Source organism: Melanotaenia boesemani, chromosome 11 (genome assembly GCF_017639745.1).
Source record: "Melanotaenia boesemani isolate fMelBoe1 chromosome 11, fMelBoe1.pri, whole genome shotgun sequence".
Taxonomy (NCBI): Eukaryota; Metazoa; Chordata; class Actinopteri; order Atheriniformes; family Melanotaeniidae; genus Melanotaenia; species Melanotaenia boesemani.
In genome coordinates, this window is record NC_055692.1 from 26498039 (window position 1) to 26564865 (window position 66827).

General features: G+C 39.3%; 4 protein-coding genes across 8 annotated transcripts; 1 reads left to right on the forward strand and 3 right to left on the reverse strand.

The window, feature by feature from the left end:
- The first annotated feature begins 3220 nt into the window (after positions 1–3220).
- ccdc92 (coiled-coil domain containing 92) lies at positions 3221–10677 on the forward strand. Of its 2 annotated transcripts, none has more exons than XM_042000693.1 (4): positions 3221–3385; positions 5873–6044; positions 6656–6697; positions 8783–10677. In XM_042000693.1, the coding sequence occupies exons 2-4, from the start codon at positions 5909–5911 to the stop codon at positions 9589–9591; spliced, it is 987 nt and encodes a 328-aa protein (XP_041856627.1). In that variant the 5' UTR covers positions 3221–3385; positions 5873–5908; the 3' UTR covers positions 9592–10677. The 2 variants fall into 2 exon arrangements, with proteins under 2 accessions (XP_041856627.1, XP_041856628.1); XM_042000694.1 differs by having other exon boundaries at positions 5881–6044.
- Positions 10678–11838: 1161 nt separating this feature from the next.
- chmp7 (charged multivesicular body protein 7) lies at positions 11839–15746 on the reverse strand. The gene is made up of 10 exons (XM_042000366.1): positions 15164–15746; positions 14916–15087; positions 14378–14563; positions 14141–14274; positions 13452–13500; positions 13234–13353; positions 13031–13129; positions 12884–12941; positions 12586–12801; positions 11839–12496 (listed from the first exon to the last, which is right to left on the reverse strand). The coding sequence occupies exons 1-10, from the start codon at positions 15424–15426 to the stop codon at positions 12444–12446; spliced, it is 1350 nt and encodes a 449-aa protein (XP_041856300.1). The 5' UTR covers positions 15427–15746; the 3' UTR covers positions 11839–12443.
- A 520-nt stretch (positions 15747–16266) lies between these two features.
- On the reverse strand, positions 16267–22567 carry lgi3 (leucine-rich repeat LGI family, member 3). Its single transcript, XM_042000717.1, has 9 exons — positions 21875–22567; positions 20992–21063; positions 19808–19879; positions 18780–18851; positions 18590–18661; positions 18299–18468; positions 18061–18225; positions 17886–17976; positions 16267–17680 (listed from the first exon to the last, which is right to left on the reverse strand). The coding sequence occupies exons 1-9, from the start codon at positions 22075–22077 to the stop codon at positions 16951–16953; spliced, it is 1647 nt and encodes a 548-aa protein (XP_041856651.1). The 5' UTR covers positions 22078–22567; the 3' UTR covers positions 16267–16950.
- A 10947-nt stretch (positions 22568–33514) lies between these two features.
- fgfr1a (fibroblast growth factor receptor 1a) lies at positions 33515–59540 on the reverse strand. Of its 4 annotated transcripts, none has more exons than XM_041999101.1 (18): positions 58876–59540; positions 55011–55191; positions 48269–48511; positions 47710–47799; positions 46048–46220; positions 44305–44428; positions 43050–43240; positions 42655–42805; positions 39644–39834; positions 39119–39264; positions 38717–38838; positions 37821–37931; positions 37000–37190; positions 36726–36848; positions 35974–36044; positions 35721–35858; positions 34953–35058; positions 33515–34866 (listed from the first exon to the last, which is right to left on the reverse strand). In XM_041999101.1, the coding sequence occupies exons 2-18, from the start codon at positions 55162–55164 to the stop codon at positions 34690–34692; spliced, it is 2502 nt and encodes an 833-aa protein (XP_041855035.1). In that variant the 5' UTR covers positions 55165–55191; positions 58876–59540; the 3' UTR covers positions 33515–34689. The 4 variants fall into 4 exon arrangements, with proteins under 4 accessions (XP_041855035.1, XP_041855034.1, XP_041855037.1 ...); XM_041999100.1 differs by having other exon boundaries at positions 39638–39834; XM_041999103.1 differs by lacking the exon at positions 42655–42805 and adding an exon at positions 41740–41884 and having other exon boundaries at positions 58876–59539.
- Between the last annotated feature and the right edge of the window lie 7287 nt (positions 59541–66827).

Below are 66827 nucleotides of genomic sequence, written 5' to 3' on the forward strand. Positions count from 1 at the left end.
GTGTTAAAAAAGGGAAATACGTGGTTTGTTAAACAGGGATCGTCAGTGAAAGGCAACACTCCCCTCTGCTGTCCACCTGCTGTACATCAGCCTTCATTCATTTAGATAAACCAGGTACTTTGACACTTATATACTGTTTTATAGTCATAGTCAGAGAAACATTGTTAGTCAGACCAAAACCAGATTTTTGGAGCACATGTTATTCATACATGTTAGTCCAATCAAAATCACATGAAAGCCAGACTTGGGTCAGGGGCTGAATCACTCCTACATTTACGTGCTAGAAGTTTCACTAGATGGTGTGGATGCAGCGAAGATTCTGTATCAGAATCACAAATACTTTATTAACCCAGTGCATTACAGTCCTCTTTATAACAGTTAAATACAGTGAAATGCAGTAAGAAAAGAAAAAGTAAATACAAGAAGTAGAATACGGTGCTGAATAAAATAAAAATATTAATACTACAATAAAGAGATGAACTATTAAATTAGATAAATATTTATTATATTTACAATAGATTATGACTAAAGAAGTACTCTACGTCTTTCCTGATGGAATCAGTATTTTTCTGAATGTGCTGAGGTTGTTTGGCATGTTGTGGAGAGGGTGTGAAGTGCTGTCCAGTAAAGTTCTCAACTTGGACAGCCTCCTCCTCTGTGACACCACTGTCAGAGTCCAGTTCCACACCGACAGCATGACTGATTTTCTAGGTTTCTTAAGTCTGTTTCAGTTACATGGGACCCATATGTGAAGTGCATGTGGGCTGACTGTATGAGCCTCATTAGGGATGTATGTGGGCTAAGTTGGCATAGGCATAAACACAGCAAATTTAAACATGGGCCCTCAACAAGTTGGGTCCCAGCTAAAACCCAGTCAGAACCAACTTAAAACCCATATGGGCCAACACAGGTGATGCCACCATGGAACTTGCGACCAAATCTACCTGGGACTCTTATCTGCAGCTCAAATTTAATCTTTATGGGCCCCACATGGGAAGTAGTAGTAGTCGTAATAACTATCATTTTAAAAAGGAATAGATTGGAAGGAATAGATCATTTGTTCAAATCCTCTTCAAATATATTTCATTAACATGTACTCTAATCTAATGTAATCTAAATTTATGTTTGACACCTATTCCAAATTGAAATGTCCACAAGTCATTGAACTCACATCCAAATGTTTGGTATCTTCAAAGACATGGAAAAAAATAACAGCCAAAGTTTGATGTTGGGTCTTGTCTGATTAAGATTTTATAATGGGTTTCTTAGGGATGTCATGTTCAGAGCTACAGCGTACTTGTCCACTCTTTCTATGCATTTTCCCTGTCAGGATTGGACCAGAAGAATTGTCAGTCACAGCTGATCAGTGGAAGGAGGCATTACGCAGCCACCATGCATGCAAAAACACAGAGCAACACAGATGTTTCCCAGCTGAGAAAACAAAGGCCAACTAAAAACAACAGTCAGATGCGAAAGCAATGTGGTGTAAAAATTCTAAATTTAGCATTCACTCATCCGCTATGAAGTTTTTAAGGTAAGAGTTGTTTTGGATGGTGAAAAATCCTGTTCTGTGGCGTAATTCCTTTGACCAGTAAGTTCAGCTCCATTGTTGAAAATCCGTCCTGATTGCCAAACTGAGAAAATCCTTGCACATTTTCTTTGAATTCTGAAGCAGAATGTCTTACACCATATCTGCATATTATGCCAAACTTCACAAATTGTGTTTATAACAAGGGCTTTTAACTGAAAATGTTCCTCAAGAATGATAAGGCACAGTACAGTCACTGAAGAATGTATTCTGCCATGTAAAATATCACGTCTCAGAAGCTGATGGAGTTCAAAACAGAGCTGAAAGTGATTAATGGACTTATATTTGTTCTATGATCAGAAATATATTATTCTGTATATATCTTATTTAATTTTAATTTATTGTGAAGTACTTTGTGATTTTTATCTGTGAAAATTGCCATATAAATACATTTGACTTACTTAAATACACCTAAAAAAATACTATTTTTTATTCCATGAATAAATAATTATTTATAAACTTACTCACAAAAAGTAAGGACATGTGTGTTTGATCAAGTGTTTCTGCCCTTTAATACCAGTTGGTGTTGGAAAGCTTGATTAGTCACATTTTATAGGTATAATTTATAATGATCCTGCATTTGTGGAATGAGCAACCCAGCTAAAGGTGTGGGTAGAGACCCCAAAAATGTACCAAAATCCTCAGCTTTCTTTCTCTCTTGTTGGTATTCATTCTTCTTTAGATATTCAAGTGCCACCTCGTGTCTCATAGTCACTGATGTATGATGACTGACACCTAACTGACAGACATAAATGTTGGAATGAGATTCCGAAGCCAGTTGTAATCCCATATTCACAGAATCAGGGACCTTACTCCATCCTCCAGAATAACGTTTTCCCCCACAGAGACAGAATCATCAAAGAGTACCTCCAGAATTTGGAGGTGAAGAGGATGAAATGGCCTGTTGGGAGTCTAGACCTCGCCCAAATGAAAACTTGGATGCGCTGTTCATGAAAAATGACCAATACCGCCACGTTGGCTGACATTAAAATACCTTGGCTAAGGAATGAGATGCCATCCACAACAAAATATTACCAAACTGGTGATCAGCATTAGGTGCTAAGCTGTTGTGGCTGAATATGGATCTTTTACACACTACTAAGGTCTCTGGTAGGGTAAAAAGAGCAAAGTGAAAAAATGGCTGATGTGTTTTGCTGCAATCATCCAATCCAAGCAACTCAAAACAAGAGTGACCAGAAACAGGAGAATAATGCCGTGGATTTTATCACATGTTGGGGTTAGATAATTATTATTAAACTTAAACACATTATATGTCCATTGCAATACCAAACTTAAAGGCTTTTGGAGTGATTTAGTATGGAAACATTTCCCACTCCTTAAAACACTAAATTCTAATTCTGCCATTAGCAAGAAATCACACACCTACAATACCATTCAGGTTTCCAATTGCTTCTTCAAAATGTACATTTTTTCAGCAATTTCAGGCAAGATTTTTAGCACACGACATTAACATATCTTTTTCACAAATAAATGGATTCTCTAGCTCTTATATATAGAGTCAATTTAAGGAAAAATAAGGGAAAATGGTGACAGAATTTGGTTTGTGGTTTAGATAGAATTTCCCCTGGTTTCCCATGATGCATTGCTTTATTTTGTCTTGTAGCTCAGGGAGACAGGCAACTGCCACAGCCACCCTCCGCTCTCACCAGACCGAGTCGAGCCCCTGACAGCATCACCGACATGCCCCGCAAAGTGGGATCCGCCTGGCAGTCCGAGTAACGACCATTTAAAATATTTTAGACGCTCCTCGACGGCCGTGTATTTTTTAGCTTTAAGGTAAGCTCTGATGTAGATAACGTTAAGGTTCTGTTGCGGCGTCTTTAGCTATTAAGCTAGGCTACATCAATCAATCGTCGTAGTGTACGCAATTCACCTGTATGGACAGAAATTTTGATTTATTGGCATTTGAAATATAATTTTTAGACTGTATATGTTTTTTGTCCGTCTGTTTGTTTGTTTGTTTTTTGTAGCTTGTTTAATGTTTTTGTAATTGTCTATTTAAATTCGACAGTTTCGGCAGTCAAGCAAGTTTACTTCAATGACTCGTGCAGTTAATTTACAAATGGTTGTTTAACCGTTATAAAAATACATGAATAATAAAAGTTGGGCGGCTGTTGATATGTGCGCAGTGCTGCGAGATATCTGTTGCGGCAGGGCTAAGCCCTGTTTGGTATGCCCTATTACCAGAAATCCTTCACACATCAGATGATCTACTTCAGATTATGCATTGGTACATTTTCTTTTGTGTACAGCGCGCAATAATTAGGGCTTTTGCAAGGAAGCTTTTGTAGAACAGGCTCATGAGCTTGTTTTCAGTCCCTGAAAGTGGACAGCTCCTCAGTGGACAGTAACGGTACATAACATTGGTTACAAGGACAGCTTTTGTGATGACCCCACAAAATGCAGTAAAGTGGCATCCTTCCTTACAGGAATCATAAAGCGGAAAAGGTTTGAAGTCGTTCACATGCACCGCTCCCTAAGCCCGGGGTACATGACTAGTAATGCATTGTTTCATAACGATGAAGAGGATAAAGACTTTGATGATCTTGCTTGTTGAGGCTTTACAACAACATTTGAGTGAAGTAATGATCATCTGGCAGCTGCTGTCGGGACCAGCAGCGGTAACATTTTAGGGTGCTGTCCGCAATGCAGGTGCTGAAATTAAAAGTGTCGCGGAAAGTATTAAACGCCCCTGCCAGCTAACGCGTGTCCTCCTACAGCTTCAGACATTATACGAAATTTAACCATTATCTTTCACTGTGCTACACATCTTGCCTTAAATGATATATATTTTCAGAAAAGAAGCAACAATTCACATGGATGTAGCGTGGACATATGCGTGCAAAGATGGTGCTTCATTACAGGAAGTGCCTGCTATGGTTTAGGATTCAAACTACTTGCTAATGTTTCAGGTTGCTGCATTTCATTGATTATTTATCTTCTCTGTATGGAGAAATACTGTTTGGTGCATTAGGAGTGAAAATATGAAAGGACAACCAAACAAGACATTTGATAAAGTTTATGTTTTATATTTGCTTTCCTATTTTTTTTTATTATTATTATAATGCTTTTTTTAATAAATCATTTTCACTTCTGCGCTGTATAGCATGAGCCATGTTGATAGTGAAGCTAGCTTAGGTCATGTCTTTGCGAGTGGAAAGCTTTCTGAGCTATTCTAGGAAAGAGCTGGGATGAGAGATATGCTTGCAGCTCGGGGTTTACCGGAAGGACTCCACATTACTCATCAATAATAGATTATCTCCTCACCCTCTACACAATACTGGCTGTATTTGTCATTAGCACTGAGTATTTTGATGATGGCATGCTTTTCTGTCCTGAGACAACTGCTAAAACTAGGGAATGTGTCCTGTCAGGTGTCATGAGATATATTATTCATGTTATTGAGCTGGTGATGTAAGAGTGAGAAGCTCTGGGATGTTTTATTAAAGCATGATTGTGTATGCATGGAGACACTTTCTCTCTACTGAAGATGGGGTGTTTCACAAGGATCAATGTGCTTTCAACCCTTTGCCATACACTGCTGTCTGACAGAAGGTGGAGTTAGAGTGAGTGATTGTTTCTCCTCGTGGCTTTGCTAAGACAAGGACGTCCAGTAAAGACAGTGAGGAGGAAGGTGTGGCAGGGCAAGAAAAAAAAGGCTTTTTCATGACCTGCCACACCCAGATATGTCTAATGAGTACACAGACTAAGCTTTGTGGTGTTCTTTTCCTTCTTTTTTCAAACTAATGGTTACATGGACGCTGAATAATATTATTGTGTAGTAGAAAGGAGTCATTTAGGAACTTGAAAATACTTACAGTCTATGCTGCAGAAGCTTCCAACTGCCTGTCCTCATAAAATTAAAATATGCGTTGTAGATAGGATTAGTGTATATTACATTAGTGTTCAGATGGTTGTTGCTTGAATGCTCACACAGCTCTCTCTGGCTTCTAAATGAATTTTATAAAATCTACATGATCTTTTTTTTTTGGGGGGGGGGGGGACCAAACAAATATGTTTGTTGTTGATAAAGCAAAGTTGTTATCATCCAAAAGTGTTTAGTTTAATCACAATATAATGTAGATTACCTTACACAGTTTGCAATCAGTGCAAAAGTTGAGCTTTTCCCAAAACCTAATGTTTGTAAGGATGAGGGTGAGAATTCATGATCTGTCTGCCAGAAGGGTTGACTTGTTTATGGTCTTCCTCTTCTCTCTCTTTTTTCCTCTGCCTCTTCTCATTTTCTTTCCTCGCTGTGTGGAGGTTGCAAGGCCAGTGTGGGTCCAAACATAAATCACCATGGCATCAGCTAATGTTACACTGGAAAATCAGCTCCAAAGTGCACAGAAAAACCTGCTCTTCCTCCAGCAGGACCATGCTAACACACTAAAGGGGCTACATGCAGAGATCCGCAGATTACAGCAGCAATGCACAGGTGAGCTCTTCCGCAAGTACCTACATCTCATCATTATTACTTAAAGGATTTCCAACATGCAAAACACTTGAAACTAATAAGGCAATGTTATGGTAGGAGTATTCCTGAATTCAGAACAGGGACAAATGTATTACTGAAGTAGATATTTAATGGCAAAAGTCAGCAAGATGTGGCTCTACTACTGAACTTTCCAGGAAATCTAAAGTGACTAAAAAAGGAAATATATTCTTAACAGGCAAAAAGTCTACTGGCACTGTAATACATTCCTGCAATTATGTGACAACCAGTAATATATTCTGCCTCCTTGGCATAAATAATAAAATAAATCAAATCAAATTAAATCAAATTTTATTTATACAGCATTTTTCATGCCAAAAAGCAATACAAAGTGCTTTACATAATAAAGACAATTAATGAATATTAAAATAAAACAAGACTTCACGCAACAAAGTAATGATGAATAAATGAATGCTCTGCCTTAAGAAAAGCATGTGCTAATCCCAAATGTGCTTTGCTGCTAGTTAGTCTTTGTGTGGAGCATGCTGTGTGATTGCTGCCTTGTTCCACCCTCACGTAACATGTGTATAAACCTCCTCTATTTTTTTCCACAGACTTGACATACGAGCTCACAGTGAGAAGCTCTGATCCCTCAGGTAAACAGGACCGTACACCTGCACATCAGTGTTTCTACTGCCATGAAATGATTTTTATCATTAGCAGCGAACAGTATTAAGTTGATGAGCGCCAGTGGGTTCCTCTGCTATGGTTTTATTTAAAAGTTGTACTTTTGGTATGAAAGTGCTAGTCTTAAGGAGAAGTTATATTATTGTAATGCAAAAGATTGGCTAATTTTACGAGAAAATACAAGTATATCTTTCTTATTAAAGCAACTATTTCAGATAGTAAAATTACACAGCTCCAAACAAAACCCTAAAACTGTGTCAGTGGAAAGGTCTAAGAGCAGAAGGCTATCTCTGATCCCCGGTAGCAGTGTCCTGTGCAGAAAGCATGGTACTAAGGACTCCCTACTGCTGTCAGCTTCCCTTCCCCCCACAAAACATTGTCAATGAGATGGAATCACATCATTGACCCAATTCAGACCCAGCTATACAGCACAGTCAGGAGGGTTCTTGAATACATTTTACTTTTATTTACCAGCTACTGATAACCACATGTATGTGTTTATCTGAACAGCATGTTGCATGTCACCAGGATTCTAGACAGTGTTGTAGGTTTTTTGACAAAAGCTGTCCTGGATCACTATTGTTAAGGCCTCCAGTCAGCAGTACTATCATGATAGTGTGGGACATCTCAGAGATTGGAGTGCAGGAAATGAGATTATCTGTCACAGCACTAATGCACCACTCCAACCTGCTCAGCACAGCTGCTCCAACTAAGCTGAAAATGTACTGCAATCAATGACTGCCTTCATTGATTGCTGTACACATGTTTTTTTTAAAGATCCACATATTTTACTGGAGACCAAGTTTCTAAAAATATGCATACAATCACACATGAGTTCCCATTTATATAAACAACAAACCAAAGTAATCCGTTGCATAAATTGCGCACATATAACGTGACTGTGTAGGAAAGGTGTGGCAGGTTGAGGTGGAGGCAGCAGTGATGGAGGTTGGGTGAGAGCAGGGCTCTTATTGTCTACCAGAGCTGTAACATGAAACAAGAGCTCTCTGCTTACTGCAAATGAGTCTCCATAGGATCGTGCTGTCTCCATCAGCTGACAGACTGCCTGCTCCTAATGTACTGATTGCCCAGCATGCACGGATCATTCAGCTAGTGCTTCTTCCAAGGCAACATTGAAGGACCATATATTAATGATTAGAAGCATTTGACAGGTTTCTCCAGTAGCAGAACAGTCCCCCAAAACACCAACATTCTCTTACAGATGTATTTTACATTTTACACAGTCTTCTTTGGTGGTTTTAATTTGGCATTTTTGAATGCAGTGATTAGAGATCATTCCTCAGATGTTGTTCAGTGGCTGGTACGTTAAAGTGTTAAACACAATTATATTTAAAGCTGTGTTATTATTAAGTTTTAGAGCTAAAACTCCTGCAAAACAAGTGCCCTGATAAAGCAGACTGTAATGGCAACATTAAAAATCCTAATGCCTAATGGCAACCTGTGGAGAGCTGTTTCTTTAACGGCTGGTCCACACACACCCTTAAATAACTGCAGATGACTGCAGAGCCCGCTCGTATCCTACGATAAGCGCCTTCCTTCAGATAGATATTTCATGTTGCCCTTCTGCTGGAGGAATGAATATAAACATTCATTTATTCCACCACACTGCTTAGCCGGGAACATTGTGCTTGTTTTTATCTGTAAACTCGCCATTGACTTGATGAGTTCACACTTTTTTTTATTTTATTTTTATTGATTTTATGTTTCACATATATTTTGACATATATTTATAAACTCTTTGTTTTTGTTTTGTTTGTCTGAGGTCATTAATGTTTGTAATGATTATTGATACAGAACTAGGGGAATTAAAATGTGCCACTAAAAAGTTATGTTTTTTTTTTTGTCTGTAACATTTTGCTGGTGAATCCTGAGGCAGCTAAATCTAGCTTTTGGGTAATGTTCCAGAATTAAAACACATAAATGAAAATAAAATAAAAAACAAAGGAAATAAGAAGAATAATCAAGAAATGTAAACATGTATGTGAAAGCTATGTTTTCTTGGTTTTTCTGTGTGTGTGTGTGTGTGTGTGCAGACAGCAGTGAGGCCCGATGCAGGGAACTGCAGAGGAGGTGTGAGGAGCTAGAGGCCCAGCTTAAGAAGAAAGAAGAGGAGAACACAGAGCTGCTCAGGGACCTGGAGCAAAAGAACGCCATGATTTCCGTCCTAGAAAACACAATCAAAGAGAGGGAGAAGAAGTATCTGGAAGAGCTTAAGATGAAGAGCCACAAGCTGGCTGTGTTGTCTGGGGAGCTGGAGCAGAGAGCAAGCACCATTGCTTACCTTACCTCTCAACTTCATGCCACTAAGAAAAAGCTTTTAGCTGGCAGTTCCTCTGAGGCAAGTCCTAATGTTAGTCCAGTTTCCTCATACAAGCCTACACCTCCACCTACCAAGGACAAGCAGCCTGAAACCCCACGTCGCCGCATGAAGAAGAGCCTCTCCCAGCCTCTTCACCCAGAGCTGACTGAGGTGTATCGCCTCGGCCCAGACGGCAGGCGTCTGGTTCTGCGAGAGACAGTTGACGCTATGCCCGACCCCACACCCTTCCTGCAGGCAGGTAGAGAGTCTCCTGAGCCTCAGGTGGTGCGTGAACGCCCCTCCATCATCCCTCCCATTGCCTCTGATCGCTCCCCCATCCCTCCACTAGGTGCTACAGCCAGTCCTCGTCACAGCCCTGCGCGGGACCGTCAGTACAAGGCGCATGTGGGTGTGGCTCACCGTATCCCGCTTGGTACCCCTCCCCTGGCCCCGCCGCAAGCAGAGCTGGAGACACTGGCAGTGGACCAGGTCAAAGAGGATAAGGTTGTGCGGAAACGCTCAGGAGCCGACAGGACAGTTTAACACTGCAAAGCTAACATGCAGATAAACGCACACACACATCTACTGTATACACACTACACTGCAAGAACAGGAAGAATCGTGACCCACTGTGTAGCCTGCTTTTTACGCAACACTGCAATATGAACAAATGCAAATACAAGATTCTCATTTTGTGGTTTTCAATAAGACTTTTTCTTTTTGTTAATCTACAGTAGACAAGTACTACTGTAAAGCATGCCAAATGTTTCCTTCATACATCCCAATGAGACTTTGAGTTATACACATCTTAACTTTTTGCTTAGACCTTTACTTCAGCCGTCTTATGAGGTGTGTACAACTAATTCTCAGCCAAATATCTGCATCAGTGCCTGCTTAACTGGTTCATTCATACACAAGCTGTGAACTGTAGTCATGGCTAATAGTTATCTTTACATACAGTATCTCAGTGCTCCATCTTCTCAACAATATGTTGGACATATCAACAAACTACATAACAAATATCTGCAGCTGCATAGGATAGAACTAAAGTAACTAAACTACTACTCCCTGAATATCTTTCATCTGCTTGTGATATCTGTATAATCATATTACTGTAGGTAGGGGCTGCATAATGTGCAATTGTAACTTGCAGGTTGTCAATTAGAAAGCTGTAATTTGAACTTTTCCTTTGCAGAAAAGAAAGCAGCAGCGATGGACTTGTTTTAATGCAGGACGAACTGACAGTGAACTGGGAGTGCATTAGTGTGTATGAGCGAGGAAAAGAGAGTGTGTATGCCTGACAAACAGTGAAGGCCACTGGGAGAATGAACTTTTAGGTTTATTGATATCCACTGATGCTATTTGTGATACAAGGGCATTTCTAACACACTGCTGAACTAGGATTTTGTGATATTTACTGTACTTTATAAAGGCTGTGAATTTGTAATGAGTTCTTTTTTAATTTATTGTGTAAAATAGAACACTGGAAAATACAACACCTCAAATATTGGCTGTAGTTACTGCACCACCAATGTGATGGTAATTAAATCTCTTAATAGCCTGCTTTTCACAATGAGATCACTTGTCATTTAAGTATACAAGTTAATATAATAAAGCAACATTTTTTTATTGGTGTGCTTACTTGGTTTCTTATCATGTGAATGAAAGACAAGCAGAAGACATAAGATAATCGGGTCGGTAAGAGAACAACCTGTGCACCGTTCCTCCTTAACACACTCCCCCTCTCTGTGTTTCTCCTAGGGGTCGACATCTTGTAAATTTTTAATACTATAGATGTGTCGTTCTTAGTTTTCATTATTATCAAATTAAAATCCTTCCTGCCATGCATGACACCCAACAACATTCACAAGGAACCAGCAAGCTTACACATTTGCGTAGACATACTGTACCTCACTACAGCATGAATACACACTACCTTTAAATAATATCAAGAGAAAAATAGAATTAACATGTGGCAGCCATAGTACAAGGTAATTTCAGTTGGCTGGAATGACGAGCTTCTCGGTTGTTTGATCAGTATATGTATGGTTGGCTATCTTTATTTGCTTGTACAGCATTCTTCTGTTAATGGTCATTGTCAAGGAGACAGAGCTGTCCATAAGCACAAAACCAGCTTGTTTGGGTTCTTCAAGTCACTGACATTAACACTCCTGCTATGCAGCCTGCACTCTCCACCACAGACTTGTAGCAAATATGTAAAGTTTTGCAGAGAATATTGAAAGTCCCCTGATATTACAGTTTCCGTTCTAGACCAAACTGTTGTTCAGGTGAAATCTCGGGTATGTGTAGTGATCCAGAAACTCCAATTCTTCTAACAGATTAGTCAGTGTCTAAAAGAAGATTTATTGCACCTGGCAAAACAATGTCCATTTACACACAATTCAACCAACCAGCCACAAGGTGTCCCCCTTGGATTATGTGTCTTTTGTGAATTAGGAATTAGAATACAGAAGAAGGCCAAGTACTAGTTTCCCTGTAAATGCAATTCTACATTATCTAAGAAGAGTATTTTCAGTTTAAAACATGAGTAAATCAAAGTAAATCAGAACCACCTGTTTGTAAGTGTGCGGTGTCCAAAAACAGACTGACTGGCTCATACTATTCTCATACTGAGAAAAAGCAGCAATTACTTCTGCATCATGTTGGTTGTTGGTAAAGGTGTTACAGCAGCTGTCTGCAGTCTCTTGTGGAGACTTAATGAAACCCAGGAAGTTGAAAAAGACATAGTCTTCTCCACTTTATCTCATGCAAAATCCCACCACCAAAAAGTGATTAAAATAAATTTTATTTGGACAAACATATTTGGTTACACTGATTTAAGGTAGGTTCCTTAGTCTTCACACATATTTTGAAGTGAAGTTAGGTTATAATAGATCATTTGGCATGAAATTCTTTTTACTATAGGCTTATATTTACATTTGAAAAGGCCACTTAAATACACTTTACAGGACTGTCATTGACAGACAACCACACATATCAATTAACATGAAATCCCACTGGTACAGTTGCTCTCTGGTCAAATTTAAAGCATTCCTGGTGGTGACTTGCTTTCAAACGGTTCAAAATATCCATTTTAACTTAAGAGGCTTCAGATTTTGAGATCTAAAGGTATTCAAGTTAAAAAGTGGGTTCATTTGTGAGATAAAAAAAAGTCCTTTTAGGCATGCCTCCACTGTAAATGAATTATTTTCATTTTCATTAAAAGGAAGGAAAGTGCTTCTTTTTCACCCTGAAGTTGATTTCACAACTTCTCCAATTATTATATGGAGATTATTTCTTTTTTACTTTTGTGAAATCATGTTCACTTGCAGAGATACAGCTTGTCTTGATATGTTGATGACGATCTCCAGACAGGTCATATCTTGCCTGTGCCATCACTGTGCATACTGTATTCTCTTGTTTGGCGTTGTTGCTTTCTTCTGTTGACCTGCACAGAGAGAGTTAGCTTGGTTATTTAATAAAAATGCTTATTACAGCATGACTGAGAAGGAAATTGAAAAATCTTAATGTGCAAACCTGTATCTGATAGAGTTAGCTGATTCAGTTCTGCCTCCAGCTGCTCAGTGGTAATATTCAAGTGGCTCTGAGGTACAGGGGGCCGAGAGCTGATGATCTGCTCTCCGGTAGCTCCCACACTACTAGTTGGAACTGGAGGTAAAACTGAGATGGAATCTGGCTTTGACTCGTCCAACAAACATTTAAGCTCTTCTTCCAAGTCATCCATATCTTCATCTTCAAACACAAACATAAACTTAAGGCTCTGCAATATCGTTGGATACAGCGTTAAAGAAAAAGGTGAGACAGAAAGCCATACCTGCAGAGATCACACCACTAGAGATGGCTCGGTTCACCTCATCTTGTGTGTCACACAACTGTATATGTTAGAAAAGACATATAAAACGGTTAAAATCAATTTAAGCAACTATGCATGTGATTTATTGTCTTAAAAATAAACAAGTACCTCCTGGATTTGATCCACAAGATTCTCAGCACGTTCAACAGTCACATCTCTAAGAGAGAGTCTTAGGGCAGCCACTCCTGCCTGGTATGCTTGCATAACCTGCCAACAAGCCCAGTAAACACTTCAAACACTGACAGCACTCTTAGTTACACACATCTGAACAATTAAGATGAGGCTTTTGACACTCTGTATGCAGCTCTTACCATCTTATCAGTCTGTGACTGGGCAATCCGGTCCAGGATTCCCCTGATGGTTTCCAGTTTGGCAGACAAATTGTCTATTCTCTTCTCTACCCTCTTGCGGCCTCTTAAACTCCTCAGAGCCTTTGGGAAAACAACAAATGCCACAGTCTGCATTAGTTGATACAAGATATTTGCCTGAAAGTAATAAAACACATTTTGCTGTTAGCATTAGTAATAACCTGTGATTTCTTCCCTTCATGAAGCAGATTTCTTGCTTCCTCTTTGCATCTGCAGTTAGAAAACAGAACAAATAAAACAGATGGTGCATTTAAGTGTTTGTTTTGCAGACTATGCTCATTCATTTTTTCAATGATATCATATCCATTTCTGTGCACTGATGTTGCATCGGTTTAGATCATCTCTAATGACTCAGTAGTGCTGTGTAAAGGGTAAATATGAGAACAGAATATATGCTGGTGTGTACTACACTTCTATAATTTAAGAGCATTCTTAAAACACAACTACTGATTTCAAAATCCAGATGAACAGATATGTGACCTAGTTTTTATTTTAGAACATGACTGTAAGTTTTTAATATAATTTAAAGTCATATATATAAAGAAAAGTGACACCTACATTTTTTTTTTATACTTTTTTTAGGCTGCAGCTAAGATTAGCCAGTTTCATACAAATTACATTGTGTTTGAATACATGTAAATAACATGAGACATAAATGGTATAATTGTTCTGTTTCTTGAATGTAATTTTTACTCCTTCTATTGTTTCATCAGTCCATGAAGGTCAACTGTGTTTTTATGAGGCGGTTATGTGATCTGCTAAGGGTTACCATTATTACCGATGATTTCTTGTACTTCTGTCATTCATAAGAACTAAAAATCTAATGTTGAAGTCCATGTCTGAGGTGTACCTGTCAGTCTCCAGGCCCAGTTTCTGCACCCGCTCTGCAAGCAGTTTCTCACTGTGCTGCAGCTGGTAGATGCCAATGTCCACATCACTAACTGCAGGCACACGCTCCTGTCCAGGCTGACAAAATTTAACAATCTGTAGGGGAAAAAAACAACCTTAAAAGGACAGATATTATTGACCCAAGTAGTCCCATAAGATGTTGACTAAACTATTAAATTGTTAGCGAGATATGATTTACTTTTTCTCCTTCATGCAAGTAAACTATTATTTGCTTGTCCCTCTGCAGCTGCAGAAGAGCCACGCATAGGGTGCTCTCATCAGCACAGATGTCAGAGGAGATTGTCAAGAGCTCTTGAAATGAAATTAGTGAGCAGCTTGAAAATTCACTGGTTCTGTAGACCCTGAGTAATTCTGCTGCTTTCTCCTGGAAGAAAAAAGGAGAGAAGAAAATAAATGAGTATGCAAAAACTGGCTAAATAACTTCCTGTATAACACATACAAAACAATAAGCAAACTGTTCATCAAGGCTGGAATGTAGCATGGCAATAATTTGAATAGCAGCTTAAAAACATTCAAGTTTAGCTCAGCTATACACTAATGACAGTGTATAGGACTGATAATATGTGGTAAAAAAAAACACTTTGTTGCAAGGAAAGCCAAATGCAATGTATATCTTATGAAACAGCAAGGATAAAACTAAAACATGTCAAAATTAAAGTGGAGTTTGTGCCACTGGACTGTACACACAGCCGAAGGAAACAATGAGCGTGACAAACCTTCACCAGTTCAATGACAACAAAAGACTCTTCCAGAGGGACCCTGTTGCTTCCCAAAAGAGTGGAAAATGTCCACTTCAGTGGCTTCACCAGCAGCAGGCCAACACTCCAGGACAGCCAGCCACAATCCACATTGGCAGCAAACTCCGACTCCCTCTGGATTTTCCCACAGCTGTCACAGGATAAAACACAAACCGTAATCAGGTTGTCAAGTAAAACAGAGACTAAGCAGGCACAGCCGCAGTTACCTGGCCATTGACTGGATCACAGTCGGCAATCCCAGCGGTGCCTTTTCTTTCCTCCTGAACGTCTTGTTGAGGTCCTGCAGGTTGACACACACGGAGCCACGCTGCTTGCAGCTTTCGATGATCAGTGCCGTCCAGAAGTCCATCTTACTGTCCCAGTCCGTGGTGTTCACATCTCGGTTCTCTTTAAATTCAGAGAACATAACATTCATGCGCTCGTCGTCGTCCCACTCAGGTGGCAGGGTCATGTCAGTGGTGTTAGACATTTGCAATATCCGATACTGAAGTTTAGCTAAGCCCGTCAGGCAATTAGCTTGCTCTGCCTAGCAGACAGCTAGCTTTAAAACTAACAAGGTTAGCAACATCCACTACCAGCTCACGAGAGGAGGCAAATATCCCCGCGTAATAACACCAACGTTCAGACACAGTCTGCCGAATAAAAATTCACAGATGCTGCTCTCGCGTTAGCGGTCACATCACCCTCTTATTTCGCAATCATGTTGAAAAGTCATGCTACTAGCTAAGCTAATTCTGTACAAAACAATAGTTGCATACGTCCATAATTTACACCCGCACAGAGAAGCGGTGATATCTCTACCCATATACAGTATACTCTCCGCCCACGTTGACGTCCTGAGAAGGAAAGCAAGCGTACCTACAGTTTTGCTCACCAACGTCATATAAGTGCCATTTATTCGCATGTACAAAATATTTCGCTAATTATTCCCACAAGTTTGTATTTCAAATTTAACTGTGAGCCTATTATGGGTTTTGCAAATGAGGGGAAAACTCATTTTTATGATAAGTTACATTCTTGGTGCTCTAAGGAGCTATCTTACCGTTATTATAACTGATGATCAGTCTAACCACATAAGAAAAAAATAGGATACAGGACAGTTTAGGGCCCTTGAGCAAGATATAATTACAATCCTTGCTTGGGTCAGGATCAGAACTATATTTTCTTTATGAATTTAATATGTATCAATACACATTTCTGCTACTGGGCCCACAAAGTCTCATATAAGACCCACAGACTTAGTTGTTAGTCACATCACAAAAAATCCAATCATAAAACCAAGAGACAACCTCACTATAATGAAACCAAGTAGTATTTTTTATACTTTTTATTTAGACTTTACAATTCTGGCATTATAACAAAAATAAACAGAGCAATACTTCACATTCTCCATTAATTTTATGGCCTTTTGTTTAGTTTTGTCCATGCCAGCTCTGAGCAACTTTGATGATTACAGAAGAAACATTCAATCCACAACTGATACAAGGACAACTCATATATGAATATCAATGTAATGAAGGATTTTTTTCTGTATTGCATTGTACATAATTTTCTTTTGTTGTACAGTGGCATGCAAAATAGTTCCCAGTTCACCATATAACTTACAAAACATCTATAGTTATCCTCTCAGCTACACAATATTCAGCCTGATCCAGTGAATAATTAAGTAAATGACTCATGCAAATTATTTCCATGTTAGTTAAGTGCAATACAAAACATAATCCAAAACAACATTGCCCTAGCCATAATTTGGCTGAGCAGAAATAGTGCAGCAGTAACATGTTACATTGACATGTTAATCAACACATTATTTCATTTAAATTTTAAGGAATTGTGCACAAAAATAGATTAAACAATCAATATATATAATCTCATGTAAGACATTAGAGGAAACAGCAGACTTTTAGTTAACATGGCTTAAACATTTTGCGATCTTGTTTGGCACATATTCTATATACTGTAATGAAAGATGCCTCTTAGTGCTCTGACATGTTCATTTGGCACTGAGATCCACCACCAGGTGCTGGTAAGCCAGGGTGTTGCCTTTGAAGCTGGCGGCTAGCAGGATGTCTTTGTTGTCGACGGATACGAAGTTGAACCCCCTTGGGGCTCTTATGTTGAGCTCCTGGAAGGGCTGAAAGCGCTGAGTGAGGTCATCCCACAGGTATACTCTGGAGAAGGAGAAATCACTTCCAAGAATGAGGTACTGGCGGAGGCCCACGGTGAAAGGATACACTGCCATGGAGCCCCGAGAGGGAAGTGTCTGGATCTCTACAAAACGCTGTCCTTCCCAGCGGAGGATCTTGGAGTCACCAATGAAGCGTGTGAGGCAAAGGTAAAGAACCTTTCTCACCCAAAAGTGTTTAACCATCTGCACGTCGGCTAGCTCTGTGATTTGGGAGTGAAACACAAACTGCTTCTGGTTTCGGTTCCACTGGTAAACCACTGGTGGTTGAGAGGCACTGGAGAGGATGAGATGAGGCTTTCCCCCGACATCCAGGAACTCCACATGGGTGTCCCGATGCCAGGGGTGGAGAGACTGATGAGAATAGAAGCCATTGCTGTTCCACCGATAAATGCTGGTGGAGCCTGCCTTGGAACTGTCTGCAACAATGAAGTACCACTCTCCATCCACCTGGAAAGTCTCCACGAAGTTGGGTTTCCTCACCCGGCTGGTGTCTATATCTTGGATCTTTACAAAACGCTGTGGATCTTCCTCCCACCTGTGTTTACAAGAAGGCTGTCAGTATATTTTCAAATATTTTTTTTTCTCTAAACAGTGTTTTAGCATCCCAACAATAGATTTGTTATTGAGTTAAAGACCAGTGACAGTCTCATGTATAAAGCTAAAATAATAAAAACAAAATAATTCAAATCAAGGAGACTTTTTAAAAAAAAAAATCTCTAAGATTACATTGCAAGCCTTACTTATATATATGCGATCCACCAAAAAGTTGAGCCACAACCATGTAGAGGGTGTTGTTTATAACCACTGGTTTGCAGTACACAGCAGAACGAGCTGAAAAACACACCGAAGCCAAGGCATCAGGTTTTGTTTCATAAAATTATATTGTATAGTTCTTATGCTGCCGCAGAAACTTACAAGTAATATTGTGAAACCTCCTGAAGACCATCTCCACATGGTCCCATATGTACAGGGTGCAGAACCCTGAATCAGGCTGAGCAAAGGCAACAAACTGATCTCCACTGAACTCATATGACTCCACGGACACGGAGTAGAACGGGAAGGTTTCATAAACTGCAAAATCTGTTGGAAGAGAAACCAGAAATAAGCTGTCGTAAACCAATAATATCACAAGAGATGAGGACTGAGGTGAAACCTGCACTGATGCAGTTGAAGTCACGCGGTGTGAGGTCGTGGATTCTGCGACCCTGGAATTCAAAGGGGCTGGCACAGTAGATGGCAGGAACAGAGGTGTTGGTCTTCTCCATCCAGTCTACCAACCACTTGATCTTACAGTCACAGCGGAAAGAGTTCCCTCGCAGGTCTCTGAGGGACATAAGAGCAGTTTAAATCTCCAATGCTCAAACAAAAATCATCCACACCTCCTTGTCAGTAATCATCCAATTACAACTGAGCCTCACGCACCCTATTTCATTTCCACACTTACAGGTCGGTGAGGATGTCCAGGTGTTTGAAGAGATCTCTGGGCAGTTGTTGCAGGTTGTTGTTTGAGAGTGATCTACAAAATTGGAAGTGTTAGCAATATGACAAAACATGGAAAATACCACTGCTCTGGTTTAAAAGTGTGTAGAACTTGGCTTCTTTAGACAGTGAACGATTCTTCTCCAAGAACTCACAGGTGAGTCAGGGATTTGAGTCCTCTGAAGGTATATTTTGACAAAGCCTGGATGTCATTATTCTCAATAAACCTGAGGAGAGAGAGGAGGATGGCAGTGAATTTTTCCAGCTCTATTTCAGGAATAAGTCAGTTATTTTCTGTTTGACAGTTTCTGTGTATTAGTTGCTGTGATAAAAAAGGAAACACATCGATGCTAATGTTAAAAGCTCAGTTTATGTCTAAAGATGATACATCGGTTGCAGGAAGCACTCCAAAGGCCTGCATGTCAGCATCATTTGATCCTCTCCAAACTCTGTTTTGTCTGTTCATGATAGAGGCCATACAGCATGTGCAGACTCTCTGGAGGGGGTTGGATGGGATCGTTTTACTTTATTAGCATTCACAGCGGGTAAAGGCGGCAGTGGCAGTGCTGCAAAGGCCTGTTGGCTGTGCTGCAACCAAAGCCACACAGCAAGCAGCCTGAGGCATGGCTATAACAGAGAGCTGCACACTCCAAGTCATCAGCTAAGTACTTTCCAAAGCACATCAACTGACTGGATGGCATATTCAGCTTTTTCACACTGCAGAGGCAAAATGCTGGCTGTCAGAGGAAGATTTCTTTCAGTTTTTTTGTTGGCATTCATTTCTTTACTGCAGAGCTCCCCTCTTTAGCTTCCAGGGTGCAGGTTTTCAGGACAAGATTGCAGTGCAATGGTAAGCACTACAATATCATGCAACATTGAAGAACGGAGAGTCAGAAAATTAACTAATGTAATGTGAGTTGCACTACAATATTTATGTAAAGTTTGTTAAATTTAGCCAGACTGGACACGCAGTACCAGACTGACCTGCCAGATATCACATCAGCAAAGCTGGTAGATGTTAAGAATTTAACAAAACACATTTTGTTATGAATAAATGAAAGTTTTTTTATTTCTAAGAGGGGGAATCTGCATTTCTGACTTTTTATTTAAGTAAATTAAAACACTATATTTGCTAAAAATGTATTTTAATGTAGCAATATTTTGCATTTAAATGAATACTCACAAATACTGCAGGTGAGACAGGCCAGCAAAAGCATCATCAGCAATCATGGTGAATGTGTTGGAGTTCAATAGTCTGTGGAAAGGAGGATAAAATGGTCAGGTATATACTAATGAAACTAAAGCTACAGGGAAATGTCCAATCATTTCAAATTCTAAAAAAAATGAATGTCTTGCCAATGATAAAAAACAGTTATTTTGTTTTGTGTAATTTTGACATGTATGCACTGTAAATAAAGACAGCTATAAGGCAAAAGTTTTTAAAAATTACCATGTTAATGATATTACAAACAGCCTGTAGGGTTTTAATTTGAAAAGATTTTTATTCTAGTCTCTTGTAGCCCAAATAGACTGAACGTCTCAGAGTTTAAACAATAGGAAATAAATTTAATATACACAAAAATAGTTTTAAATAAATCAGCTTTAACACAAGCTGAAACATAAATCATATGATTTTGATTTGCCTAAAAACCCTTTAAAAGGACTATAAATTATTTTTAGCTACATATAACCTTCAAAACTATTCCTAACCTTTAAAAACGTATTAACCTACTCTTGGATGGTTCCCTTGTGATGTCAAGCACATAAATCTTTGACAAGCCTGAAATTTTTCACTTTAGTAAAGCACATTTTGTGAGTGTATTGACTGTGTGTTATAAACAATCCTTGGTTTCTCCTCAAGATAAACATTAACCATAGACATAAATTACTTTAGTCAGTTATGTCATTCACTGTCAGTCACCCAAGAGTACTGTAATTCAGTTACTAGGGTGCTGTATGCACTTTTCAAAACAATTCTCGCTGCCTTATTCTGTGCCTTTTCACACAAACAGGCACATGAGCACACACTCATGATTGCATCTGAGGAGATAATCAAGCTTTTGTGTGGCAGAGCAGAACTGAAGGGAGTCAGTCATTGGCACTGAGAGTGATACAGAGACACTTTACCCTTATTACTGCTATGTCACCACTGTTTTCAATTCCCATTCATTTGGAGTAGAGCAGCTGAAGTCTTTTTATTGTTGCTGTGAAACGAAAGATGTCTGCATTCTCTATAGAAACACACCTGTAATATTAAGGGTTTAATGCATTTCTAAATAGGAGAAAACTATAAACTGATTGTGGGAATGTAATGTACGGAAAGTTTTGCAGCTGCAGAAATGCTGTGTTGTGGGTCAGAGAACTCACAAGAACTGCAGCAGGTGCAGGTGCGAGAAAGCTCCCTCTGGGATTGTTGTAAAGGCTGCGTTCACCATTGTCCTGTTCAGACAGAAAACAACACATACCATCAGATATTTCCACTTGATGCCAGGATAGAGGTTAACTAAGCAGAGCCAAAGATCTCACACATGGCGTCATGTGTTTTAAGTTAGAAAAATGTCTTACTCCCAACTGTCCCCATCCTTTTATTAGAACTACATCCCATTTTCTTTTTTAGGACCTACCTAGCCTCCTAGCTTGAGTTTCAGAAACTCTTTTTTTAAAACTAGGACACTAACTTTTGCTTTTTTAAAACTTTATTTCTTCTTTTAAAGAAGAGAACTTCATCAACCTTTTCTATTCAATCCCCTTAATTGTTTAAACTCAATATTCAATAAAGAGGTTATATGGGTCAATATTAGATGAAAAGCTGCGTCTTCTAACCATCAGTAAAACACAACCTTGCCTCTGTCATGTGTTAAACTTGATACTTCAAAACAGTGTAGGCATCTCCATACATTCTTAAAGATGAAATCTCTGAGGAGAAGCAGATCTCTTCCAGTGAGAAAGGGGATCTATTGTTAGTATTCCTCTCTGAGGCCTGACAGGATTGAACTCAATTAACTAAATTTAGTACATAGCACAATAAAGAGATGTCGAAGAGAAATCACATCAAAACAACGTGAGTTGGGAACACCTACATTCACTTTAAAGTAAGAAAAAGACAGGCAGGAGTTTAACAGACCATTACATAATTGTGGGTGACATCAGTAATGTAGCCATCTGTACCAGCCTGCATGCTGCTAAGGCTTCACAGGTTATGAAAAGATGCTTTTGGTGGATGGAAGGCATGCACAAATTCTGAACTCACAGAGAGATGATTCCAGGAGGAAAGCTCTTGGGGATAGCTTTAGTGTCCACGCAGAAAGCACTGTCTTTGGTGCAGGAGCAGGTTGCAGGACAGCGGGGTACCTTAGGGGCTCTTCTGGCGTCTGATTCCCTTGGCAGGCAGAGATACAGGCACAAAACCGTCAAGCACACCAGCCTCATCCATCTCCGTCCGAGCTCCAGCATCCTTGCGCAGGAGGAAAAGGAAGCTGTGTGAGTGAGCTTCTTGAAGTTTCTCCTCGGTGGCAAGTGGCTTGAGAAGGCGATGGACTGCCTGCCTACGAGCCAAGCAGCTCTGTTAAGGCTGAGCGCAGCACTGAGAGAGACAGCATCAGAGAGAGACAGGAAGGGAGGGAGGAGGGAGAGTAAGAGTAGTCCTGTATCCTCAATGGGTGTGGGTGCTTTGCAGCTTCCGTGGACTCTGCCAAGGAGCTGCTGCCACAATGCACACTGCAGGAATGATGAGCGAGGCTGGTTTCACTCTACTAGGACCTGTAGGCGGTATCACTGGTAATCAGTTATTTACTATTACACACAGAAAACCTCGATACAACCACAACAGGGAGAGAGAGAAAGAAGAGGGCTCACATCAGCACTTCTCAGAGGTTTCTCTAAAAAGTGCTTTAATGTTGACGTCTCATCAGGTGTCGAGTCCTGAAAATCTGCTGCAGTCATGAGAGCAGACAAGAATAGATGTGAAAGATGCAGGGAAAATGTGTGCGCATGCATTCTTCTGTCAGTTGTCGAGTGTGTGGGAGGGTGCTCTCATTCTGGCCCTTTCTAACAAGCAACCAGTGTTTTTCTTTTTCTTTTTTTTTTTCTTTTTTTTATCTATCAAGGTACATACACACACCAATAGTAATAATTTAAAAAAAAACAAAAAACATTGAAATCAAGTGGATAGGCCAGAGATACACATATGTCCATGTTGTACCAGAAGAAATATTCTGGGTATTAGCCTCACTATCAAATTATCTATTTGTCATGGTAATCATAAAATAACTGGTAGAAAATTGTGTGTTAATACTGTTGTGTGTGTAATTCCAGCAACACTTTGAGAGTCGTGATATTTATTCATTGTCATAAACTGTGGTAACAATGAAGCATGAATGAAACTTTATTTATAAAGCACTTTCCATACAAAAGCAGCACATAGTGCTTTGCATAATAATATCTCTCTCTCTCTCTCTCTCTCTCTCTCTCTCTCTCTCTCTCTCTCACACACACACACACACACACACACACACACACACACCCACACACACACACATATACATATATATATATATATATATATATATATACCAGTTCATGGTCGTGGGGAAGCAGGAGCCTAACTCAGCAATTAGCATGAGAGAGGCAGGTACACCCCGGACATGTCGCCCGTCCATCGCAGGGCCAACACAGAGAGACAAACAGTCATTCATGCTCACATTAATTCATAGGGAAAATTTAGAGTGACCAGTTAACCTAACATGCATGCCTTTGGACGGTGGGAGGAAGCCGGAGTACCCAGAGAGAACCCACACATAAACAGCCGGGGCTTGAACCAGCGACACCAGCCTCACAGACCTTCTTTCCTCACATCAAGGGCGTCTGTGAGGAAGCATTGCTAACCACCACATATATGTATATATATATATATATATATATATATATATATATACATATATGTATGTATATATATACATGCATACATATACACAACCTCCACCCCTGTCTGCAAAAACATAAGCTTTTAGTTCTTGTTTCAGTCTCTTTAGCTGAAACATCTATATGAAAAACATCACTGGAGAGAAACATCTCAGCATAAACATCTGGCTTGACTCAGAGGTGAGGAAATGATATTGTGGGGATCACCAAGCATCACAAAGGGCATCACCAAAGGAACTGCCCAGATCATTGCAGGCTGGAGCCGACACCACAACCAGGGCTGCAGTGCAGGGGCCCCCCAACCACCTAGACCAGAGCGATCTCCACAGCTACAACTCTGCAGACCAAGTATGTGTAGCCCTGGTTTGGAGGATCCACTTGAGGAAAACACTGGAATTAAAAAGTAAAAACAAGATGAACAAAAAACAATAAGAACAATAAAAATAAACTTAAAATAAGAAAGCTAAATAAGAACATAAGTATAAAAGACAGATAAAAATAAAATAATAAATAAATATATAAATAGACTAAATCAACAAAAAAACCAAATAATAAAATTCAGCTACAAGCTAAGCTAAAAAGAGCCTCTTTTATAAAACACCGACAGTCTCTGCAGGCCTGAGGTTCTCTGGCAGGCTGTTCCACAGACAAAGACCATGACAGCAGAATGAGGTCTCACCATTTGTTTTAATTCTGACTTTTGAAGCAATTAAAAGGCCAGCACCAGAGCACCTCAGGGTCATAATTTAAAACCACGTCAGATAAATAGCCCAAGAGGCCCAAGACCATTAGTCATTCCACAGATGAAAACCTCTGGGACGAGATCAAAAAGAAGATGGATGGTCACAAACCATCAAGCAAAGCTGAGCAGTGTGATTTTTGCAGAAAGAATGGTAGAAAGCTGCCCAACTGTAATTTGAACAGTTTGACAAGAGTCTCTTATTTTTTTCCAGACCTGTGTATAATCACTTCTTTGGTTAATATTCTCGATTGTTTATGCTGCATTAGGATATTGATTTCTGCTGTCACTCTACATACTTTATTTGTGATCCTGAAGGAAATTTGAATAAACAACCAAAGAAAAAAAAATAAAAGAATCTGATATGAGTGTATATTAAACAGCTTGCTGAAAAATTTGCACCAGTAGAGTAGATGTAAATATTCTTAACTATTTGGATTAAAATGTTAGTTTATTTTTACCTGGATGGTGCTGAAAGTCTTATTCCTGTTTCTTGTCTCAAGTGTGGGTGTATGTTAAACATGTACATTGCTAATAAATTATTAGAGCCTCACATCTTCATAAATAGTCACCAAAACCTTCTGTAAGTCACCGTTTATTTCGTTCCACTTTTTTTTCTCCTACTGTCTTCTCCATAATGCGTTTCACTTTCTGATTAAAAATTTCAACTTCCAAAGAGCATATTTGCATATTTGACATCATATGAAGCAAAATCAATGGTTTCAGAACACGCAGTACCAACTTATAACGCCAGAGAGCGCTGTTGGCCATAACATAAAATCAGTTTGCGCTTTCAATTGTTCCAACGAGCAATAGACCAGTGCCAGGCATTACCAGCTTTTCTGCACAACAGCTTCGTTGTCACAAGCAAAGAAAGTCTGTAACATGCTGTCTGTGCTGCTCTGAGAGACACAACATGTGGCTTGAAACACATGATCCAAAGCAACAGATTTCTGCACTAATGTCAAAGCAGATGACAACTCTTACAGGGAAATATTTGATGATCCGATTGACTTTATTTCCCTAAATAAAGTCAATCAGTCAATATTGTTTTCCTTGGTCAGAGTCCTACATTCTTTAAAATGCTCTCTCAGAAAGAGATCCTGATGGGTGAAAGAGTAAAACCACAAAGTTTGTTTCACATTTCAGCTCAAGACAGTTTGATTTTCATCAGCAGTGAGCAGCCTCTAAAGAATCTGGTAGTTTATTGTTTGTTTGTTTTTTAAATAATATATCAAGTTTCCCCCCCTCTTACTAAACAATTACAGATTTAGATGTGAATCAGTTCATGTAGTTTGGATGTTTTCTCTGTGTGCCTTTTTCAGTCATCGGTTTCCTGTAGAGCAGCTATTTTTGAGGCTGATTTTCCTCCTTGATTTTCTGCAGCATGTTTGTACACGTCTTGGCTGTTTTGTGCTGAGTCTATTTGTGGATTTATCTGAGTTATGCTCAGCGAGGAGCAGTTAATGCCTGAGATTACTTCTTGCAAAGTTCCACCCAATCCAAACCTCCGGTGGGAACAAGTATAATTGCATGGCACAGAGACAGGAGCATGAAACAGCTGGAAACTCTAACATGCCCCGTGTGAAGCGGAGGAATCTGAAATGCGGCTGAGATTAGTCCAGTAAATTCTCTCTGCAAGTATGCTTCCTAAATCACAGGCCTCTGTTTTAAATACTGTTTTGGAAAAACTGCTTTGTGAAATAAATTTGTTATGACATCAAAGCATGCATGATTCATTGTCTGAGGCGGGTTCTTTGCATTTTGAACACCATACCCTTAAATCAAGCTTGATTCTGAATTGCTTTCTTGTCAAGTTTAAACAAAAAGTGACTTCAGCAGACTGTTAGCTGGGCAAAGCACTAAGCTAGCCTTGTGAATAATATAAAATGGGATGCACTAACTGGCTTTGGAGATGGTGGATTCCTTTACTTTGGACACACTTCAGCCTGTTTCCAACAGTTTCCCACCAATGTGCCAAACCAAGGGCATAATACAGTTCTTTAAAGATTCTTGAATCAGCCCTTATTTATTTTATATAGTGCCAGGAAACTGGGAAGAAGGGACTGCTGATAGTTGGCTTTCAAGCTTATTGGACATGTACAAACAGTTTCTGCCTTATATACTGTATTTTAAGAGCACCTTGGACAAAAGCTGATGAATCCAGGAAGCCCTCCTACACAAATAAGTTTTTTAAATGTTCATCTGCTATACAGTTTTTAGACCTGATATTTCTTCTTTTGCCCTCCACAGGTACAGTTTTCTCAAAAACTTCTAAGGACACCTCACACCATGCTCAAATAAGCCAAGTTTTCAGCTCTCTGGGAATCACCTTGCTGCTGCAAAAGTACTATTCTATTCTGTGTTTTCTTGTCATTCTTCATAGATGTTACTAAAGGAATGAAAATGTAAATAATGCCAACAGATGGCCTCTAGTAGGTGGTCCATTATGGTTCATCTACTGATTAGATGTCTTTTTTGATGCTTGAATGATTCATTGGTCAGTTTTAAGTGGTTAAACAAAAAACACTATCCTATTAAAAAAAAAAAACAGCTAGAAAAAATGGATTAAAAATGAGTAAAAAAAAGCAGCAGAACTTAAGAAAAACATTTGGAAAGTGTTGAGAACTATTGCTCAAGACCACTTTAAATGATTACATAAGGCCTGGCTGTTTGCAGGTAATATATAATGAAGTGGTGGGTGGTCTTTACATAATAATGTACAAAGATCTTTTTATCTAAATATCAGCAAGGAATAAAATTAAGTGATTAATTCCTGTTTTATTCCTGTGTCATTTATAAAAAGTGTCGGCAAGATCATTTGCACCAAAGTTCCTTAAAGATGAGACATGAAGCAGCTCACAGTAGCCAAGGCTGCTTATTATAGACTTAGCAACTGTTTTCTAAAGTGTATTAAACTTAATCCCATGTCTTATGTCTCTCTCCACCTTAATTGTTTAATGGAGTGAAAATACTAAGTTTGTTCTCCTTTCGAAGGACCCATCCAGCACACCGCCCTTAGCCCTCTCTCTCCCTCCCTCCTTCCCTCCCTCTCTTCCTCCCTTCCTGCCTTCCTCCCTCACACACAGGTGACAGTCAGTGAGTGAAACAAATTAAAACTGTATGATTTATGATTCCTTTTTCTTCACTACACTGCTAGAATTTCAAGAAATCAGCTGAAACACATTATGGTTTTAATCTATTTAGTATTTTAAAGCTTTATTTAGGTATTTAAAGCTCTAGGTTAAACATTGCACTGTACTGTACTGTATTTTTTTGTACTGTAATCACAGATTAAGCAACCCAGCAGTATATGGAACAATCTACATAAACTCTACCTACAACATTCAACAGTCTACTTATTAAAGGCAAGTATAATCTGATTTAAACAAGACAGTCGACAAGTTTTAGCACAGAGGGTAAGCAGTGCAGCTTTGACTCACATCTGAACTGTGTAGAATTAGCAGCTGTGCCTCTTAAAATGTTGTGTTTCATTCCTTCAAGTAATACAAGAAAGTTCAGCCAGGCTACCACTCAATCTGAGAGTTCAGCATCAGAAAGAGCACTTTGGTTTGGTATTCTGGCCACACAGGACACAGAGAAAACAAATAAAAAGAAATGTGAAATTTGTTTTACCTCAGTTCTTTTTCAAGGGAAATTCCCAAAAGCTTGAAGGCAGCTTTGTGAAGACTTCAGTCAGACATGTGCACACACATTTGGATGTCTATACCTTTTAAAACAGTACAAACAGTACAGCTGGCGACAGGAATGTGGTGATTCTGCACACAAAGTGATTAACAGAGGCTCGTAAGGGCACACATATACAGGTGATTCTGAAGAAGTACATCAAGACTAAATGTGTCTTCAGGAGCACACTTCCTGATACATACCAGTAAATCAGTTTGGCAAAGCCTAAACCCATGCTGACGTCAGTCCTGGTGAGTCAGGAGCCTCTAATGCACTCACATGTGACCGTGAATTTAATAAGGTAAGTGTTTGTCACAACCGGCCTTGCTGAGCACAAATCTGTTATGTCTGATGAGTCCTTTTTTAAGATGGAAAGGTTGCAAACGTACTAATAAAATTCACAATAATTTTATTGTAATTTTTATATGGACAGTGGCAGTAGTGATGCCTTTGAAAGGAGACTGAAAGGCAAAGGCTGGCAGGAGGATGTCTTCCTGATTTTTTTTTTCTTTTGCTCAACTGTGCCAAGAAAACAACCCTCAGAAACTGCTCTAATTCTTTACCTCGCCCCCCAAGTGTGGCTCATTCAGGGGAAGGTATGTCAGCCAATCTCATCCCGGGCTGAATTCAATTAAAGAGAGTACAAAGACATATGGCTTAGTGGCAACTGATATGATTAGAGTTCTGTGCTCTACGACATTGCTGCTTTGATTCATATCCTTCCTCAATTGGGCACTTACTGAGCCAAGGCTTTGAGCTGGAACAACTTAAGCCAGGCAGGGCTTCTTCAGTTGGGCTACAGTATCCTCAGGGGGGTATAAAAGCCTTACTGAACAACTGCTCACAATCAGCATGTCATATTGTCACTGTGTGCGGTAAAAGCACACTGCAGTCACAGGAAAACTAAAAGAGGGATATTCTGTTGATCAGCAATCTGACATTTTGAGACTCAGGGGATCAGGAAAATCCTCCAAACCAACAGTTATGCTGCTATCTTAGTTTTCAGTCAGCACAATACAGAGGAGCAACTGTACCCCAGCTATCCCCCCACCACCAAGCAGAGCTGCCATAAAAGACAAGCGATACGCCTCTTGGGATAGGGATGTGTCGAAGGAATGCGTGTGCAGGTATCCTGCTGCCTGTGGGGACTGTAGAAATAGGCCCAGCACACCAGTTGATCCTGTTTGATAAAGGCCCTGACAGGCCCAGATTATATGTCTCAGCCTGGAGGAGGTGTCTGTGTCTCATTCCTGCGCTGAAGAAAGTCGATCTGGTGGGAAATAGGCGGGGCCATGCCTGTAGGCGTCAGTTTTGTATGAACGCCAACACACACCTTGTCAGGCAGACAGCACTACCACCAACCCATCACCGCCCCCATGTTAGTTTAACACCAAATCAACATCCTCACCCGTCTCATTTACCCAACCACACCCGCACTTCCAGACGCCATAAATAAGAGTTTTAAAAAACATGACAATACTAAATATTGCAGAAAGTTTTGTTGTAACTGTACCTTACACAGGGGTCATTAAAAAATTGTGAACCTCCTATTTCTGCTCAAACATGACTTGTGCAAGGAAAAGAAAAGCAAAGATATTATCCAGTATGCCAGTACATTTAATTGAATATTTTGCTGTATGCCCCACAATTACATTTACATAGAAAATATGATGCAATAATTTAGACTTTTTTGTTGTATCAATGACGGCAAAGCCTTCTGGCACGGAATAAATTAAAGCGATCCACATTATGATACTACCACCACCATGTTTCACAGATGAGATAATGCAGTGCAGGTCTTCTTTCTTATTTCAACAAAAAGGTTTTTGTTTGTGCCTATTTGCCCAGAAAACATTTTCCATCCACATGATTTTTATCAAACCATAAAACCACTGGGTGTTGGGCAAAGCTGAAAATTGGACTCAGAGTACTGTTGTCACGATCATGGGCTGTGTGGGGGTGATCTTCTTTTTCTGGTTGTAGTTTTTTGTTCGTGGTTCTGGTTTTTTGCCATTTGTTTCTGTTAAGATCATGTTTGGGTTTTAGTTAGTTTTTCCCTTGTGTGCTCTGTGGTTTCTGTTTCTGCCTCGTTAGAACACCTGGTCTAATTACTCATCCACTTCACCTGTTCCCCATTACTCCCTCCGTGTATATATGTCCTCGGTTTTCAGTCACTCCTTGTCAGATCCTCATATGTCCTCTTATGTGGTCATATGCGGTACATGTAGTTAGTTTATCCCTGTCATGTTTGGGTCCCTGTCCTGACTTTTGAGAGAATAAACCCTGTTACTTGCACCGAGTTCTTCCTCCTGCCCTGACTGCCTGCCATTGGGTCCTCACCTCCACTGCAGACCGTGACAACTGTCCAGTAGAAGACTGGAGTAAGACCTCAGGCTCAGGTAATTTTCAAACCTTAGTCTGAGGTCTTTGCTTCTCACTGATTAAGGTGAGCTTTGCATGACTCCAGTCCTGCCTGTAGGAGCCTGTTTCCATCTGTTCTTGCAGTGAACTTCATCCCAGCCTTAGTTTGCCACTGCGTTTGATGGTTACTCTGTCAGCGTCTGGTTCTTGAGTGATGAGTTTGTGGTCATCCCTTTCAGTTCCCAGTTGTTTTTGTTTGTAGTTTGGTTGTCCTGGTAAAGCAGAATGAGATGTGTTTGTGTAGGAATGAAAGATTTGGTAGTAATTCCTCAAATATGCTGATTTAAGAATAAATAGCAGTGGACAATTTGTTTATCTTAGCTTGTAAAATTTTAAGAACTGCTCTGTTCATATTTTTTATTTACCACTTAAAATCGTGCTGTTTTTTGCCTAAAACAGGTTTTATATTGATAAAACACTTAAGTTATGTTACTGGACTACTTTCACTGGACTCTTGCTGATGTAACTGGACTGTTTTTGTTACGGTTTCATCTGCTACTGGAGTACAGAATGGCTTAAAAGGTAATTTAGCATTTACGACTGGTCTGAGATAAGCGTTTATTGAATCTGCAGTTATGAAAATAATTAAATAGTTACTGTCATTACTGCAGGGTGTGGTCTACAGAGTGTCTTTAAGCTGAACAGATACTTCCCCATGAACGTACTTGCTTATGTTTTTAGTGATGTGGGGGGAAAAGCAACAGTGAGATATGTAGTGAATGACAAGGCGTGCCCCTGGCTCACCCCTTCTGTCATGTCTGTCCCACAGAGCAACAGGGCACCAGGGACCTGTCATACAGTCAGTTCTCACTTAGAGGAGCCTGAAACATCAACAACCATAGGGCACAGACGACTGTCTCCAGCTGTCAGTTTGACTTCATAAGGCCAACAGAAAGTTCAGTACCAATACTTTGACACTCATAGATGGAATATTTTTGTCCTTTAAAGTATTAGATATTTGGGTCTATAACAAAAGCGCAAACTACACCCAAAACCACAGTGACCACATTTAGGCCCAAAACAGCTGTGAATCATCCTAACAATAGTTAATGAGGGAGGGGAATACATCAGCATGAAGATGCAACAGAAAATTAAAATTCCAGCTCTGTTTGGAAATCAACAATCTGTGGCGCACTCGAGATGAGCTTGACTGCTGTGGTTACCCACGCACTTAATATCTGAACTGTCTGAGCTCACTTTTTATTTACTTGGCAGAGTGAGGAGAGTCAGGATAAGAGTCGTGTCTGCTTCACTTCGTCAGTGGATGCTGGCCAGAGTGGTGCTCATCAGCTGAAGTGTTGAACTGCTGTAGCCCCTCTCTCAGTCTTTTCAAGTGCCCTGACAGACCTCCTGCACTAAAGATTTGTGAGGATTCAGAAGTGCACAACAACAGGCTGATGTCACTGTTTCACTGTTTTCTAGAGGCTCAAGTACACGTAAACACACACACACCAGTGCCATCATCACCACTGGCATCATCCTCCCAGGAACCTTTCTTCTAACTGCATGAAGCTGAAAAATGATGCCTGATTGACAGCACGTCTCCTTTACAGGGGTGGCAGAGAGTTGAGGGGCAGCAGGTCATCTGTCACTGACATGAAACACATGGAGCAGATTAATGAAGAGAATCAGGCTTTTTCAAGACCTGCAGACAATAATCCCCGACAGAAATAAATCAAACCTTCACTGGTAAACAACATCACCAAGTAATTAATCTAACAGGTTTCTGAGGAAACATGGATGAGGGTCAGTTTGCCTACATCACTGACTTTAAGAAAAGTAATAGAAATGATGATTATATATGTATGTATTTGTATTTCCAAGATGTAATGACCTAATGGTTTTAGAATTTAGTCCATGAGCATGTTCTGTAAACTGAAACATTAATTATAAACTTAAGAAAAAAAATTATATACATAAAAATTTATATATATATATATTTATGTTATTTGACCTACTCTCACATCAGGTGCATGTGCAGAATACCGTTTTAGAAATCAGTCGAGGGTTTCTGCATTTCAGGCAGACCAGAACTGTGCAAGGGTGTTACTGGAGCATTAACGTAGCGATTGCAGCTAGATCATGCTCAGATAGCTTAAATTCCAGTATTCCCAAGTCAGTTTGCATTCCCCCGGCACACACATCAGATATTTTTTTCTCAGAAAATAAACATGAATAAGCAACTCCATCCTCTTTCAACTCAGTGATAAGAAACCTTTTAATTAGATACCGCCACATTCCTCAGTCATAACCAACTTCCTCAGGGCGTCCTCATCAGAGCAGAACGGAGACATTCAAGCTGAGTTCACAAGTCATAACTCTCACCTGAGTATAGGTGATTTAACTGTTTCCATACTGGAGGGGTGGATAATGAACTTTGCTCCACCAAGCTCTTCCTTTGCCATCTGTCCAAAGTGATAACACCCTCTACCTAATGGCACCTCTGCGCCATTAGCAGGTTATAAAGCAAGGCCTCACCTGTCTTTTCTTTTCTGAAATAAAGCTCTTCATCATCACCTCAACCACGGCACACAGATTAGGCTTTATTACTCCTTGTTTCCAGGAATAGATAATATTTCTCCTAAAACAATTAGATCATCTGTACATGTCTAAGTCCTGGAACATGTCCTGCTGAGAATTTAGTATTTTGGTTTTAATGTACAAATCAAAACAGGTTCTGACATTAAAGTGACATGAATGTTATTCATTAGCAGATAAACTGCGTGCCCCTTTTGCTGTAATACATGTGGTGAAGGGTGCCTGCACTGACCTATACTGTAAGAACTGGCTTTTAAAAAAAGGGTTGAGAGTGCGACTGATTCTAGCCTGTTACATGGAGACTGCAATCCAGGTGATGCATCAGTCAATGGCAGGAAGCCAGAGCCAGAGACGGGCATCAAGGTTGTTGCAGCTGATAGATTGGAGTGTAGCTCCAGCACTTGCCAAGCCATTCGCAGTCATAAATTACATGTTTACTGCCAGCTGTGGCTCTCACCACTCGCCAACATTTCTTCTGATGTCAGCAGCGCATTATCATATCTAATCAGACCCCAGCAACAAATGTTAAGAGGGGTGGGAGATCGAAGTGGCCATCATTTCATCTCTATAAACATAATTCACATCCCGAGCATGAAAATCTTTTTATTTATAGACCGGTTTATGGAGTTGGTTCACACTCTGAAAGCTCAGCCTGCTTGTTTATCAATAACATTTTATTTAATGTAATCCTTTTTACGATGACATACGTCTTCTGCAACCCTTCATCAGAAGTTATATGGCAGCAAATGTAACTTCTGTCAAAGCATTTACAGTAGAAGATCACATGAAAGTCAGGCACAGTGGAAGTGCATGAAGTTGACTGAAGCAGATTACTCTGGATTTTAACTAGCATGATGTACAACAAGAAATATTTACAGTTGTGACCATCTTTGAGGTTAAACGAACAATGGTGGATGAGGCGAGGAAAGTTTACGCACACATACAGTCATACACAGACACAAACACGTTCGGAAATCTGGAAATCTGCTGGAGCGTAACGCTAGTTCATGAAATGTGTTAACAGTTAAAAAATATAAACAAATATATATTTTTCCATTGCTGGTTATTGTAAATTAAGGAGAATCAAGGCTGTGATGGAGTGAAAAAAAAAACTGGCCATGTAATTCTCAGCAACACCCTCATGTAACAACTGCCCCTATGGACTGTATTAGAAAATAGATCCACCAATAGCATCCTTGTACAAAAGACAAAAAAAATCCATTATGGTAATAAAAATAAGAGTACAATGTAAATATATTTTCATAATTTTCTAACTGTATTTACAAGAAGGGAGTGAACAATGCAGTGGACCACGGTGCTGCACGTCTCTTGGTTGTATGTTCTCTGGATTTGGTCCGAAAAGCTCAATTATGTTGTCCCCTATTCATGAAATGACCACTGAGGAACAGACAAAACAAAACATAAAAAAATAAAAACTAAAGTAATCTTGGTCAGTCCTTTCAATTCTCTTGATGCAACACTGAAATGCCCAAAGTGTAAATAGTGAATCTGACACTGAGACAAACAGCCCCTGCTGTTAATACAAAGTGCCCCGTAAACATGACCACCACCGAGAACCAGGAAACAGCTGCGGCCTGCAGTCCATGTGATCCATCGAGTTCAACAGTGTCTCCAAGCTCCTCTTGCACAGAGCACCTCTTTTTTTTTTAGCTTCATTTCTGGGAACGTGGGGAGGACTCCAAACTCATGAGGAAGGGAGCAGAGGAAATGTCAATGTTCGTCTGAATGAAGAAGAGGTATCAGCGTTTCTTAATGGCTGCCCCATTGGAGTGAGGAGGGAACTTTGGCAGACAGGGCTCTTCTGCTCCAGCATCATGGGAAAAAACAGAGTCCTCGCCGGAGGAGCAGGTGGAGCTCCGAGTGTCCGGGTAATTGGGAGAATATTGGTCCAGAGGCACAGAGAGCTCCAAATATTCCTGTAGGTACAAAGGGACAAAACATGATTTCACTTCTAACACAATGTATGTGCAGAACCATGTTCGCTGAGTAGAAGCACACGGACCTGGTTAGACGTCATCGCCAGACAACGATCTAGGTCCTCCACCAGCTGTTTGAATGTTGGTCTCTGAGAAGGCACAGCATGCCAGCAATCCCTCATCATCATATACCTGCAGACATCATATGATTAGAAAAAAAAAAAAAGAAAATCATATCTCCCCAAATAATACTCCTGTGTCAACAATAGTCAAACATCAAATCTCCTGCTACGTCAGTGTTAAATGATTCTGAGTGGTCAAGAAGCATCGCACTGAGTGTCCAGTAGCAATGGATGGGCAACATAAAAACAAAAGTGAACGCGTTTTAGCTGGAGTTCATTAAATTTCAAACATTTCCTTTTACTGGTCATCACACAAACAATGTCAGGAAACATTATGTTGCTAAGCACCTGGAACTTTTCAACAACGTGTAAAATAAATATTAATGCCATCTGTTTGGACTAAGCATGAAATATGTAACTAAGCTTTCAAAATGAAATGAAATGAAATGAAATGAAATGAAATGAAAAATACTTTATCAATCCCTTTGCAGGGAAATTCATGTAATTCAGTTCTGTACGGAGTCACACTGAACTAACCGTTCCTAAGTTTTATTAATATATTCTCTTAAAAATGACACCACTTTTTCTGATATGGATGATTTTTCTTCCACCACTTTAGCTGGAAAAAAAAATCCCACCAATTAATAATATTTCATTTTTACCTTACCAAAGGTGAAAATGAAAAAAGGTGTTAAAAGTTCATGCTCAAATTTTGTGTAGAATTTTCCTTACAGCTCATGAGTGCACGTTGAGGGCTTGTCCATTCGATGGCCTTCTTTCAGCAGCTTGAACAACTCCTCCACCGGGACCCCTGGGTATGGAGAGCCTCCCAGGGTGAAAATCTCCCAAAGCAGCACCCCAAAGGACCAGCTTTAAAAAAAAAAAAAAAATCAGATACGAATTTCTACATTGTCTGGACAACTAAATGTTTATAATCTCATTCAATTAAGAATGAACTGGCAGAGCAAGGAGACATGATACTCACACATCGCTTTGGTGAGTGTATATCCGGTCAAACAGAGCCTCAGGAGCCATCCATTTGACTGGTAAACGACCCTTTGAGAAAGATATTAGTGTTACTATGCTAAGATATGTTCATCCAGGCTGTGATTTTAACACACACATTCAGCACCCAAAGACGGACTCAAAAAAAAAAAAAAAAAAAAAAAGGAGCGCTGTGTCTTCATTGCACATTGGTGTCATGTGAGAAAGTGCATAGGCAGCACAAGTTGTTGGTGGTGGTCAGATTTGCCTTTGAGTAAGCAAAGGAGGCAGTAAAAGGCAAAACAGGCTTCATGTGTCAGGATGAGCCGGCATCGGGAGCACACTATTCTAACCAACAACGCCATGCTCACCCAACGGATTCTGTGAGTTTAAAACACGCGCTGCTTTTTTTTCTTTTTTTATTCCTCATTGCTAGTTCAAGTCTATGATTGGCTTTTCTGGGTTAGCTTCACTAAACCATAAATCTACCTCAGTTTGAATTTTTTATACTACGCTTTACTTCAGTGCTTCATTTTCAAGAGAGACCTGTTAATCTACTGCAGATTGTGTTTTAGCATCTTTTTAACATTTATAATCTCAACAAAACATATCCAATTATTATTTAAAAAAAAAAAAAAAAGCTATTCATTAATATGAGGTACAAATTTCCTTAGATGGTAGATTTGTTTTCACCAAACAGTCCCTGTGTGTTCTCAACATTTCTATACAATTAAACAAACCGAGAATACTCACATTAGTGGTCTTCTTATAGTAGTCAATGTGGTGAATATCTCTGGCCAGGCCGAAGTCAGCTATTTTCATCACATTGTCCTCCGTGACCAAAACATTGCGAGCGGCAAGATCTCTGTGGATGCACTGAACAAATAAAACCAGTTGTTTTATTTGTAAATGGCTGAAAGGGAGTCCTTGGAATTGGCATGTAAGGCCTCAACTTTCATGTATTTTTCATAGATTCAGCAAATTAATTAAATGAAGCGGAAAACTGTGTGGTATACTTTGTAGCTACCTTTTTTGAGGCCAAATACTCCATGCCTCGAGCCACTTGGTAAGCACATGACACCAGGTCTTTGATGGACATGTTCTCCAAAGGAACCTGGTCTGGGTTGTAGCAATACTCCATGCCTGGTGGGCGCCGAGCTCGCAAGTATTCCCTCAAGTTGCCCTTGGATGCATATTCAACTATCACATATAAAGGTCCTAGAGATTGTGGAAAGAAATATAAGGATGAATAAAACAGAACAGGGCCTGGCTTCATACTTCAAACTGCCATTATATAATACAGGTTAACATCTAATAAAGATTACAGATCAGTTGTAATAACATTCTCTAAAGGGAACTAATATACAAATCAATTATAACATAATTTAAGACATGAGTTTACAGAAAAACAAGCTTTTTTTATCTACAGGTAAGTAAAGAACATAACCTGAAGTTACTAGTAGAAGTGGTGAATACTGAAAATGTGTCACTAAAATTACTTTCGATGTCAACGCAGATGGTAAACACAGTAAAATAAAACAGAGACGGTTGTTAGACTGTGCAAGCAGCAGAGAGATGTACACTGCAGGGTCACTCAAGTTTAGATTTCTTCCCTTATTTTCTTATTAAGAGGTGATGGGAGAGAAATGACAGCAGCTATGTTTGATTCAAGCTGCGAGTTCGGAAGCTAGCGTCAGATTTATTTATGCATGCTATCCTACACACTCCTCAAATTCAAGGCTCACAGCAGAACTCTTGTCTGAGGAACAACAATGTATGTGTCTGTGTGCATGTTGGTCTAGAAAACCAGAGCAAGTCAGTAGCAGGCCCCTGTCGGTCTTGTCCTACCATCCTGTGTACAGGCTCCCAGCAGATTAATGATGTTTTTGTGCTTTCCGATAATCTTCATCATCTCCATCTCTGAAATTAGGTCTGACAGATCTTTCTCCGTTGCATCAGCTGCAAAGGAACAAAACAAGTTATATTAGGGGAAATAGTCCAATTTCTGTTAGTTAAAAGGTCAAAAAGGCTTTACAATAATGACCTTGCAAAGTGTATTCATTAGGAGCAGGCTGATGTTTGTTGTTAGAACAGTGAAAAGGGAAAGGAGTGTACTGTATGAGACAATAAATTCTATTTTCCCTCCGTCTTCACTCCCCTTTACAGTTTATTGAACACTGTTCATGTGGAATGGCTACAAGTCTCTTGTGCATCACTGCTTAAAGCTTTTTTGTCCGTGAAGCCTGGACTTAGTGCTTCCCTTAAACCAGTGGTTCCAGGATCCAGTTTCTTCAACCTGAACCCAGGCCATGCAAACCCGTTCTGATAATTACCAAACAACCTGTTACCCTGTTCTCCCAACCAAATCTGGACCCAACCCGTTGAAATATAACCCACAACTCATAGTACTGATCTTTGGAGGTGGTTTATTACAAGCTGAACTTAACATACTTTATACAACTTGCATCATATTGCATTGATTCATATTATCTCTGAAATGTTGCTGCTCACGGCGATATTTTTTAAACCAGACTTCTTTGCAAAAACAAAACATCCCCGCTCCCTGGTTTAAACGGTGATCTTCGCTCATTAATCACAAATTCAGCTCTAAAAAAGTAAACCACTGTTCCTGATCCTTTATTTAAAAACCAAAAACACAACACGGCTATTTAATAACTATATTTAAAAGAAAAAAAATACTATTCTTTTAAATACTATACTTTTTAGGGGAGACGTTAACTCACACTTCAACATTTTTACTGCAACCTTGGTCACACGGTTGGGCTTCTCTTTATCCAGACCCAACGCCTCTGCCATCACCACCTGACCGAAGCAGCCTTCACCCAGTGGTTTTCCAAGAACGAGTCTGTAAGGGGGACAGGAGACAATCACCGGCTTTCGCTTTTGAATTTCAGCCATTTTTAAAAAAATCTATACTTGTTCATTTTCAAACATACATAATTATTGTAGAAGTAAACAGGTAAAGTACATTTTTATAGTCAAATTAACATTTTCTCAGGAAAGACTTCACACTGGGCACCACTTTTCTCACTTAACTCAGCAACTATTCCAACCTATGAGCTTTCTGTCAGCAACCCGTGTATCTAGTCTCTAAGGTGCTTTCGGAGCTTTTATACATGGCTTACTTGTCCCTGGGGAGCTCCCAGCGGGGATCTTGGGGCAGTTCATACTCAGACACTCCTGACAGCATTGGAGAGCCACTGGAGGAGAGGCGGGAGGGTCGAACTAGCATCACTCCAGAATGGATAGAGGAGCTTGAGTCCACGGACACCTGAGGTAAAAAAACAGTGACATTACTCTTCTCATAGTGGAACACACACCAGTTTCAGTTTATCTACCAAACAGTGCCCTAAAGAAGAATATTGCAACACAATTTCTGCAGTTTCTTTGAAGGATTGTGTCATAAACACAGGTGTGGTTTGGAGTTTTAGAGCTCCTCAAATACTCATACTTACCAGATGTACAAGACCATCAGAAGCTACAGGGAAAGCTCTGGGAATACATTTATTTTTAACAATGGCAGCAAAAAAAAATGTTTAATAAGCCAAATGTATTTAAAAGTATTGTTTTTAGATAAATCTGAACAAGTAAAAGAAAGAAAAAGGTGAGAAAATATAAACATTCCAAACCCCCTATCTACTTTCTGTTACCTGTCTGCGCAGAGGGATGCTTTTAGCCAGCTTGTGGACGGCCAGCTGGCTGTTGAAGTCGCTCTTCTTCGAAGAGGTGCGAATCTTGAAGATCATTACGATGGCAACCATGACAGCGATAAAAAAGAAGCCCACACAGTAGATGACCACCTCCAAGTAGGTGTGGCTGGCTGGAGGGTAGTGTGTGATGGCTAGACGAGGGGGCAGGGTGACAGGGGGCAGGGAGGGGTGGGGTCAGCTGTCATAATTTAACTGTACATACACAAGTACATAAAACAAGCTGCCAGCAGCAGCAGCAGTACAAAATAAATGGCCAAACCAGAAACACACTCACACACACACACACACACACGTAAACGTGTAAAAGTCAGAGCCTGGGACATATATGGGACTGAATCTTACAATGCACAGGATTACACTCTCAAGCCAAATTCAACATTAGCTAAAGAATGACCGCATGTAATAACAGAGAAGTTGACAGTGCTAAGGATCTGACTTTCACACAGAATATTGATATTTCACACACAATATTTCATTATGTTCAAATATTCTGACTCAGTCACTGGTTGAGCTGAAGCAACATACAATAAGCTTGAGCTCAGTGCAATCGTAAAAATAACTTTACTTAATTCATACAGTTAAAAAAAATTTACTTCAATATTAATACAATGTTAAACAAGTTGTGTTGGTTCTTATAATGCTGATAACATAATTTATGTGCTTAATGTAAAATAAATAAATAAATAAAAGAAAATGTTCCAATTCAGATCTTGTTTTTTTCCTCCCACTAAATGAAAACACCAACATTTATTCATACCATCAGCAGGGGTGTAATGGAGTCCACATTTCAGTAGAAAAAATGTATAAACATACTTTGGTTTGAGAGGCAGTTTTGTGTATAGGAAACGGATGTCAGACAGACCATTTCTAAATAAGTTGTTTTGGTTTTGTGACTTATTCCACCACTGAATTTAAACCATGTGAAGGTCATAAATGATGCAGTTAATTGAGTTAGACTTTTTCTTCTAATTACATACAGAAACTTCTTAAATAAATGGAGCTACTGCTGTCATCATTTGTCGTTATCTCAGTCTTTTATGAAGTCAAAACCCTTGACAAAGTATTTGCTGCATGAGAACACTCATGTTATTGTCTTTACAAGCAAAGTTTAACAAGCTAGCTTTGTCAGTGGTGAATATAACCTACAACTCCTACTTGCATCTACATTTTCAGAAAGTGACAAAAATGCAGCATTTTGTATGTTCATTTACTCTCACAATAAATGTACAGTTGCAGAAATGGCAAAGCATCTTAAATTATTTGTGCTGGAAGCACCCCATACTGAATAATGCATCCCAAACCAAACATACCCACTGAAGTGTACCATTACACCCCCAAACCAGCACCAGCAACACAAGTGATTTATACTTGTGTGAAAAGGCTGACTGACAAGCGGCTTGATAATTGGAGGAATTCCCATTCCAATATCCTCTGGAATGAGACACATCCACTACAGCGAGCCAATTATCAAAGCCAGCCACTGTGCTCAAAGCAGGAAATGACACTAGCAATACATGTCATTTGCAATGCTTGTCGAAGAAAATCAGCTTAATACCAAATCAAATACAAATATCAGTTAAAAGGAAGAATAGAAGAGACAGTTCAAAGTGAAATCTGATCAGAGCTGCCAAACAACCCCTCTCTAAATATGATGTTCTACCTGGCTGAGATTGTTAAATATACTTCTGGGTAGTATTTTGTATATTTAAAATATCCCAAACCATGAACAACTCTTGGGCTGTTTGGCATTTGCTGATTTAATTGGAAAAAACAAAAAACAAACAAACAAAATAAAAAATCAGCAGAGCATGCCTAATACTCTCCCCCATCTAGAAGGTTCAGATGGAGGAGAAGCCATGCTGAGCTCAGAGAGGGAAGTTTTAGTACATGTTTAGCCCTGGCTTCCTCTCACAGTGTCACCAGAAATGAAGTCAGAAGAGACCCTTATCTGGCAAAATGTGAAGGTGGACAGCCTGGCTTGGGTTGAAAATAAGGGATATAATGAAGATGTAAGAGAGAGACAGAACCACTGATACCTTCCAAAACGGTCAACCATGCAGAGTGATGAGAGTACCCGATAGAATTGCCCGCCAAGCAGGTATACTCCCCAGCGTCCTCAAAAGACACATTTCTCAGTTGTAGGACTTCTATTTCGTTGTTCGTGGTGTTAAGGCCAGCGGTCTAGAAAATAACAAAGGAAGTAGACCCGACAAGAGGCCAAAGAGAGAAAAGGGGACCATAAGTAAAGGATTCTGAAAGAGAAAGAGGACGGAGGAGCGTTCCCCTCCTCAATCCAACAACATATGCCCAAATGTCACACCAAAAGTCCCGACAGAGCTCTCTGTCAGGAAGAGCCCTCCAGTATCTGTTAGTGGAAAAGATGGTCAGGTGAGTCTGTACCGCTGAACCGTACTCTTGGCCGCACCATCACCACATAAAATACCTCAGTTTCATCTCTACATGCAAGAGATGGGCATGGAAAAATCCACAGCAGAACAGGACACATCACTATGCCAGCGCTAAACAAACAGCAGGAGGAATGTGAAACATAGACAAGCAGAGGCAACAAAACGAAGGGGAAAAAGAAGGAAAGAAAACAGAGAGAGTTTTTGAGCTGTGTAGAGTGAGCAGACTTTGAAGGGCAAGGGAGTGAGAGTAATAGAAGATGGCAAGAGAGGCCCTTATTAGGAGGGCATGGCACAGCACAGGGATGGGGCAAGAATGAGAGCAGGTCCAACTTAAACCTGAGACTAAACACTTTCAACTGTTCTGCTGGGAATTTTCCATAGCGTCATTTACAGTCAGGAGCACTGAAGAGAGAGGGAGGGAGAAACAGAGGGAGGGAGGAGAGAAACAGCTGAGGTTGACTTGAGCTATTAGACTCTAGTTTGTCCAGGTGGTCCTAGTAGCCCCTCCAATGTGCCGTCCCTGTACTGCTGCGTGGTGGTTACCTGAGGGCTCATATCTGATGACAGTCAGCCAGGCTGACTGATTGGCTTCCCCTATATAATTGGACACTTTACATGTATATTCTCCACTCTCCTCCTCAGTCACATTGTAGAGGGTAAGCACCTGAGCATCCGAGCTATTAACCCCCGAATGCTAGAAATAAAAACAAATCATATGCAGCACAGAAAAATAAACACAGTTGACAACACAGGAACTTTGTTTTTTAAAAAAAAAAAAAAAAAAAAAAGCACAGAAAACAGTTGTTTCACTTCCAGTAATGGCAGTTAGGGTAATTACATGACAATAAAGAAAAATAAGCAACTCTACTAAAATAAGTTCAATCCTAACATTACAGAAACCAATGAATAAAGAAGGACTGCACAGGTTATGCTCCTACCTTGAGGACACGGACGTACTGTTTACCATCAGGTCCAACACTGCTCCCATTGATCTCGATATGTTTTAGCCACTGAATATGAGGCTGGGGGTCGCTGAAGACCTTGCACTCAAACTCCACATCACTTCCTACCACTACGGTACGATTGGCCGGCAAGCCAGCCTGCAGGATTGGCCGGTGGGGAGAGCGCTCTGCAACAGAATCAAAAAGGCATGAACAGATAATAGACAATGATGGATTTCTTGAAAAAAGGAACAGAATCTGGTTTCTGTCTGTTTCAATGAGTTTGTTTTTTTTCCACTCTTCCTCCAGCCTGGCTGATACACTTGTATTTGTTTTGTTTTATTTTTTTCCCCCCTTATACCGTGCTGTTCTTACTTTCCTGCAAAAGATTTTATAAAAATTAAGTGACGTGCATGCCCCCAAAAAGAAAAAAGAAAAAAACATGGGCATGATATTTTGACATTTGGAGATTAGTGAAGCAGAGAGGCGACATTCAAGACAAACAAATGTGCAATATTTGAAAAGTACATACGGCTGACTGGTTGTCAAACACAAGCCAAATAAAACCATCCCGATGAGGCTTTAGTTCTGGAAAACCACCAGCACTGAAGGCAGACATGGCTGACTAGATTATATCATACCATAGTGCTTAGTTTTAAGTTTTGAAGTTATAATAAGCAAGTAAATTAAGCATCTAATCTGGAGAAATCACAGTGAAATTATGATGTTTTGGCTACATTTTAATGATAACTCTATAAAGTAAACTTGCAAGCCAATAATCAGGAAAGATGTATACTGTACAGGCTTTTCTAAGACAGACATGCTTTGGTCCTTAAACACTTTTGATCCTATTTTCCCCACTAAAACAATCCAAGAGCTTATCAGACTGCAGACATCTACTGAGGTTGGCCAAAACCCAGAGAACAACAGAGGAAGTGGGACTGTGATTTATAAGACCTATGACTTTAGAGCGAGTCACAGAGGAGGCCCAAGTGGAGTAATCACTTCTCCCTTCTATATGAGTCCATCACTCATATAGAAGTGTGTGCAATTTATCATAATTTGAACAAAAAGGACTTCATTCACCCGACACAAGGACTGCATCCCTGCGCTCTTGGAGTAGGGGTAGCATTTGTTTGTCTCATCAGGTATGTAGACTTCAAATATTTGAATAAAATGATTCACTGAGACTAGAGCCTCATGAATATTCAACAGGAGATTTAAAAAGCAATTCTGGGCAAGGAACACTTACCGACTACATCCAGCTGGTAGGTGTGGTTAATGCTGCCATATTGGTTTTCCACCACACAGGTATAGTTTCCCTTGTCAGAGGGCACAGCAGATTCCATGATGATGGTCCACATGTGCTTACGAAGCTAAAAGTAGGAGGGGGAAAAAAAAAAAAAAAAAAGTATGAAGAAAACAGTTTACCGTTGGAAAAACGATGAATGATGGACTTCTTTTAATTCAGTTCAAAATCTGATTTAGTTTGTTTTACAAATAAACTAGATCTTACTTCCTGTGACATTTAGTAAGGGGTTTTAGGCAGCCGATCCTTTTCCAACTAAACAAAGACCACATTTTTATATGCAAGTGCCCCAACCTGCCTTTTGAGCTCTTTTTTTCCCAAGACATGTTATAATTTTTTTCTTCCATAAATCTGCCAAGACCGGCAGTGTGTGATTAGCCAACTAACCTCTAAGGCAATGGTAACATCAAACATGTATATACACACAGACTGAGCCATACAGTCTCCCTCATTTAGCTAAATATGTGATGAGGGAGCCCAGCTGCCTGCTGCCAGATGTGTTGTGCTTGACTTCTTATGCATATGGTCTAGATTATTCCAACCCTCCTGCACGTCTCCATACTGAGGATATGAACAATAGAAGGCCTGCCATAAAAGCGAGAGTGTGGGAGGGATGGGAGACGTCCCTGGCCGTTGATGCAGACCTTTGCACCTTGACTGAAAAAACAGCAGCCAGATGGTTAAGTGTGCTGCCTGGCTGGGTGGAGGGTCTAGGGGAGACGAGAGCAGCAGGCAGCCGAGAGGAAATTCCTAAATGTGTCCCAGCTGGGGAGGGAGATGGCTAGGGAAGCACGGTACAAGACTGGATTAGCCCCATACCTTGATAGGAAGAAAAAAAATGTAGAAAAGAAGGTGGATTGTGTTTTTTAGAGTATGAACATGCATCCAGCACATGTGGGCAAACTCCCACATGAAAGCAGATGTTTTATTCGATTCCTATACCAAGCTTCTGGATTACTTCAGTGGCAATGCCTTTCAAGAGTTAGAATCCTAAGCCAAATAACAACTAATTAGTGGAATTTGACCTCAGACTTATTTATAAAAGCAAACGTTTTGAATATCTCTACAAAATGTCACAATGCCAGTTACAGTAAAGCAATACAGTATATAACACAGATCCGGTATCGCCAGCCACACCTGTTTAGTAAATCCATAGACTGGAGTTAACTTTATAACCATTAAATGCCTGGAGCTTAAAAATTTGTAAGCAGTGACAGTCACATTTAAATACAGGAAGACACTGACGAAAGGACATGATCCATCACACGTCATAGATACAGCAGGAATCAGGGTGAATCTACTGCTGCATGGATGTTATTACAGCGACGACAATTACCGATACCTAGAACGAGGACAACCAGTGCTATCGTTCATCCAAACAGAGGGCTAGGATTGCCCACCTGGAGGTACAACTAAAGCACAACATTCCATTTTGTGGCATAGAGTTTCAATTTACATTGTTTCTCGGGTCAACTGTGAAACTTGTCTCTGCGTTTCACTTGCAGAAAGAGTTTCTTACTCCAGGGGAGGGGGCGGTGATCTAATGTGGAGATGAGATCACTAACGCATCTTCACTCAGAGTCAAAAGGTTTGAAGTGATTCAATAAAAAAATGCTTTTGATATTGCTTTGTGAGAAGCTTTGGGGAACAAAGTTTCAAAAGATTTTTTATTTTTTTATTATTAACCTTGAAGCCTCCAATGCGATGGTCTCTCTTGAACTCCTTCCCATTCCTGTACCATTTCAGAGTGGGAGTTGGGTTTCCACTGGCCTGGCATTGAAACTTCACAGTTTTACTAGCTGGTACAGCATGAAGCTTTTTCTCCATTTTTTGTGGATGAACCCATTGTGGGGCATTTGCTAAAAACAAAAAGAAACAAAAACACATTCATACATTTTGACACAATTATTTACACAAAAAACCAACTAGATTAACAAAAATACAATAAATTATATTAAAAAAAAAATATGTATATATCTGACTGCATAGCTTACTGTCAGATATTAAAGGCCTATTAATAAAGAGTGTGGATGAAAGAATTTTAAAAGTTAAAAGTTCTGTAACATCTTGTAGACTTATAATTGGAGAACAGCTGGAGAAGTTTAGTTTAAGTACTTAAAATAAAACTTTAACTTTAGGTCTGTTCAGTTTTGGCCAGGGATATTTTCTATTTCTTATTCTACTGTTTGGAATTGAAATGTAATTAAATGCTTTTAATCAGACATTACTAGAGCTTCAGTTTACAATATTAACATCTGTGTCTCTTATTTGATTCAGTCGTCCACTAAAATCCATTTAAATTAAAAATATATATATATATATTGCTTTTAGGGGCAAATAATGTTATGCAATAAAAATGTGATTAATTGAGATTAATTCATTACAAAGCCTCTAATTAATTAATATTTACTTAATTTAGTCCCATCCTAATATTTATCTCTTTACTTATTTGTTAGCGTTGGGACTGTAACATGTTAACACTTTGTAAAGGTGGAAAATTTGGTAAAACAATGTAAAGATAAATGCAATTAACAGCAACAGAAACAGTTGTAGCAAAAGTTTAGTAAAGATATGGGTGCATACAAATCACATAACTGATGGGTACACACCAGGTTATTACCAGAACTCAGAACTAAGGCATTTAGTTAAAATAATAGTTACTTCTACGTCTCAATATTCATTGTGGTTTCCATCACCAGGCTAGCAATTATGTTATTTTATTCACAGTTTTTCCCTTCTATAGAGGTTTTACTGGTAATCTTTTAATTACATAATCTTGTTTCACCTTCCTCTGCAACTGACTGGAGAAGCAGCACTGCTGGTGCTTATCTCTATACTGTGAATATACACACAGTATATTCATATATATAGTCTGCCTTTCTTTAAAAATATGTAATTTATTTCAGCAATGATACATTTGAATAAAATTGTAACTAGGAATTATTTAGTCAAATAAAAAAAATACTATATATAGCCCAGTGTAAATTAAAGACTGTCATGTTTTCCACACTGCAGCTGCTGGATTCTTTGTGGCCAGAACGAGCAGCAGCGACCAGATGAAGAAGCTGGTGTCTTAATTGAACTTTAGACAAATTGGGGGACATCCAAGGTTAGCCACAATTAGTCACCAAAGAGACAATCCTTGTGCAAAAGCTGCCACTGAGGCAGCAAAGATCCTCTGATTCAGAGCAAAACTATTGAACCAGTTGTGAGCCCGACACATGACGGGCTTATAAGTGAATAATAAAGCTCTGAAATCTGTGACCATAATAATTACTCATCTGCGTGACTCAGCAATGACCATTTGTGATGGCAGCATTAGTGAAGTGAAAAAATTTGATCACTTACTTATCAGTTTTTGACTACCCAACAGTTTGTTTTCCTCTGATGAAGACTCCTCTTCGTCATCATCATCCTCAGATGAAGCCAAGATATCAACTAATTAAACAGAAAAATTCATGTGAGCAAAATTCAATGTTGTATACTTCTCTGGGCAGAGTTTTGCCAGATGTACCACATTTGAAGCAAAGCAGCAACATTTCAATAGCTGTTTTCCCTCTTAATTTAAGAGCAATGCATGAAAAAGCTGCACACACAACACATGGGTTAGCATTCACTTGAATGAGGTGTGAACTGCACTGCTGGATGACATGAAACAGGTTTACTTGAATGAAATGGATTTCTATGTCATTAAATGTCAGTCTAATAGTTGTATGAGACTATAGCGTGAAAATATCTCAAATCCAAAAAGGAGTAATAAACATACTGTTCACACATAGCAATTTACAAACTGGAAAGAGGAAACTACTGGGAATAAAATCTGTTTTGTTTTTCTACCCAAAAGAATCCTGCTACTGAGAAAAGCTCCCTGATTTGTGAACGCATTTTTACTGTAATGATGAATTACCTGTGACATTGAAGTAAACACTGTGGTTGCCAAAGGTTGTGCATGTGTAAAAGCCGGAGTCAGTCAGTTCCACATTTTCTATCTCCAACTGGCCGTTGCGGATGCGAGTGTGTTCTCCATCCACAACAGCAAAATGGTCTTTGGTCCAGTTAACAGCATGGAGGGAGTCCTTGGCAGAGCAACTCAGCTCCAGACGTTCCCCAAGATAGCGGGTGAACAACTCTGCTTGCGTTTCCACAGACACTACAAAAACAGAAGAGCAGGGCATGATTACTTACGTCATGACACTTAACACTGATGATGTTCTGAGCAAATATAAATCACTTACTCTAGAATTTTGAAAAGCATGTAGGCATTCATTATTAAGATGATATGGAGCATATGTGTGTTACACACACACAAAAACAGATTTCATTCTGGGAAAAGTCTGCTGCTTGTAAAATATGAACCCCCCCAATTCCACCTCCTTAACATACAAACAGAATGGTGAGGCACAGCTAACTTTCCCACTAGAACAGGTGGTTTAAAAAGGTCTTATAGCTCTTGTTCAAACTTTGACACACTATTATGTAAAAGTGTATGATAATTCCTATTAAAAATGAACTGCATTTCACATAAAGAAATAGTACACAGATGGAACAGAGTGCTCTCACACAAAATTAGTTGAATCTGTACCACAAACTCATTAAAAACTTCCACATTAAGACAGATTGCAAAAGTACTACCTTGATTCTCTCCCACCATGCCTACGTAACCTCTCCCCAGAATTAAATTGTATCTCAAATTAGTCAAGGCACCATAATCAGGCAAACAAGGAGTTACTTGAGAGAGGAAGGTGAAATTCAATTAGAGAGATGAGAAGAGGGGAAGTGTCACAAAGAGAGAGAGACACCTGAGCCCCCTGTTCTATAAGACCACGTAGTCTGCTAGGAGGAAGGACTAACCCAATTACGCTGACATGTTGTCCATCACAGTGTTGTTGTTTTGCTGGATACAAAAAGGTAAAGGTTGTCACTGACCAAGCTGAAATTCTACCTTTAGGATGTCACTTTTAGTATAAGCCTGGTTAATTTGAAAAATATCTACTTGGTGATTGGATGTACTGACTCCTCCAAATATTATTTCCCATATTATGATTTTTTTTTCCCCCTGACAACACGTTGCTTTTATCTTATCAGAAAATATTCCCAGAACAAAATGACATTCCCCTTTTGCCATTTGTTAACCCAAAAGTCAAACCCCAACGACAAGCAGTTTTAAATGATAAATCAGGAAGACATACAGAAAATCTTCCAATTTGGGAAGCTAAAAACTTTTGTATGTCAGAAAGATTGTTTTATTCTGTGATGTTGTGATGATGACTGTGTATCGTATGTTCTGCAGAGCAAGAACCTGCTGGAAACAGTGTAATACTGAGTCAGACCCGATTGGTTTTTAACCTTTTCCTGCTAAAAAAAAATAAAAAAAATCTAATAAAAATTTTATAAAAAAAAGTACTTGCAATTTTATCTTAATAAATGTAGCAAAAAAAAACTTTCAATCACAATCACTGCACCTGTTTATAACATTGTTCTGTTTTAGCCATGAAACCTTTCCAGAATGCCCTCAGGCATCTCAATTATTTTATTTGTCCTCTTCTTCCTTTCCCACATAGCCTCTTTGGCATTACAAACAAAAATGGAGCTAGATAATCAAATACCACAGTGGTGAACAATCCACTAACATGAGATAATTCTGAACCATTCTCAAAGGAAACCTTTTTTTTTTTTTTGTAATGTACTTCCTCCTGATCACAACATCAGCAAACCTGCCTAATCCCTCCCACCATGACAACAAAGGACTTCAAACAATACAGAGGAAGAGAGAGGAAGGAGAGCAAGCCAGTGAGCATGTGCATAGTAGTGAGTAAGAGCTGGCCTACAGTGGCAGGTTCTAGTACCAGTTGCTATGGTGACCCCACTTGGGCCTAGTAAAGGTATTTCCTGGATCACATATGTCTGACAGGCCCTTAATCCCAGCAGGAAAGGGGGCCAGGGGGTAGGATCAACTTTCTCCTCAAAAACAAAACCAAAGTGGGGAAAGCAGAAAAAGCATTTAGACCCCATTTAAGCTGCTGAAATATAAAAATTTATTTTCCAGACAAGCCCCACAGACATTCACATTAGCAGTCCAGGTTTTTTTATAGATATATTTTTTGCCTTCTTGAGACAACTTAATAGCATAACCATAATTTCTTACCGTTATAAGAAATTATGGAATTTCTTTTCTAATTCTGCATCTTTTCAGCTGGTAGAACTGCCTCTAACCAAACATGCAAAACATAAAAAGGGAAGAAAGACGTGTTGACAAAATGAAATATTTCATGGAATGTGATCTGATAAAAGTAGCACAATGCCCAACATGCTTGCATGCTATGCTTGCAGGTTTTATGCAACTCTGATGCCCTCTTTTCTGCCACCAGTTCAGTGCAGCCAAATTCACAATTCACTTGCTCTCGGTTATTTTTCCCTTTTTGATGTTGGACAAATAAAAATGCAGGGAAAAAATATTTATTTCCAGCACAAGATCATGTTTGCAAGCAGAGACTTATAAAACTGATGAATGTAGAATAAAATGATACAGAAAGTTGGAGGCCATTACAGGTTGTCTTATTTAACTGACAATGTGGTGCAAAAGCCCCTTATGCTTACAGGGATGGCATGAATAATTATCCTACTGACAACTAAAGAACACACACTAAAGAACCAACAAGCAGCAACAAGACTTTGTCAGATTCACACACTTTAGGAAATGTTAATTTGGAAAACACTATTTCAATATGTGACAGTTGAAAAGCAAGGAAGGGGAAAAAGAAGACAAAGAAAAAAAAGAAAGAAAAGCCAACATTGAAATTTTTACTGGCTTAACTTGAGACCTGATGCAATATTTAGACATGTTGCAACACACACACGTTTTATTCCCTTTAAGACCCGGAGAAAGCTTGCACGCTTTTACCTTTTAAACCTGATGTGATGTGAGCTTTGCATTAAGTGTTTTACCAAATACATTTTTCTCTTTAAATGATTATAAATACTAAGACAGTTGTTTAAAATAAAAGTTAAAGGTTTACTTTCGAAGCAAAGTTCTCAGTTTTTCTTCCCTATTTGTAGGTTCAGCAGATGAGAGGCATGAGCTTTACTGAACAGCCTTTTTCCAGAAAAACCTATAATGAACCTTAAATGAAGCCTTAGGTCTAAAAGAGTTCATGTAGATATACTGTAAAGTGATGGGCCATCACCAGCCAGCTAGAACACAGTATACACACAAAGTGTGTATACTGTGTGTGGGGGCTGTCTAGTATGCTTCTGTCCCTGCTCACTAAATGGAGATGTCACTGATAAGGCTGTGTCAACATCCCAGCTGTTAATCTGAGTCCAGACATCATAAAACACCCATAAAACTGAAAAATATGCCTGTTGCTTCATTTAAAGCCACAGTCAGGAGGACCATTTGTGCTTCTGTTACAGCCCTCCTAAAACAGAGTAAGATTATAGCACAACAAAATTCAGAGAAGTCAGTCCCATCACTCCAAAACCAAGTTAAAAGATAAATCTTTCTGGATAATTTATACACATTTTTAAAAATAACAGCACACTGGTGTGGAGACACAAAACCTATTTTTCCAACATTTCACAGAGTTAAGTGCCAAGTTTTCACACATCCTTTGAATTGAGGATGTTTCATCTCAGTTAATCTTCCTGCTACTATGAAACAGTTTCAGGAAATAACCCACCTGGAATGCTCCAACATGGGTTCAGTCAACCAATTGAGAAAATTGACTGACATGATTTATAATCAGCCTAATTATAAAAACCATGAGAGGAATTTAAGCGCAGAACACAGTTAGGTTTTAAACAACGGGTGGAGTGGGGGCCGACTAATCTGTAAATACATGAACAACTAAAAGGAAGGGTTGGCGCCAGACTATGGAACTTTCTCTGGCTACAGCATAGGAAGCAATATGCCGCATGAATGACCTTTGGGATTTCCTGCTCTCACTGGAGTGATGGTTGAATGCAGGAAAGTCAACTTAGTTGAGGCTCTGCGGTGGCACGTGGAAAAATTGGTTATAGCGAATTTTCCTTGCCGATTCGACCACGCTAGGGTGAAGAGGTGGGTATAGTGTAGACAAAAGGCATCACAGGCAGGAAGCAAACGACTAAAACCATGCACGTTAACAAGTAACAAAAAATTCAGAGTACTCTTCCTAAAAGCACTCCAGTGGAGGACCTTTTCATTCTTAAATGAGCCACTGACAATCAGCATAGATTAGCGCTTGGGGGGGCTACGAGGGTTACTCTGTTATTCAAATGAGCTCTGTTACATTTAGTCTTACATTATGTCTTTAATAGACAAACACAGTAAAATTACGTGGTTCTACTACCTTTTTGTCTACTGTTGGCTTAATGCAGCAAAAGAAAGTTACAGGTTTGCACAGTTTGGGAAATAAAAATGATTTGTAAACACATTGATAAATAATTAGGTAATACATTACACTTACATCAAACTATAGTTTTGCATTGAATGAAACCTTAATTGAATGAACTATTTGTTTCACCAGCTCCAGATGGAAATATGAAGAGGCTTAAAGCTGTTAGTTTTCTCTCTTTCCATGTTCCATCTTTTTAACTTTAAGTAACTCGTCTAGATCTAAAAACCAGGGGAATGCAGATTGTGTTCACAAAAAATACCACATCATTATTACTTTACAATCAGCTCAGCTGTGGTTCTCTCAAGTGACATTTCTGTCTAAAAACAGATTCATTTTAGAACTGTGGCAGCTCGACATGTTAAAGAATTGGCCACTAAAAGATCAGTGCAGCTTCCGCCCTGAAAGGTTTAGAGAATTTGAATCGGTCTCCATGCAACTCCCACAGAAATTCAATGAGCCAAATTTGTTCAAGGAATATTCTTTTCTTATGCGTGTATCACACAACAAAAAAAATCTCCATTGAAAAGCAATAAGACACATAAAACAAGAGCATTTCCATATAACCATTTTGCTTCTCTACAGAAGACAAAAGAAACACGACTAAATGCCTCTGCTGAGATTGTTCGTCAACAGCTGAAGCCATCCGTCACCCAGCAGGGAAGCGGGGGGAAAGTGAAGCATTCTCAGGCAAAATGTCAGAGGGAGAGCACAGAAAAAACACAGAGGCACATAGGTGGTACCTGGCCATTTGGTGATCAAGAACTGGGTGGAGTGTAAATGTAGACTTCCCCCACCTTGGTGGAAATTTATTGCTCACCTTTGAGCACAAACACTCCCCTCAGAAAGCCTATCCTCAAGGATAAGGAAGGGTTTAAAGTAGCATCTTTTTTCAAAAACAGGCTAATTTATAGTTCCCTGGCAGTTAACTCTTCTTGCAGTGACAACAAATACCTTTTTATTACAAAGAAGGAGAGAAGCAGGGGCTGCTAGGTAGTGGAGCTGCCCTCAGGCTACAGATGGGAGTCATTTACTCCTCCCTGTCCCACTGCTGACTTAAAACACAGCCACCAAGTTTATTTTAGGGCTCAGAGCTCAAGAGAGAGCTTCTTGCTTAATTACTTCAATTATAACGCTGAACTTTATCATATTCTTTTGCTGTTCTCCACTTCCGAGTGCAGAATGTAAACATCCAAACCCATCTGCCCACAAGACCAGGCAGCTATTACACTGCTGGACAACACCCAAGAAACACATTTTTAAGGATTTGATTTCAGTGCCTCTTTCCCCTTTCCAGGACTGACCTTGTGTAACAGCCGGACAAGGCTGAATTCTTTACAGAAACTTTTATAATCAACAAAAAACTAATTCCACATGTAAAGACTTGTGAAATAATTTATAATCACAGAAAATTTAATATGCTTAATTGGCCTGGAAAAATAGAAAAAGGTCTAACTGCTAGTAAGGAGCAGAACTGTTCTACAAGTGATGCTGTACACTCAAAAAAACATCAGACTCCAGCAAATGGGGGTTGTGAGTGAACACTGACGCTACAAAGAAGACTTCACCAACGTCTGGAGAACGTCAGGATTACATTCCTGTACAAAGAACAAAGCTTTGCTTATCAATGGGCTGCTTTTTAAGACATAAGCCAAGATAAGTCAGTCCTAACACGTTTAGAAGTTCAAACACTTGCATTACATTTAATACTACTACCACTAGTACGTGGGCCATCCCCACGACGCTTAATTACAGTAAAACTGCAAAAGTATTTTAGCATTCCACCCTTTCATCCCCACGAAACCAGGGATTAGCCTCCATGAAACCGATCATGTCTGAAACCAGGTATAAAGGTGGATAGGTTTGAGACCTCCACAGTCTGTGGTATTGTGAGTACAGCGTAACCGCACCACTAGAGGATATGACGTCATTGTGATGAACGCGCCAAACACAACAACAATAATGGCCAACTGTGTTGTGGTGCTGCTCCAGACAGTCCTGGCTTGTGTACAGCTTTAGCACCAAAATGCACTGCTTTTACAACACAGTATTGACTGATATGTCATATCTGCACGTGCGCTATGTCTCGTTCTAGCTCTGGAGTGTTACTCTTTAAGCGCCCCCCACAGCCTTGTAGTGTGTACTATAGCTCTTTTGTGTGGATGTTGAAACCATTCTCCTAATTTTCGCCACCATTTTCACACCTGAACCGGCTTCAGTGCCATGTGGACATAGCCAAAGTCTGAGTAGCGTCAAGTTGTGAAGTGCTCTTACCTTCATCAGCGTTAGCAGGTCGGCACTGCGTCCTTAAAACTTGGGTGAAGAAAGTCAGAAACAGAAGTATACTCGACCTCATCAGCATCCTGCTGACGGAGCTAAAACTACTGGCTTTTACACAACTGGAACTCCATTCAGATCGGTGGGACATCAGCTGTGCGTCATTCACAGTGCACCGCTGAAAAAGGAAAAACAAATGAATAAGTGATCAGAAAGATAGTTATGCCAAAGCCAAAAGTACATGGTCCTCCTTAGCTAAAAAGTGTATGTTATTACCATGCTGAAGAAATCCTAAGCTTAACTAAAACTAGATTCCGAGCTTACATTAAAATGTATCTCCAACTGATTATAATGTAGTGGTAATGTTTATTTTTGTCAACAAGCAATTTACTCGTCTTTTAAAAAAGGAAGAGAATATTCTATACGTTTACAAAAGGTCAAGGCAGGTACTTCAGCACTTAGGCCTGATCATACAAAACACTGATAAGAAATCAAACCAGAAATCCTCTGATAGCTTAAGAAAAACATCATATAAATCTTGCTCAGTTTTTAGAGTAAAATATACACCTTGACGACTGTTACCGTTCTCCGATACCTTTTCTGCTCAGCAAGTTTAAGGCTAAAAAAGTCTTTAAAAAGTATCTGCAGTGCCCTTCAAAACGAGGAGTGTGTGACACCAACATGCACATCTGTTTGAATCATCACTTCAACAGCATCTGGCCACAGAGATTAACACTTCCCCATAGCCGACATGACCCCTCTTTCCCTTGAATAATTTGTTAAAGAACAGAAAAAATAAAAAACACTCTGTTACATGACACTCATGTTGAGAGACCTGCCAGGCCGTCATTTCCACACAGAGATCAATCACCTAGCAGTTGGTTTTAGTTCCTAAACCCAAAATGACCTCCCTGCAAGCATTTGCTACCATGAGCTGTCAAAAGATCGCCAAGAAATCTGACCCCAAGATTACAGGCCTCAGAAATTAATCAGAAAAAATAAGATGAAAAATAAAAATGAATAATAAATCAATGTTGTTACAAAAGATTTTTTTTTAATTCAGCAAATTCAATAAAAGCAACAACAGCTGGGTGATATATGGTTTAAAGAAAGCCCAACTTGGATTATATTCTCTCATGAAGTCCAGTATATACAGATGGGGTTTCCTTTAAGAGGTCATTGCTTTTATGAATGTTCCTCTCTGAAACAGCCATTGTGTTATCCTCAAAACCAATTCAATTTCACTTTCCAAGAAAGGTCTAGTGTTCCAGCAGCTGAGCTGGGTCGGAGGGGGGGTCCAAGGGGGATAAAGAAGCTTGGTCATCTCTGCTCTGTAAGCTATGAGTCAGTATTTGGGAACCCTCCAAGAAAGTGGTCCTGCTGCCAGACAGAAGAAACTGCAAAGAGTAGCCGACCGCTGTTCCCTGGGCCCTCATCACTACAACAGCCGTCAATGTTTAAAAGAGGAGGAAGTAGCTTCGTTAAAATACGGTGGGGCGTTTTGTCATACTTCACTCCCCTGGGATAATAGGTTAAACATTCAGTGAGTGAGTCTTGCTGTCATCTGCTATGGCATACTCATCTTGGACTGGGAAACATTTGTGAGTTGGGGCTGACACATCGGATACGAATATTTTATTATATTGAAGTACTTCTGCAACTATATTTAGTTTATTACTCATCAGTAAAATACACCACAGGAAATTTTAAAAAACTCATGCAAATTATGATCATTACTATGCATTTTTCTAACCTGATATCAGACATATGACATAAGATTCAAGCATCATATTTTACATTCATTTATATTCATGTGTATTGCTTACATTGAACTGAAAACGGAGTTTCAGTTTAATTTTTAAATTGGAAAAGCAGGATCCTTATTGACTAGAGCTAACAAAACACCTCTAACATCTATGACTATTGAAATACTGAAATAATTTATAGAAGTCACCGATATTCACTGGGTGAGGAGAGTATGTTCCTCATTCATATCCAACTATCTTTAACTGTATGTTTACAAAACGAGTCACTTTATCAAACAAGCTGCTCCTTTTAGTATTTATAATATAATTTCCAATGTTGAATGTTTAGTAGGTTTTCAACTATAATTTGTTAGAAATAATTATTGTAGCTAAAAAAGACCTTTGACTTTTTACTTCTTTACAAAAATGGTAGACGATTAAATGTTTGGGGAAATTCTTGTTGTTTGTGGTCTAAAGAAATCAAAGTATTTGCTTGATAATCTGCCAAACTAAAAACGAGGGTTAGACTAAACTGATTAGAACATGCATGACACATTTATCCTCTCTCATTATACAAAGACAAAGGTTACCAGTCTAACCCATAACATAGCCCACACCATAATTACTGTTCACTGCCATCCATGCATAAAATTCCTCAACTCTCAAATTCTGTAACCCCCCCCAAATCCATTCCCTCCACTTCAGTCTGCGCTTGTAGACAGCAACAGGCCAGTCTGCACATGGCTGCAGTTCAGTGGACATCAGACTATTTCCCTGAGGCTACTGTTTTCACAAAAACAGACACCTAGCTTTTTTTTTTCCTTTTTTTGTCTTTGCAGCAATACTAATTGAACCAGTGGCTCACAACCAGCATGCCACTGCAGGAGATCAGGTGTCATGAGATTACACTAAAATTTAAAGACAATGAATTTCAAGCCACCTGACACTTTGCCATTTGGTTTGGCACTTTAACTCAAAGTGATTCTTTTAGCACTGATCACTATCTGAGTGTTTGTTTTTCCTCCATACCTATCCTTTGGGATTTCACAGGGATGGGTAAAACATGCACTAAAAACAACCTAAGCCCCTTCAAGAACACAGGGAGATTTCAAAAATCAAATTAAGCTTTAATGTCCTGAAAACAACAAAATTATTCATGTGGAAAACTTACGCACATAAGAAATATTTGAACAATTAATGTTTGAAAACTATATTTACTGAAGCACACAACTCAAGCAACAATAACCGTGTGGCATCAGATCATTCTAACAAATTAAAGAGAAGAATGATTTTTTATTTCTCATTATATGGTTCAATAAAGAAAGAGAAAAAAAAAATCCCCCCTCCTGGAACTCCCTACAGGCATCCTTCTTCACTTAACCATCCATCTTCTCCTTCTCCCTTTGCAACATAACATTAAGATCTTTATATAACATTAGGCAGGCCCCCTCTAGACCAAGTCTTCATGATAGATGTAATAATGAAGGACTGTGGATATCCTCCGGGAATATGGAGCATATAATCTCAAAGTGAGAATTGAACAATACTGGATTTTTCTTTCTTTCTTTTTTTTCTGACTGGTTATCTGTCCCCGGGGAATAAATTGGAGACAGCTGAAGGAACCATTTTCATGAAACACATTTGACAGAATTGTGTCACCAAACTGCAAAGAAGTTCAGAAAAGTGTGATGGGTCAAAGAAACCAAACTCCATTGATTAAAATAAATAATGGCCTCGCGTGGAGATGAAAACTTCAACTAAAGTTTTAAGAGGACTCGAGGCAACTCCTAAGTCGTTTGCACCCTTTCATTTACATGCATGGGGGAGCTCTGGTGTTTCTGCGCATGAAACCCTCTGATGTCTCCCAGAAAAGCATTATTTCGAGCAAAAGCACAAACATATTTCAGGAGAAGAGGGAAAACTGAAATATTTGCTTGCCATTTTAAGATATAAAATTCATTAGTTGGTCTTTTTTAAAAACAAATTAAGTCCTTGAACAACATCAACTCACTACCATGGCAAACAATGGCTAACTCCTTTAACAGGTAAACAAACAATAAAATGACGCCAAATCAAGGAATGGAGTTTTTAAAAAAAAGAAAAAAGGACCAGCTCACCTTACTGGCGGGGAGCAGTGAAACAGCCAGTGTTGGTCAGATAAGGAAGAGTCCTGAGCTGAGATTTGATGCAGGAAAACTTCCAGAAAAACTGTATATCCAGACTTTAATGCGTGGCCCGTTAACGAAGCTCTCGCGCGCCGAGATATCAACGTCTAGCTAACAGGTTTGCGCATATTTCTGCCAAACTTGTGCGATAGAAAGAAAGAAAAAAAAAAAGAATGTCGCCCCACTCAGAGAGCCACAAAAATAGAACACGGAAAAACGTTCCGAATAAAGTTTTGTTTGTCAGTTCATATAATTTTTTAAGTGGATTCAACTTCCGTTGCGATCACTTTCTTTTATCTTACCTAGCTAATCAGGTCCGAGAAAACTACGCGAGTGGAGCCTGTGCGCTGGTTTTTGGTAATCCCTTTATCCCAACACGTCTCGCACGCAATGAAATCTAGTGTCTTCACTTCTGGAGATTGTATAGAAAAGTTTCTCAACTCAATCTAAGAAAAGACCCAAAAAAGTAATATCGCTCAGTGTTGTTCTTTTTTGACTTTAAAAAGCGATACTTAACGCAATCTTGAAAAGTATTTTGACCATTCCTGGCGGAGAAATGCTGTTCCACAACGACAGTCCGGGTGGCTCCAAACCTCCCCCTCTTAAATCTGAGAGTATGCACATTCTCCGGACCACAGGCAAGTTAGAGGTGGTACCCTAACGACTTCCGGTCTATTGTTACACAATAAAGCCCAGGATGAGCTTTACCTGGTAAACTGGAAGAGGTTTGCCAGGTAACAAGTTGTATAATCCCATTTACACTTACATTAAAAATTACTCATTTATTTATCTATTTATAAAGACCAGATCAGATTAGAAAATTGAACAAAAATGTTTATCAACAGGCCATGTTTCTCACTGTCTTTCAACAGTACGCTAAAAATTGTCCACAGTGTATGCTTTTGATATTTTTTCTAGCCTTTTTTCGGGGAAACCACGTGTTTCCACTAAACTATTTAAAGAACATCCATTGTAAGTGTAATCATTTAGGAGAAAGCTACGTCTCAGGACGTTTCCGTTCAGGCTTTATTTTTTATGTTAACCCTCTGAATTTCCGTCTTTTTTCGTGCTGCCGCTTTTTAACTTGACGAAGAGCTGATATGTCTTGTAGAAACCTGGCTCCCCCTGCCATCCACAGCCTCTTTGGAAAAGCTTCTCAACACTCCATACCGCGCTCTTTGCATTGTGGGACTGGAAACCTGGACAACAAACTAGTACCCCATCTACACACTGAGTGCCCCTGCTTTTCCTTTTTATAAACAATACTGGATAAAAACAAGACCAACTCACTTTCAACTAAGTGTGGATCACGACACACTGAACAATTTGAGAATACAGGAGAATTTACACATATTATTAGAGATAAATATTAGGTGAATCAGTCAGCGCTATTAAATTTTTATTGTACATCGTTTGTACTTAGGAAGACATGACATGCCTTACAAGAAACAGTTCTAAAATCATAATTGAGTCCTGCTTACAAGCACTGGGCAAATGCCAAGATGGAAAAAGGTTTATCAGTGCTATTGTTTGCAGACTGAATGTGTGGGTAATAATGAGTGTGTTTTCTCTGATTGGTTCCAGCAAATAAGCACTTTAATAATCTTTAGGCAACTATAAAAAAAAAGAAAAAAAGAAAAGAGGACGGAAAAGCTATATTGTTTCAGTACACAGAATTGGCAGAATTTCAAAGAGCATCAGAATTTCAAATGTGTCTGCCAGCTCAGCACAAATGCAAGCTTTACTCTGTTTGATCAAACGCATAGTTCATATCTGAAGAGCTCATATAGTCTTTGATTTCCTGTCACAGTTGACAAATGACAGAGCTGAAGCAGCAGAGACACATGAAGAACAGCTTCGTAGTTCGATTAAAGAATGAGATGACAAGCTGATTTGTGTTTTGACATGTGTTAACCTTTCCTTCTCCATGCCATGTTTAGGTTTAGCTGGGTTATGAATATGGACAAACTTATTTTACTTTGACAGGAAATGAAAAATCCTCATTTGAAAATTAAGGCTTAAAGTCATCTATTTCACTCCCTGGCTTCTACAAACAGCAAAAATAATCTTATTGCAGTTGTAACGGTTGTAACTCAGGCTTCAACCTGAGCTCCACATCCACAGGAGGATGTTAGCAGATGTTCTTGGTTGATACTTTTGTGTCAACAATGCAAATTTTAAATGACAACCCACAAGTATGAGAGATCACAATTAAAACCCTTTTAACAAACATTCTCTTGAGCCACAAGCAGTGCAGCAACGCAGAGGTTAACACTGAGATGACATCTTGATGCACTGTGTATACTTCAAATACAAAAAAAAAATGTTTTGAATTTACTTGAACTTTTCAAGCATGAAGAAAAATGGGTGAATTCAAGTAATTTGTCCTTTGTGTCATGACTGGTTCAAAATGTTTAATGACATTTCTGAAATGGGTACTTTACTGATTTTACACATCAAAGTCTGTTCATAGGAGCTGAAGGATACTAATCCATTTGTCCCATAAGTTGCCTTTGGTGGGTTCAGAGGGAGCTGAGTGAAGTCTGAAAAAAAGACTTTGGACTTTTGTTTAGACCTTAAAAAAAGCCAACCAAACAAACAAATCTCCAACAGATCTCTGTAGCCTTCAGGGCTACATTTGCAGCACATGGATCTCAAACTTAACCAAGCAACTATCTGCAGGTATACGGTTCAATTGCTTTGTGTGTATCAGCATAATAAGGTGATGATATGAGGTTTGGTTTAGGGAAAAGTTATGTTTGGGCCATAGCCTATAAGACTGTAGATATGCCTGGGTGTTGGTGGACTAAATAGTGGGGATAATGTATGTCTGCACGTTGGGTTCTGACAGGAATATTTCTATAAAAATGACAAATATTATATATCTAGAAACGTAAGGCTAAATTGGTGGATTATTCCTTTAAAAGGATTGTGGGATAACGTAGCATCTATTTTTGTTGTGTTGATTTAATAGATGAGAACACTAATATCACTTTTATGTCTGCATTGTAAAAATAAGCTTGCTGTCAACATGTTGCTGCACAGTTTATCAAAAAGACAGATTAGATATTAAAGCTAGTTATTTGCTGTACCTTTCTTTGAGCTTTATCAATTCTATTTGGCTGCTAGACAGCTAATCACAACTTCAGGATGTCTACGCCCAGCAAAGATGTAGTCCAGAGCGTCAATTTCAAAGTAGAAAAACAGTAAATGGAGTAATACTTGCTGTTCTTTAGAAGGACTGATCTGTGCCCAGTGATCTCCCTGCAGGCTGCTATTTGACATACGAAGTGGTGTTCACCTTCTCCTGAACACACTCACGTTTTAACTATTCCTGTAAGTTATTGCCAGTGACTTTTATGCCAAATTAGACGATGCCTTATAGTTACCCTCAGAACTTTAAGCTTCAAAGTGAGTTGCTAACTCAATAGCAGATGGAGTGTGATTCTCCCAACTGCATACATACCAGAGAAAAAAACAGGCATGTTTATTAGAGTAACTAACAGTGAGAGTTAGATGTGCATGTGCTGCCATTAGCCACATCTTACAATTTCAGCATCCAAATATGACTGAGAAGGTCTTTGATGCAGCAGTAGTTTGCACTCAGATACTTTACAGACATTTCTTTTAGTGTGTGTGTCAAAGAATTTCTCAAAGACGTTTACAAAGCTGTTAACGATAAAAAAAAAGACATTAAAGCAGGACATTAAAGCCTTGGCAGAACTCACAACATATGGTGACTGTTTATGCAAATGGTTGCTTATTGTTTTCCACTGATGATAGAAGCCAAGAGATATATCAGAGACAGAGGTAGAGGCAGCTTAGGGTGTTAGAATATATGCAAAGTACATGAGAATAAATAAAAAAGGTAATTGCAGACCGATAAAATAGTCTTTGTATGTTTTCAGCAACAATGGAGAAATTTTTTTATATGTTTCAATACTCAATCACAACCCCACATTAGAGAATGGGAGCAGCAAGCTAATTAAAGAAAAAGGCACCATTAATCATTAACCTGTCTCTGCAATGTGCACATACCATGGTTGTTCAAGAAACACAATACAGCAGAATTTACAGACAAGACTAGACAAAAAGGCTGTAAAGTGAAGGCTTGAATTTCTTTATTTTTCTTATTAATAATTACACAGTGCACAGTTTTTTAACCCCTGACATAATACTAATACTTTAACTGAAGAAGAGATAGGTACAATGTAAATTAGTCATTATCTAATATAAGGCCGGGACAATGTAGGACTTAAAGTCAGTTGAACTTTTGCTTAGATGCAGCTGACAAAAGCTCAGGCTGAACACGGTCTGTTTCAAGATGAGGTGGGGCATTCTGGTCACTCCTCATTTTCTTTCATTATAAGGAAATGTGCCGGACACTGTTAAAGCCAGGAATACCTTATGCAAAAGCAAACTGAAGGCAGGCTAAGCCACCCATCAGCATGAGAACAAACACAGTCTTACAATCCTCAGAGTGAACAATATCATTGCTTTGCATGATGATTTCCCTCGCAGCTTTTTCATCGCCCTAATGTAGTGTTTTATTGTCTTCGCTTTTTGTGTTTGCATTCCATTGTTACTGAGCAAGTACAAATATCCTCCTTTATGGACAAAAACCTCATCCAGGTCTTCCACTATGCTGCCTGTGTCCAGCCCTCATCCATCCATCAGCAGTGCCCCTGTTCTACACAGGGCCCCCCAAGCTCTGCTAACCACCCCCAGCCAGTTCTTTGACATAATGCTGTTGTGGCTTTCCGGGTCTTTATGCTGGCTGTTGTCTGAGGCAGATTGAAGACCCTTTGTGTGTGTCAGCCCCTGTCCTGAGTGGCCGGGAGGAACCTGCTGGGCTGCGAGCAGAGAGACAGGAATGCGCATATGAATGGACTAGTGTGTGCTGGGCACCTGCTGACAGAGGAACGGCGTGCCTCTATGAGTCTTAGTTCATCAGCGTAACCATCTTGTTCAATTACACGTGCAGCTCGGTGTTGCGTTCCCTATAGTCATTCACACTGAATGGAAGTATTGTCACCACCATTGGGACTATTTTGCTGTTTACTATTGTCAAAGAGTTCTTAATGAATGAGGTGCCTGCTCCACTCCTGCAGTTGTGACAGATTATCACCACTTCTTCTGCTCCTCTGTTTTGCTCAGACCCCATTCTGTCCTTGAGGTCTGAGGTCAACTGCGAATCTTTCTAATATGATTGTTTTTAAAAATAGTGAGTATTTAAGGATTCAAAACCTTCATTTCAGTAAAAGAAGCAATGCCTCTCCGGACATATTGCTAAACTAGCTCTACCCTGTGTTTCATACTGCCACAGTCTGGTCAAAAGAAAAAAAAAAAAAAAAAAAAAGAGAAAGGCTTTCATTAAAGTGACATTAAAAATATGCATAAATAATGTAACAAAAATACAATTATTAGGTATTAGTTCCTCAAATATTCATTTTCAGTGTCCAAAATTAATTGATGAATAACCGGTTTTATTGCATAAAAGGGGCTGATTCAGCGGTGGAATCACTTTTTCACTAAAAACTAAAAACAGTACATTTATTCTTTATTATTTTCTTTATTTGCTGTTTATTAAAATTTTGACATTGACGCAAGGTAATGTGGCATTTGTGCGTGCTACAATATTTTGAATTTTCTTCCCCATGGCACAGTGACAAAAGTGTCTTAAAATTTGGCAATAGCTAGGAAGCGTTTTGGGGGTTGATGCAGAGACTTGCCAAAAGAAGTGGAAATCGATGCGGGATCACTATGTTCACACAAAGCGGAACATTGGACTGCTCCTAGCGGTGACCTCCAGTATCATGTTGTTTGTGTCATGCTACACATTTACACATTTACACAGATGTGCAGATTGCTGACATGCACATTTGTGTACACAGCAGGTATATCCCAGCCCTAAGTGCTACATTTCTGTCTCGTCAGAAATGTCCATTTTTCACTTGTAAATACCCTTTTATCAGTTTTATCAGTTGGATTTTTTCCTTCATCGTTTTATTTCCCACATCTAAACACAAAAACATTATAATTGTAAGAAAAGAAAAGTGCCACCATTTTGCTCATCTGTAGAATCTAGTGGCTCTAAACAGGTACATTTCAAGGGCCAATAGGATTTCAGAAGGGACCTGTACCCTTCCAGCCCCACCCATAGTTCCACCCATGGGCTGATTGCTTTCTCTCTTGCAATTGTTAAAACTATTTGGAGACGTGATGTTAAGACAACAGTGAGAGAAGTCTGCAAAAAACGATTGCAATTGTGGAGAAAAACACTACACACAACCTCTAAAGAGGGGGGGGGTCAAAAATATTGAAATTATGCGATCATAAACTACACAAGTAAATAAAAAAATGGAAAACAGAGAACAAGATGAGAAGGGCTAAATAAAGTGACTTTGCAGATTTGCATTATGATCTATTACTTCATTTCTAACATTCTACTATGAAGGGACCAAGATATATGACTAAAAAAAAGCTTCATTAATTGTCCTCTGACTCATATAGAACAGCTTAAGTTGTTTCATGGACAATGCTTTTGAAAAGATTACATCTCCATAATCAATAAAATGGAACATAACCATCTATTTCAGAGCCTGAAGGGAAAAAAAGAAAAAGTAAAAAAAAAAAAAAAAAAACATTACAGAAAATAAACCCTCTCCCAATATTAGATCTTAGCAATTTTTTCTACATACAATATTCAGACATGTGCGTTGCAATTTACTTTGAGACACAACTTCCAAATCCACCATTAAAAGACAACTGTGGGATCTATAACATGGCTTAAAAAAACCTCTTTGCAGATTAAAGTATAAAGTTGACAGACATGTATCACACGATCTTGTTTGTGTTTGGCTGGATCATCTGATAACCCTGGCATTTCCTATAGACACATTGCCTGGAAGAGCTTTTGGACTCATGGATCCAATCACCCGCTGACCCGGAAAGCAGGGACGTAAGATCTACAACACCACATCAACCAGCACACAACATGTTTCTTTGAAGTGGGAGTGGACCCAAATTGGATTATGCAGCGTCTCTAAAGAGCAGCTCCCATATATTTGATTACACACGCCCCCTCACCCAGCGCCTCCCCAGTGCAGAACAGACAACATAGAGCTGTGCTTCATTCCAGAGACTGGAGCTCCACGTCTCAGTGTGTGCCCATCTGCCAGCCATTTACCTGATTACTTCAGGGAAGCTCAGACAGGTCCAGCTCTGCCAGGGCAGCTGGGAAGCCAGAGAATGGCATTAGTTTTGTGCAGGTGGAGAAAAGAGAGATAAAGGCCAGATGACCAATTGGTTTCCTGTTTTTACAGACAAAAGGGTCTATCTATCTATCTATCTATCTATCTATCTATCTATCTATCTATCTATCTATCTATCTATCTATCTATCTATCTATCTATCTATCTATCTATATATATATATATATGTATAGTGTGTTGATTGGTTTCTTCTTTAGTAGTCAGAGAGGCTACTAATTTTACAACTTGAGCATAAGTCTCAGTCTTTAGAAGCACATGCACAAGACAAGCTGTTTTCATTATGCTTTCAGAGAAAGGAAAGTGCTGTCAAAGAAAAAAGAAATCACAAACTCAGATTACGCACAAACATGGCACACAGACCACCGTCTATTTCTGAGGGAAAACAACATCCAGTCCTGGTTTAACTTCAGCTCATTATGGTGGAAGTGGGTTCCATGGCCAGGAAGTTTCATTGCTTTCCAAATAAATCTAGCTAAATAGAGCTGCAGTCCAAATTCCACATCTTGTGGAGTCCTTCACAAGTCCTCACATTACGTGAAAGCTCTCAAAAGCCAGACATAAAAAAATCACATCTTTTCCATTTTGAGCTCTAACATTTGTTCTAACAAAAGTGAGTGAGGTAGCACAGTT

Excerpts from the sequence above, each read along its gene's own strand:
- fgfr1a (XM_041999100.1), bottom strand. The coding sequence starts at position 55,164 with ATGTCCCACCGATCTGAATGGAGTTCCAGTTGTGTAAAAGCCAGTAGT. Across the intron at positions 39,265-39,637 it reads CTCTGCGCAGACAGGTAACA|GTGTCCGTGGACTCAAGCTC; the intron begins GAAAGTAGATAG and ends TTTTTACCTCAG. Across the intron at positions 35,859-35,973 it reads TACACTCACCAAAGCGATGT|CTGGTCCTTTGGGGTGCTGC; the intron begins GTGAGTATCATG and ends TTTTTTTTAAAG.
- chmp7 (XM_042000366.1), bottom strand. The coding sequence starts at position 15,426 with ATGTCTAACACCACTGACATGACCCTGCCACCTGAGTGGGACGACGAC. Across the intron at positions 15,088-15,163 it reads GTGATCCAGTCAATGGCCAG|CTGTGGGAAAATCCAGAGGG; the intron begins GTAACTGCGGCT and ends ATCCTGTGACAG. Across the intron at positions 14,564-14,915 it reads TTGTCATTGAACTGGTGAAG|GAGAAAGCAGCAGAATTACT; the intron begins GTTTGTCACGCT and ends TTTTTCTTCCAG.
- lgi3 (XM_042000717.1), bottom strand. The coding sequence starts at position 22,077 with ATGCTGGAGCTCGGACGGAGATGGATGAGGCTGGTGTGCTTGACGGTT. Across the intron at positions 21,064-21,874 it reads CCTCCTGGAATCATCTCTCT|GACAATGGTGAACGCAGCCT; the intron begins GTGAGTTCAGAA and ends CTGTCTGAACAG. Across the intron at positions 18,226-18,298 it reads CTTCAACTGCATCAGTGCAG|ATTTTGCAGTTTATGAAACC; the intron begins GTTTCACCTCAG and ends CTCTTCCAACAG.
- ccdc92 (XM_042000693.1), top strand. The coding sequence starts at position 5,909 with ATGGCATCAGCTAATGTTACACTGGAAAATCAGCTCCAAAGTGCACAG. Across the intron at positions 6,045-6,655 it reads ATTACAGCAGCAATGCACAG|ACTTGACATACGAGCTCACA; the intron begins GTGAGCTCTTCC and ends TTTTTTCCACAG. Across the intron at positions 6,698-8,782 it reads GAGAAGCTCTGATCCCTCAG|ACAGCAGTGAGGCCCGATGC; the intron begins GTAAACAGGACC and ends GTGTGTGTGCAG.